The sequence below is a fragment of the Lycium barbarum genome, chromosome 6 (genome assembly GCF_019175385.1).
Source record: "Lycium barbarum isolate Lr01 chromosome 6, ASM1917538v2, whole genome shotgun sequence".
In the NCBI taxonomy this organism is placed as follows: domain Eukaryota; kingdom Viridiplantae; phylum Streptophyta; class Magnoliopsida; order Solanales; family Solanaceae; genus Lycium; species Lycium barbarum.
The window spans coordinates 22,767,159-22,839,247 of NC_083342.1; the positions used below are offsets into that span (position 1 = coordinate 22,767,159).

At 38.1% G+C, this 72,089-nt stretch overlaps 1 protein-coding gene across 1 annotated transcript; it reads left to right on the plus strand.

Annotated features, from left to right (window-relative positions):
* Nucleotides 1–37,348: 37,348 nt before the first annotated feature.
* Nucleotides 37,349–56,938, plus strand: LOC132643615 (uncharacterized). Its single transcript, XM_060360088.1, has 11 exons — nt 37,349–39,888; nt 40,137–40,376; nt 41,411–41,540; nt 42,282–42,434; nt 42,555–42,799; nt 42,882–42,951; nt 45,290–45,496; nt 52,514–52,740; nt 53,928–54,006; nt 54,081–54,218; nt 56,005–56,938. The coding sequence occupies exons 1-11, from the start codon at nt 37,664–37,666 to the stop codon at nt 56,164–56,166; spliced, it is 3,876 nt and encodes a 1,291-aa protein (XP_060216071.1). The 5' UTR covers nt 37,349–37,663; the 3' UTR covers nt 56,167–56,938.
* Nucleotides 56,939–72,089: the final 15,151 nt, after the last annotated feature.

Below are 72,089 nucleotides of genomic sequence, written 5' to 3' on the forward strand. Positions count from 1 at the left end.
ACTTCCCAGGATATGTGAGATTGTATGCACCTATGAGGTTACGAGGGTTTAAGTTCACATAATAAGCTACGGAAGGATTGGAGGGCAAGTGGATCAAAGAAATTAAGTTTGTTTGATTTTATGGGAAAAATATGAGGGGCAATTTTGGTCCAACTTTGAGAAAGAATATCTTAGTATATGAGGAGTTTTGAAGCAAAGCAAAAGCCTAAATTGAAGTTCATGAAGTCTAGTTTCCAACGCAACAAACTGCTCATCGATACGACATCAGAGTAGAGAATTATGGATGTTACAAGTTAGGCGGGCAGAGCAGGGCGCGCTGCTACAGTGCCAACCGACTCTAATCCACTATATAAGGGGCAAAGCCCCACTTTTTCTTCATAAAAATTTCCCAAATATTCCAGAAAATTCAGCAAGCATAAGAGGGCCTATATACACCATAAAAGTGAGGATTTTGAGTAATTTCGAGTGACAGAGTATTAATCGAGGTCCGAGTAATGTGTAGTCGCGATTATAGTTTTGTCTTGCATTGGAATTGGCTTGGATTCGAAGTAATATTGAAGATATTGTTGCTCTATCAAGAATAAGGTATGAATCTATCCTTATTAATATTAATTTCAGTTTAATAAAGTTATTAAATAGTCGTATAACAAGTTGGTTAGTTTAGAAACTTGGAAAACATCGTGTGGAATGTTTTATGGAGCATATTGGTGTTGATGATATTGTTGTGATGTTGGTATTGTTGTTGTTTTTATTGGTTATTGGATTGTGATTTCGGGCTAGGCATATAAACAGGGGAGATGCTGCCCGAATTTCGACAGATCCTAAATGAATTTAAATTGAAGGCTTAAGATAAGCATGTGACAATGAGCCTAACAATAGTATGAATGGTTTACATGTAGATTTACGAGCTTGGAAGGATAAACGTTGAGTAGTTAAGGAGACCAAAAGGTATGTTAAGGCTATTCCTCTTTCTTTTAAAGGCATGATTCTTTTCCTATGAACGCATACACGACTCCCATAATACCTTATTTCCAAAAATACTAGCAGTTCATGATTCTCAAAATCCTTATGATGCTTAAGACGAATGTTTTCTATAAGGACCACGATGAGGATTATGATGATCCCATTTCTGGAGATCCAAAGTTATGGTTTTAATGTCATTATGAGATTATTGAGCTGGTTTCAAGATTTTTTATTATATTTGTTGATGTTGATCTCATCTTATAATTTTGTTCAAAAGGCATGATTCCTATGTTATGATTCCATATATGTTTCCATAACCTTCTTACTCCCAAAAGTTAGTAGTTCATGATTCTTAAAAGCTTCTTATGATACTAAAGATGAGATGTTTTCTATGATGAACATGATGATGATGATCTTAATTCTAGAAATTCCAAAGCTTATGATTTTAATGCTATTATGAGATTATTGAGCTTATTTCATGATTTCCTTAATTTTATCCATTATCATTGATCTCACCTTATGATAATTGTTCCTTCAAGGTGAGATATAGCGATGATGATTGCTCCATAAATCGGAGGTTACCGACCTTACGTCACTCCGATAGAGTCGTAGCTTTTATTTGGCTCTCATGCATGCTTTATATTTATATATATATATATATATATATATATATATATATATATATATATATATATATATATATATATGTATGTATGTATTTTCTCACTCCGAGCCGCGCTATAGTCGGCCGGGTACGGTGATGTGCCGGGAAATTATGGCACAATTGATACTCTTTTACGAGAAGTTTTACTTGTTTTTAGGCAAGTATGTGTTGTTTTGATGTATTTTTGTCATGTTTCTGGTAAATCGGAAAGTCATACTGAAGATTGATTTTCATGGTCCGTATAATATTATACGGACCGTATCTGTGGTCATACAAAAGTAAGCAAAACAACAGAATGTCGCAGTAGAGAGATGCTGAAACACGAACACTTATACGGACCGTATAATATTATACGGGCCGTATAAGTGGATGTGATAAAGGTTGGAAGAAGTTTCACGGGCAAGTTGTACGAGCCGTATAAAGTTATACGAACCGTGTAATGCCAGTTCGTGTTTTTCTCTGCAGACACAAGGATGAGCCGTATAAGTGTTATACGGTCCGTGAAAAGTTATACGGACCGTATAAGTACCGCCTGGGACTTAAGTGCAAATTCTGTAATTTTACATTTTGAAACCTATAAATAGTTCATTGTAGGGTTTTAATTTGTTATCAGTTATTATATTTTTGTCTCTTGACTTAGAATATCAAATACTCTCTAGTTTTTGAAGATTCAAACATCAATTCAAGTATCATTAATTCTTCTTTTCTTCCAAAGTAAGCAATTATGAATTCTTCAATTTCTTATTTTCTTGTTCTTTGTCATGAGTAGCTAAATCTCCTTACTAGGGTTGTGAACCCAATGATGGGTGTTTTGTGATTGGGTTTGTGATTGATATACACATAATGGATTATTAGGGTTTATTTATTCTTCATTCTTCATTCATAATTAATGGTTGCAAACATTGATTAAAGCCATAAACCTTGATTTATTTGGGAAAATAATTAGGGTTGGTAAGAATAAATAACAAGGACTCAAAGCTTTAAAATTTATTTAATAAATTCACTTAGGAATAAGAAGAATTTACTTGGCATAATTAATCATTTATCATAGTTACTTTCTTATATTTTGAAAAATCATAGAAAGAGATAATCTTTATTTATTGGGAAATAGTAGAGATTCATATAGAGGTTAAGTGCATTCATATAATGATCCATTAGAAGTATATCAAGATCAATACCCATGATCATACACCTTATCTAACGGGGACACAACCTTGGTTTTTGTTACCATAAATTACAACCCAAAGCAATTAGTTAGCAATTAGTCATTAAAAAAAAACCAACTTTTACCAAAATCCTCAGATTAAGACATTAGACCTAAATTAAGCATCCTACGACTTTAGTAAACTTTTCACACTATATTCCCTGTGAGATTCGACCCCAACCTTGTTGGGTTACTATATTTGACAACGTCCGCGTTATACCATTAATAGGTGTAATTTGAGCGTATCATACGACACCTATTGTGCAACCACTGATCAGTTGGTATTACACACCGAGTCTCAAAAAGGCCGGGTATGCTACACACCGAGTCCCGAAAGGGCCGGGTACGGTACACACGGAGTCCCGAAAAGGTCGGGTACGTTACACACGGAGTCCCGAAAAGGCCGGGTACGTTACACACGGAGTCCCGAAAAGGCCGGGTACGTTACACACGGAGTCCCGAAAAGGCCGGGTACGTTATGATGATTATATTATATATATATATATATATATATATATGAAAAAGTTTTTTTTTTTAAAGGCTAAGCATGCATGACATCCGCCTTATAAGTCGCCTAGCGAATGATCTAAATGACCTCTGGAAGAAACAAAGGAAGAAGTTCATGATGAGGAAAATTCAAGACATAGAAAACATCAAAGGACATCTACTTCCTTTGGAATAACATTTTTGTTGGAAAATGAGGCTCGAACTTACAAAGAAGCAATGTCTTCATCAGAAGCTCAATTTTGGAAAGAAGCAACCCATAGTGAGATAAATTCATGTTGAACAACCATACTTGGGAATTAGTTGATCTTCCTCCAGGGAACAAACCTATAGGTTCCAAATGTACATTTTTCCAAAGAAAAATGAAAGCTGATTGTTGACACCTAATTTTGGCTCGACGTGCTTAAAATTAACGCTTTGGAGGGCCCTGATTCGTTAAAGAGCACGAAATACATTTTTTACGCATTTTTACATTTTTTCAACAATTTATTGATGATTATCCTTATTTTAGGAATTTTCTCAATTTATTGTCATTTTTCAAGAATCATTATTTTGCACATGTACAGCGTAATACTACAATTTTTTGTGCAATTAATAATTGTTTCTTAATTTTATAGCAATACATTTTCATATCATAGACATTAATGTTTATATTTTATACTTGCGTTATTATTTATACATGTATTAATTAACTATATTTTAGTACAGTCTGACAGTGCAGAGAAAATCGGAGTAATTAATTTTTAAACGCAGAGTAAAATCCGATCAAGTCAAGGTTTTTTTTTTTTTTTAAAAGGGATTAAAATAAGCATTGAGGGGACAAAGGGGTGCATTCTTTCATTTTTTGGACAAAAGAGGGTGTTCATTGATATTATAAGAAAGGGTGGGGTTAAATTTATTTTTTCATCCTTTGTCTTCATTCTATACACAAACACACACTTACACAGACAACACATCTCATTTTCCAGATTTTATTCCTTTCCCCTTTTCTCTGCAGGCCCCACATGTTTTCTACTTTTTGAATTTTCTTCCATTTCTTTCCCCCTAAAAACTCTCTCCCTTCACTTTTTCTATTCCCTTCCTCCCTCAAAAATACATTTTTTTCTCTCCCCTCACAACATCAGATTTTATCCAAGGAAAACCTAAACATTTTCCCTCCTCTCATTTTTTTCCCACAGCCGCCGGAGCTCCGAGCTCCGGCGACGCGCCAAACCACCCCTTCGCTCCCGCCTTCATCTTCCTCACCACCAAACGCCACGCCAACAACAACAAAAACAACCCTTTTTTTTTTTAGCTACTCAAAATGTTCTCCCAATTTCATGCTTCAGCGGAGAAATACGAGGATCTTTCATGGTAAGACCAGATGTCGATACATCGTAGAGTTAGTAACAACACAACAACATTGAACTATATTTACTGTGCAACAAAAAAAAAACAAAATTAAGAAAAATAGCAAATCCATGAGAGCAAAATCTAGCAAAAATGTTTTTTTTTAATAACAATGATTTATATAACATGCCTCAACTTCAATTGGTACGAACAATTAGTATTGTGCATAAGAATTCGCCATTATTTATCGTCCAACAAACCAAGATGGACTTATTGGTAATTTCTACAGCTTCAAGTGGTACCTCAGACATACCTAAGGATCGACAAGATTGGTTCATTTTGCTTCAAACAAGGATTATGAACTATACTTATCCTCATGTTTCAAGTGCCCTCACCAGAAAGAAAGTCACTTTTCACACATATTCAGTATTTTTGAACTTTGGGACATCTAGAGAAGTTCACTCAAACTCAGAAAGATGTTCAATGCTTGCAATTGTAATACCATAAGCTTGGCCGTCATGTAAGTATCCACTAATGAGAGAAACCTTAGCATAGGATCACGTAGGGCTTGTTATCGGGCAAGTTATGGAGTTGTAATGTAGGCTTGGGAAAAGGGTAGGTTATTATTTGGGCAAGGAGTGACTAATCCTTCCCTAAGCGTTGCACTATATCTGTGCTTAGTATTTGTGTGCTCTGACGCTGATCTACTTTGTTTTATTGTCCCTTTCTTTTTTACTTGTGCGGCCTCTTTTGCAAGTTAAAACTCTTTTTTTTTTTTTGAGTTTAGGGTTGCATGCCCGAGACTCTGTGGGGATTAAGAGAATTGACCTGGGTTGCATGCCCGAGGTCTTGATAGTAATTCCAGGTTGTATGCTTGAGTGTGAAAAATAAAAAGAAATAACGGGTTGTATGTCCGAGATCCCGAATGACTGAGTTTTTTATTTTATTTTATGGGCTCCTTCTTGCTTTGGAGGTCGTTCTTAGCCTTTGTTTTTCTGGGACGATCGAATCCTTTTTTTTTTTTTTTTTGAAGCTTCAGCTCAAATCTCTATCCGCGGTTGCACGTTTTAGTGCGCTCAGGGAGGTTGGGCCAAGAGAGAGATAGTGCATGTAAGCACTCAGAAATGGTATAGGCTTATGATGTGGTGGTAAAAGAAAAGGCTTTAGGCTCAAAGGGGAAATGCTAAGGATAATGTCATTTGGTAGGCTAGAAAGGCTCAAACGGGTCAAAGAAGGCCTACGATCCTTTTCTATGTTGAGTGTTACTCATAATTTCGCCTCAACAGACATTCAGGCCAAGTTCTAGATCACAATGCAATGCAATTGAACGCTATCTAAAGCTCACCACACAATGCACATGAAACAATGAGGTTGGTTTTGTTCTTGTCTTACAAGCATGCAAGAGAATTTTTCAAGTGTCACTTAAAGTGTGAATGAGAGGTACCATAAGAATCTATAGTATACCACGAAGTCAGTCTTCTCTATCATATTGATTGTTACTTGTTTCTTTCTTATGCACATTCAAACTGTGTTGGTACCAACCAAGTCAAAGATATGAAAAAAAATATTTTTGTATTTTTTGAATAGGGGTACCGAACCCAAAAAGGGTTGCCTACGTATCTCATCTTTGATGAGAATCAGGTGCGCGTAGTTCGTTCAGATAGGATAGAAAGAGAAAAAAAAATATTTTTTGTGATTTTTCAAAATAAAGAATTGTTTTTGCGATTTTTTGAATAATGAATAATGAATACCGAACCCAAAAGGGCTGCCTATGTATCTCATCAAAGAAGAGAATCATGTGTGCGTAGTTCTTGCAAATAGGGTATAAAATGCATGATTGAAGAAAAAACATTTTACAAAATGCAGGGTTCAACGCAAGTCAACTAAAAAATAGTTAGATAAAGTGCTAAGGTAGTGCAAAGCAAATAGCAACAATATTTATTTAAAAACAAAACATGTAACAAATAAAGAGTATGTGAAAAATGAAAAAAATGTTCGAAATAACAGATAAAATTCAACCTAGCTAAAAATAACTGCAAAATGGGATGTACAGTAACCTAGGAATTCTAAGAGTTGGTTTTCCTATGACACAAGGCTCCCGAGCGGACTACTCGAGTGAGAAGGCTACGCGGTCCCCGTTACTCGGGCACCCCGCGCATACGCCAACTCTCCTAAAATTTGGATTCTACGAAAAAAAATCGCGGGTGCGCAAAACACACCTCGCGTGTACGTGTGATAGTGTGAGTTTTCCAGAAGTGGAGGAAATATGAACGGCATGCCATTTTATATAAACCGATAACACATATGAATATTATTATAAAACTACCAAAAGATAGCAATCAAAGAGAAACAGTAAAAGCAAGATGCATAATTTACAATAAAGTAAAAAATGAGTATGATAAATAAAACTTGCTAGTAAAAAAGGCAATAATACAATGTATGAAATTAAAAGCAGATATGTACGTAAACAAATAAGGGAACAAGGGAAAGGATATACATGACGAATAAATACAGGCAAGTAAAATAAAGAAAAATTCAAATAAAGACAACATACCTCGAATAACAAATTGAGTCCATATGGTTAGAACCTAAGTGTCCCCAGCAGAGTCGCCATGTTGTTGCACCTCATTTTTACCAATGCTAAACAAAGCACAACTTATGGAACTCGAAAATAATTAATTATGTACAGAGTCGCCACCTAGCATTTAAGGTATACTAGGGTACCTATAAATTATTAATATATGCAGCTTAACATGGTCTACGAAAATAAGTGAGATTTTAGGTAAGAGTTCAAATTATTCCGAAGGGAAGGTGTTAGGCATCCTTCAGAATCCACAAATGTGGTTCTCGGCTGGACCAATTTAACTATACGAGGGATGTGTAAAAAGGCTTGATTATTATTTACAAAAATTAGTAGAATTTAGACTGAAGAATAACTAATATGACTATTCACATAAATAATCGTGCAATACGTATTTTATACATATGTGATATAATAATTATTTTTAAAAAAAAGTTATGTGCAACTTAGAAGCTTGGGTATGTGAAAAGGGTATAAGGAATGGACATGAAATTATTTTGCACTCAAGGTGAGTTAACTAATTTAACTAGCTAAGTATGTACGCCTAATCAATTAATTATGAGAGTACATTCTAAAGCCTAAATATTGAGGCAAATCACCCTATTTATTTACTTAAGTGTGCTAAGCTATTAAATTAAAACTCTAGCGAAATATGATAACTATAAGAATATTAGCTACGAAAATAATAATTGCCTAATATTGATTTATCTAAAACACATAAAATTTAAATGACCTAAGCAGATCATAAATAAATACCATCAACCTGCACCCTAAAAAAGTAAAGTTTCACTATATTTTATGCTTGTATAATTTAATAATGTAAAAAATATATATATATATAAACAGAGAATTTAAGAAGCTATTTGAACTTCTTTTGAGTGTCATCTTCAAAAGTAACTCCGAATACCTGCATGAGACTTAATAAAAATGTTAATAAGAAAATAAATAACTATCGGATGAATTAAAGAAATAATGAATAAACTTAAAATAAAAAACACCCGTCTTTGTACATGGAAGGCCTTAGAAATCGACGGAAATTTCTTCATCGGCCACATAAGATCCAATCAAATCATTGACATCCGGATTTTGAAGCACATTATGCTCCCTTAAGACACAAATTCTTCTGGAAGGCATTTTCCTTTTGCATTAGTTTTCACCATATCCATGTGAATGTGGAAATAAGCTAATACCTCTTCAGCTAAAATCTGCATTTTTCTATGAAAGCAACCTCAGCCAATAATACATCATATACTGGTTTAAGGTCTAAGAGTATGAACTTTCCACGAACAGAACCTATTATATGAAGGCCCCAACTATGCCTTAATATAAAATCACATCTTCATACATAAACCGCAAGTTTAAATCGTTGCAGCCTTTTTCCCTAAAACATTTCTCTGAAAGCAAAGCTAAAAAGACGAAATAATAACTGAACTACTAATATATATGCCTAAATAATATACCAAGAGAAAAAGTGTGAAAACCAACACATATTTGTCAAAGTCCATCACTAAGAAATGAATAAAACAAAGGCAGGAAAAGAAAAGAATAACTCAGCACAACTCATACGTATAATAGATGCCAAAAAAACAAAGAGCAAATGCAAAATCTACAAGTAACATAAAAGCTAATGGTCAAACTACGATTGGGTGATAAACTAAAGGCAAGTCTAGCAAAATGTAGAGGATTTGAGAGGTTGATGGATTGGGGTTTGAAGGTTTCGCGGTGGTGTTGGTTATTGGTTGGCTGCTCCGGTTCACCGGAGCATAAAGCTCCTCGCCGGAGCAATGGAGGAAAAAAAAAGGGTTGTTTTTGTTGTTGTTGGCGTGGCGTTTGGTGGTGAGGAAGATGAAGGCGGGAGCGAAGGGGTGGTTTGGTGCGTCGCCGGAGCTCGGAGCTCCGGCGGGAAGGCGGCGGCGGCTGTGGGAAAAAAATGAGAGGAGGGAAAATGTTTAGGTTTTCCTTGGATAAAATCTGATGTTGTGAGGGGAGAGAAAAAATATTTTTTTGAGGGAGGAAGGGAATAGAAAAAGTGAAGGGAGAGAGTTTTTAGGGGGAAAGAAATGGAAGAAAATTCAAAAAGTAGAAAACATGTGGGGCCTGCAGAGAAAAGGGGAAAGGAATAAAATCTGGAAAATGAGATGTGTTGTCTGTGTAAGTGTGTGTTTGTGTATAGAATGAAGACAAAGGATGAAAAAAATAAAATTTAGCCCCACCCTTTCTTATAATATCAATGAACACCCTCTTTTGTCCAAAAAATGAAAGAATGCACCCCTTTGTCCCCTCAATGCTTATTTTAATCCCTTTTAAAAAAAAAAAAAAAAAACCTTGACTTGATCGGATTTTACTCTGCGTTTAAAAATTAATTACTCCGATTTTCTCTGCACTGTCAGACTGTACTAAAATATAGTTAATTAATACATGTATAAATAATAACGCAAGTATAAAATATAAACATTAATGTCTATGATATGAAAATGTATTGCTATAAAATTAAGAAACAATTATTAATTGCACAAAAAATTGTAGTATTACGTTGTACATGTGCAAAATAAAAAAATAAAAAAAAATAAAAAAACCGCAAGTGCACATCGCATTTCGCGGGAAGTATGCGAATTTTTGTTTGTTTTCTAAACTGGGACAAAATTTTTGAGGGGGCCCTCAAAAATTCCACCAATGGCGCATTTCGAGAGAAAAGGCACGGGCTCGGCCAGCACCACAGTAGGACACTGCATTGGCTCGTCCAGCCCCACAATAGGACATCGAGGGCGTCATAGTCTAAAGGCATCATTCTTATCGCCTAAAGGCACTATTTCATGGCCCAAGGACCTTACCTTCTGCATTTCATTCGCGCCGAGGCAAAGGCGTTATCTTCCACACCTGCATTGCTTTATTTATTTTTCAAATGCCCCTGCGTATGCTCGCGGCCGCATTGCACTGCATCTGCATAAGGCTGCGCACCGCCTTTCATATGATGCATAGGCTGTGCACCGCCCTTTGCATCGCTTTCATATATTTCATGGGCTGCGCACCGCCCTTGGAAATCTCTGCATAAGGCTGCGCACTGCCTTTCATGTTGCATGGGCCATGCACCGCCCTTTTGAAAATTTCTGCATAAGGCTGCGCACCGCCCTTTGCATCGCTTTCATATATTTCATGGGCTGCGCACCGCCCTTGGAAATCTCTGCATTAGGCCACGCACCGCCTTTCATGTTGCATGGGCCATGCACCGCCCTTTTGAAAATTTCTCCATAAGGCTGCGCACCGCCTTTCGTATGATGCATGGGCTGCGCACCACCCTTTGCATCGCTTTCATATATTTCATGAGTTGCGCACCGCCCTTGGAAATCTCTGCATAAGGCCGCGCACCGCCTTTCATGTTGCATGGGCCATGCACCGCCCTTTTGAAAATTTTTGCATAAGGCTGCGCACCGCCTTTCATATGATGCATGGGCTGCGCACCGCCCTTTGCATCGCTTTCATATATTTCATGGGCTGCGCACCGCCCTTGGAAATCTCTGCATAAGGATGCGCACCGCCTTTCATATGTTGCATGGGCTATGCACTGTCCTTCAAAATTCTTGCATAAGGCTAAGCACCGCCTTTCATATGTTGTCTGGGCTGCGCACCGCCCTTTCAATTTTCTGCATAAGGCTGAGCACCGCCTTTCATATGTTGTCTGGGCTGCGCACCGCCCTTTCAATTTTCTGCATAAGGCTGAGCACCGCCTTTCATATGTTGCATGGGCTGTGCACCGCCCTTTTGTAATTTTTGCATGGGCTGCGCACCGCCCTTTTGTAATTTCTGCATAAGGCTGAGCACCGCCTTTCATATGTTACAGGGGTTGCGCACCACCCTTTGTAATTTTTGCATAAGGCTGAGCACCGCCTTTCACATGTTGCCTGGGCTGCGCACCGCCCTTTCAATTTTCTGCATAAGCTGCCACAACATCCATTAGTTATCACCTTTCGAACTACACTAACCTGATTCTCGTGATTGACGAGATATGTAGGAAGCTCTATGCAGAGTTCGGTCACATCGGGACGAGATCATTCTTTCCCCAACAAGTATACAATCCTTCCCTTTTTATCATTTTTCTTTTTATCGCAACCTTGCCGACGGACTGAGAGTATTGTCAAAGCTCTACCAACGTCTGGCCTCTTTCTCCGTACATATCCTTTTAGCAATTCTTTGTCGAGCCAAAATAGGCTAAATGTCAACGTCTTCATCCGAAAACTCTTTCATCGTCTCCGGTCGAAGACGGACAAGTTGTTGACACCTAATTTTGGCTCGACGTGCTTAAAATTAACGTTTTGGGGGGCCCTGATTCGTTAAAGAGCACGAAATACATTTTTTACACATTTTTACATTTTTTTAACAATTTATTGATGATTATCCTTATTTTAGGAATTTTCTCAATTTATTGTCATTTTTCAAGAATCATTATTTTGCACATGTACAGCGTAATACTACAATTGTTTGTGCAATTAATAATTGTTTCTTAATTTTATAGCAATACATTTTCATATCATAGACATTAATGTTTATATTTTATACTTGCGTTATTATTTATACATGTATTAATTAACTATATTTTAGTACAGTCTGACAGTGCAGAGAAAATCGGAGTAATTAATTTTTAAACGCAGAGTAAAATCCGATCAAGTCAAGGTTTTTTTTTTTTTTTAAAAGGGATTAAAATAAGCATTGAGGGGACAAAGGGGTGCATTCTTTCATTGTTTGGACAAAAGAGGGTGTTCATTGATATTATAAGAAAGGGTGGGGCTAAATTTTATTTTTTTCATCCTTTGTCTTCATTCTATACACAAACACACACTTACACAGACAACACATCTCATTTTCCAGATTTTATTCCTTTCCCCTTTTCTCTGCAGGCCCCACATGTTTTCTACTTTTTGAATTTTCTTCCATTTCTTTCCCCCTAAAAACTCTCTCCCTTCACTTTTTCTATTCCCTTCCTCCCTCAAAAAAACATTTTTTCTCTCCCCTCACAACATCAGATTTTATCCAAGGAAAACCTAAACATTTTCCCTCCTCTCATTTTTTTCCCACAGCCGCCGCCGCCTTCCCGCCGGAGCTCGGAGCTCCGGCGACGCGCCAAACCACCCCTTCGCTCCCGCCTTCATCTTCCTCACCACCAAACGCCACGCCAACAACAACAAAAACAGCCCTTTTTTTTTCCTCCATTGCTCCGGCGAGGAGCTTTATGCTCCGGTGAACCGGAGCAGCCAACCAATAACCAACACCACCGCGAAACCTTCAAACCCCAATCCATCAACCTCTCAAATCCTCTACATTTTGCTAGACTTGCCTTTAGTTTATCGCCCAATCGTAGTTTGACCATTAGCTTTTATGTTACTTGTAGATTTTGCATTTGCTCTTTGTTTTTTTGGCATCTATTATACGTATGAGTTGTGCTGAGTTATTCTTTTCTTTTCCTGCCTTTGTTTTATTCATTTCTTAGTGATGGACTTTGACAAATATGTGTTGGTTTTCACACTTTTTCTCTTGGTATATTATTTAGGCATAAATATTAGTAGTTCAGTTATTATTTCGTCTTTTTAGCTTTGCTTTCAGAGAAATGTTTTAGGGAAAAAGGCTGCAACGATTTAAACTTGCGGTTTATGTATGAAGATGTGATTTTATATTAAGGCATAGTTGGGGCCTTCATATAATAGGTTCTGTTCGTGGAAAGTTCATACTCTTAGACCTTAAACCAGTATATGATGTATTATTGGCTGAGGTTGCTTTCATAGAAAAATGCAGATTTTAGCTGAAGAGGTATTAGCTTATTTCCACATTCACATGGATATGGTGAAAACTAATGCAAAAGGAAAATGCCTTCCAGAAGAATTTGTGTCTTAAGGGAGCATAATGTGCTTCAAAATCCGGATGTCAATGATTTGATTGGATCTTATGTGGCCGATGAAGAAATTTCCGTCGATTTCTAAGGCCTTCCATGTACAAAGACGGGTGTTTTTTATTTTAAGTTTATTCATTATTTCTTTAATTCATCCGATAGTTATTTATTTTCTTATTAACATTTTTATTAAGTCTCATGCAGGTATTCGGAGTTACTTTTGAAGATGACACTCAAAAGAAGTTCAAATAGCTTCTTAAATTCTCTGTTTATATATATATATTTTTTACATTATTAAATTATACAAGCATAAAATATAGTGAAACTTTACTTTTTTAGGGTGCAGGTTGATGGTATTTATTTATGATCTGCTTAGGTCATTTAAATTTTATGTGTTTTAGATAAATCAATATTAGGCAATTATTATTTTCGTAGCTAATATTCTTATAGTTATCATATTTCGCTAGAGTTTTAATTTAATAGCTTAGCACACTTAAGTAAATAAATAGGGTGATTTGCCTCAATATTTAGGCTTTAGAATGTACTCTCATAATTAATTGATTAGGCGTACATACTTAGCTAGTTAAATTAGTTAACTCACCTTGAGTGCAAAATAATTTCATGTCCATTCCTTATACCCTTTTCACATACCCAAGCTTCTAAGTTGCACATAACTTTTTTTTAAAAAATAATTATTATATCACATATGTATAAAATACGTATTGCACGATTATTTATGTGAATAGTCATATTAGTTATTCTTCAGTCTAAATTCTACTAATTTTTGTAAATAATAATCAAGCCTTTTTACACATCCCTCGTATAGTTAAATTGGTCCAGCCGAGAACCACATTTGTGGATTCTGAAGGATGCCTAACACCTTCCCTTCGGAATAATTTGAACCCTTACCTAAAATCTCACTTATTTTCGTAGACCATGTTAAACTGCATATATTAATAATTTATAGGTACCCTAGTATACCTTAAATGCTAGGTGGCGACTCTGTACATAATTAATTATTTTCGAGTTCCATAAGTTGTGCTTTGTTTAGCCTTGTTAAAAATGAGGTGCAACACTGATGACATTATTGATAAACATAGGGCAAGACTTGTTCTCAATAATGCCACTAAAAGTATGTTAGCAAATAAATTTGTTATGATAGACTTAGGAGTTGCCGACTTAATCTTAGGAATAAAGATCCATAAGACTCCTCAAGGTCTAGCATTGTCTCGGTCTCATTATAATGAAAGATTACCTGAGAAGCTCAAGTATTTAGATTTCAAACTGTAAAAACTCCAATTGACGTAAACCTTGCTCTTGCAAAGAACAAAGGTGAAAGTGAGTGTCAATTGGACTATGCTAGGGTATTGGGAAGTTTAATGTACATCATAAACTGTACGCAACCAGATATAGCTTGTGCTATAAGTAAACTAAATCGGTACACGAGTAATCCCAATCAAATGCATTGGAGGGCAATGAAACAAGTTCATGGATATTTAGAACATACCCAAAACTTAGTATTGTATTACAATAAATATCTCGCAGTTAGTGAAGGATACAATGATGCAAATTGGATCACCGGATCAACAGAATCTAAATCCACAAATGGATATGTATTCACGATTGGTGGTGGAGTGGTGTCATGGAAGTCGTCCAAATAGGCATGTATTGCTCGCTCTACAATGGAGTCTGAGTTTATAGCTCTAGACAACGCCGGAGAAGAAGTTGAATGGCTCCGAAATTTCTTAGAAGATATTATTTTCTGGCCCAAACTTGTGGCACTTATATGCATACATTGTGATAGCCAAGCAGCAATAGGAAGGGTAGGGAGCGTTATGTATAACGGTAAATCTCGTCACATATCTAGTGGAGTTATCACAATTGACTATGTAAAGTCAAGAGATAACGTTTCGGATCCACTTAGAAAAGGCCTAACTAGAGAGGAGGTTGAAAAATCATCAAAAAGAATGGGTTTAAGTCCTAGGACAAGTCATCTTGGCGGTAACTCTACCTAGTAGACAGGATATCACAAGAACTAGGTTCAAAGAGATCAAACAAAGTTATGAATGACGGTTAAAAATTGTCAAATAACTCAACCTATTCTCATGATAAAGACAATGTTCAGAAACAAGGATAAAGCATTAAGGTTTTTTAACGAGTTTGTATATGGAAAAAACTGGGGTCTACGATCCCGACCCCATGACCGATGGCCCGAACTAAAAAATGAGGGGCAGCGGATAACTGAGCTTGTCTAATCGGATAGGAGCGTTTTAGACTCAAATACCCGGACCCAGCAATTCCCGAAGAGTATGTTTCTAGTTGATGATAGGACGAGAAATCCGGTCCGTTGCGAATTTCACTCCATACGGCGCGTCATGCAGCTGTCAAGCCCGAAATTTCGGGGATCACTATCGTGATTGATTCAGTTACCTTGTTGAACACAAATACTTGTACTATAAATAGGGGGAGTAAATCCTCATAGCAACTACTTTTTTTTTTACTATCTTCTACACGATTATACCAAAAGCTTGCTCTCAAAGTTCTGTAAAGCATCAAAGTGATAAAATTTCCACAGATTGGTTCGAGGAGTTCAGGCGTCAGTCCGGGCCACTTGTTGTAATCAACACTTAGGCTATTTCTTACTTTTCTATTCGCAATCTTTATTTCGCTATTGTTATTCTTTTGTTCTATAAACAAATCAAATCGCATATCCTTTAAGCCAGATACAAATTCAATTGTTACCTTTTTAATAGGTAAACAGTTTGGCGCCTACCGTGAGGCTAAGGATAATAGCGATGATTTGTTTGCAACTCGGCTTTCACTTGCTCTTTTGCCTTTTTTCTTGATTTCAAGTTAACTTCGACATGTCGAACGCAAACAATGCGAATAACAACAATCACGACGAGAACCCCAAAAATAGGGTACCATTGAACATCATGCCACTGGGTGATCCGGTTGACGACCCTCCCATTGATGCGAGTGTTGCCAACTCAAATGTAGTTGTTAACGACAGCTGAGATACACCCGCCGATAGGAGAACTGCTAGTAGGGCAAGCGGAGAGGCGGGAGAAAAGATTAACTTACGCGTGATTTATGATTTATTGCAGGAACAACAAGTAACCATAATGCAACACCAGGCGGCTATATCCCAACTCCAAAGGAATAACAACGAGGTCAAGATAGCCGAATCGAACCGAGTACCCATACCAGCCTGTAGAAATCGAGGTAAGTAGTGATCGAGAACGGTCGGTGCCCAATGAATCATCTGAGGTGATAAAGATGTTGTAGGCTCTGTCTAAACGGATCGATTCCAATGAAAACAAGGTGGAAGACTATAATTCCCGAGTGGATCATATTCCGGGGGCACAACCGATTCTGACTGGACCGTAAACTAAATATATAGTTCCAAGGCCTTTCCCACCGAGTGCGGCTCCGAAATTGATCCCCAAAAGGTTTAAGATGTCGGATATCCCGAAATATGATGGGACAACGGATCCGAAAGAACACATAACATCCTACACTTGTGCCATAACAGGCAATGATATGGAGGATGATGAAATTGAGTCGACAATGTTAAAAAAGCTCGGTGAGACATTGACTAAGGGAGCCATGCAATGGTATTGCACGCTGCCCCAACACTAAATTCAATCCTTCAAGCTGCTCGCAGATGCCTTCGTAAAGGCTTACGCCGGGGCCCGGAAGGTGCAAGCGAGAAAGGCAGACATATTCAAGATCTTCCAAAAGGATGACGAACGGCTCAGAGAGTTCGTGACAAGATTACAGAAATAAAGAATGTTGCTTCCCCCAGTTCCCAATGAGTGGGTGGCTTAGGCTTTCACGAAGGGACTTAACCCCCGAAGTTCCAACAGATATCCATAACAGGTATGAATCCAAGATACTGGTGGAGGACGATTAGCTCGGGCTCCCACCGGGTCCGATTAGTCGGATAAAACATTCGAACAGACCGAAGAGGGTAATAGAAGCAAAATTTCAACTGTCAAGGGATAGATATCATCCATACCCCCAATCCAAGAGGTCCACCTTCAGGTCGGATAAGGGAAAAAATTTCCCTAGCCCAGTACCATTGGGATGTCCGACACCGGCGAAAGCCCGAGGTTGTCCGAATACAACTTCAACATTGACTCGGGAGCTATTGTAGCGCCAATCGGTCACATAAAGGACTCAAGATGGCCAAGGCCGCTGCGGACCGACCCTTCGCAATGGGATCCAAATATGATATGCGAGTATCATGGCACTTATGGACATCGGACCAACGACTGTAAAGGGTTAAGGGACGAAGTTGCACGCCTGTTAAAGAACGGTCATCTCCGGGAGTTTCTGATTGAACGAGCAAAGAGTCACTTCAAGAATAGGGAAACGAGCAAAAAGACCGAACCAAAGGTATCTCAACATGTGATCAACATGATCATTGGTGGGGTCGAAATACCCCGAGGTCCGATGATGAAGAAGACAAAATTCTCAATCACTCGAGAAAAAAGGACCGGGGACTACGTACCGGATGGATTTATCTCATTCAGCTATGAAGACGCGGAGGACATCATTCAACCGCACAACGATGCTTTGGTAATTTCTGTCCTTATAAATAAAACTCATGTGAAATGTATTTTGATTGATCCAGGTAGCTCGGCTAACATTATCCGATGAAAAGTAGTGGAACAACTCAGACTGTTGGATCAGATTGTACCAGCAGCCCGAGTCCTAAACGGGTTTAACATGGCTTGTGAAACTACAAAGGGTGAGATCAAACTGTCAGTAAACGTGTTCAGGACACAAAGTTCTATGTCATTGATGGAGAGATGAGATACAACGCCTTGCTCGAAAGACCGTAGTTGCACATCATGAGGGTAGTACCTTTAACCTGGCACTAAATGTTGAAGTTCCCAACCTCAGAGGGAGTAAAAATCATTCATGGAGAGCAACCTATAGCAAAAGAAATGTTCGCAGTTGAAGAAGCTATTCAAACACCAAAGAAAGCCATGCACGAGGGTGTGGAGGACACGAATGAAGTAAAAGACACCAAATAGCAATCACAGGAAGCGGATCCAGCCAGATTTAAAGGAGAAGGGAAGGTAGACATGGAAGAGGATGACTTCGGTGTTCCCAGGTCGTTCGTACTACCCGATGACTCGGAAGCAACAAAATCAATGGTGAAAGAGCTTGAACAAGTCATTCTATTCGTCCATCTACCGGACAGAAAGGTATACCTGGGCACGGGGTTAACTTCGGAGCTCAGGAGTAAATTAATTAAATTTCCTCAAGCTAATGCCGATTGTTTTGCATGGGCCCACTTAGATATGATAGGTATTCCGCCCGAAGTCACCACTCATTGGCTGAGCCTTGATCGGAAGTTCACCCCGGTAAAGCAAAAGTAGAGACCAATGGTCTAGGTCAAACATAAATTCGTCAAGAAAGAGGTAACAAAGTTATTAAAAATAGGATCCATCCGGGAGGTTAAATACCCGGATTGGTTAGCTAATGTAGTAGTTGTACCCAAAAAAGGTAACAAATTTAGAATGTGTGTAGACTACAAAGACTTGAACAAAGCATGCCCGAAGGATTCCTTTCCTTTGCCTAACATCGATTGCATGATCTGTTGCATTTTATTTTTACCAAGGCTAAACAAAGCACAACTTATGGAGCTCTAAAATAATTAATTATTTACAGAGTCGCCACCTAGCATTTAAGGTATACTAGAGTACCTATAAATTATTAATATATGCAGCTTAACATGGTGTACGAAAAGAGTGAGATTCTAGGTAAGTGTTCAAATTATTCCGAAGGGAAGGTGTTAGGCATCCTTCAGAATCCACAAATGTGGTTCCTGGCTGGACCAATTTAACTATACGAGGGATGTGTAAAAGACTTGATTATTATTTACAAAAATATTAATAGAATTTAGACTAAAGAATAACTAATATGAATATTCATGTAGTGAAAGGTGTAAGTATTTACATATGTATAAAATACATATTACATGATTATTTACAAGTGAACAAGGTGAACAATTACAATGACTAACAATTTTAGCTTTACATGAATATATCATAAAGGTATTTACTTAACAATGAACGAATATGACCGGACATAATGATTTTCGTTTTCAGAAGCTATAACAAGTTTAAGGGATGTTCACGAATATTCAAGAAATTATTTCAAAAAGATGATTTAAGTTAACCAAAAAAATGTCGAGAATATTAACAGATATAGCACAACATTGTGAATGATGTGATATAAATAAAGAATAGAAGAAAAGTTTAGCTTTGAAATGAAATAATAACTGCCTAATATTAGTTTGTCTAAAACACATAAAAAATTAAATCACATAAGCAGATCATAAATAAATACTACCAACCTGCACCTTAAAAAAGTAAAGTTTCATTATATTTTATGCTTTGTATAATTTTAAGGATGTAAAAAAAAATATAAACAAAGAATTTGAGAAGCTATTTGAACTTCGTTTGAGTGTCATCTTCGAGAAATAACTCCGGATACCTGCATAAGACTTAGTAAAAATGTTAGTAAGAGAATAAATAACTATCGGATGAATTAAAGAAATAATGAATAAACTTAAAATGAAAACCCGTCTTTGTACATGGAAGGCCTTGGAAATCGATGAAAATTTCTTCATCGGCCATTTGGGTTTAGTATTCGTCCAAATGAATTTAACTGAATGCGATAAAAGGAATAACAATGTCAACGACATTCCCGGGCACCGAGCTCGTAGCTAGTTGGCCGAGAAAGATTAAACACAATACCAATGGCCGCCGGAGTAGTATTTTCCGGGCACAAAACCAACATGAGACTATCAAAATAATGTAAACAAAAATACCATCTAAAATCGTGAAGCGGAGGAGAAGCAGTGCAGTGAGAATGAAGCAAAAACAATGAACATCAAGAAGTTAGAAAGTAAAAAAAAAATTGCCCGAAAACAGAAAATAAACACAGCCAATCAACATATACAAACACTAATGTTACAATAACGATGATAAAACACATATAGAGGAATATTAGAGCAGCAACGACATTTCATTTGTCATCTTTTTCACACACACGTAAAAACAACCAACAAATGCAGACAGAGCTACATAACGTGTGACTTGAGTTAATAGTATTAATCTCACACACAAAATGTCCAAAGATGCCGCATGTAAAGTGCGCTATGTATAACAGCTGCCATACCATTACAAACAACACTACTACACTTTGTATTAACTAATAACACACAACACTACCTGCTATTAACCATATCTAAACACAACATATCTAAACATCAGCGCACACATATACATCGTTTGTGTAGTCATCACACCTACATAACCTTCATCCACATCTGTACTTAGTAGCAACCATCATATAACATACTAAGTGTTATAGTCTATATGTAAAGTGCAGACAAGCTAATTAATGCACACACATAACTACCACAAAAAAAAAAAGCTAAATGGTCGTTCGTCGGAAGTGGGCCAGCGAAGAAGAAGAAGAAGAAGAAGAAGAAGAAAAAAACATAGCGGCGTCGTTGGCGGCTGGTCACTGGCGTTGATTGCACGGCGTCACCATAACAATGCCACAAACACAAAATCTTGACCAGCTATAGAGAAAACAGAGAAAGAAAAAGAATGTGCCGGAGTTCAAACTCCTCCGGCCAGATCCGCAAGCTCTTGGAGCAACCAATGGTGTCGCCCGAGTTCCTGGAAACAACAGAAAAAAGTAAAAAGAAGAGAGGGGTAGAGGAGAAGGATGTCATAGTTGCTGGCTGCTCCGGTTCACCGGTGCTAGGAGCTCCTCGCCGGAGCAGCGAAGAAGACGAACGGGAAAAGGTTAAAAGGAAGCAGTAGGTTGTGTGGTTGTGGTTTGTTGTCTCCGTCCGTCCGGTGATCAAATCCGGCAGCGGCGAAATGGCGGAGAAGAGAGGGAGATGGGCGATGTAGGGATGTGGGCGGCTGTTTGAGAGAGAAGTGAGGAGAGGGAGTAGAGGGTTGTGGTGTCGTTGTGGTTGTGGTTTGGAGTTCACCGGAGCTCGGAGCTCCGGCGTGGAGGGACTAGCGGCGGCTGTGGGTTGCAGAGGAAGAGAGAGATGTGGGTTTTGTTTGAAGAACAGAGAGAGAGTGTCAAAAAAAAATCTGAAAAATTAAGTGTTGTCTGTGTATGTATGTAAATGAAGATGTGTAGTAGCGTGTGTGTTGTGTAGTAGCGTGTGCGTGTAAAATGATATTGTGTAGTAGCGTGTGTGTTGTGTAAATATGTCCTGGAATATGAATACCCCTTCTATTCCTTTATAAAACAAAGTGGCGTGATGTATTGTCCAAAAAATATAACGCCATACCCCTTGTCCCCAATCCATCACCTCAAATGTCAACTTTTTTTTAAAAAAAAAGTGACGAGACCTTGAATTGATCGAATTTTGCTTTGCGTTTAAAAATTAATTGCTCCGATTTTCTCTACACTATCAGACTGTACTAAAATATAGTTAATTAATACATGTATAAATAATAACGTAAGTATAAAATGTAATTATTAATGTATAGGATAAAAAAAATGTATTGCTATAAAATTAAGAATCAATTAATTGCACAAAAAAAGGTAATATTACGCTGTACATGTGCAAAAATAATGATTCTTGAAAAAATGACAATAAATTGATAAAATTCCTAAAATAAGGATAATCATCAATAAATTGTCAAAAAATGTAAAAATGTGTAAAAAAAAATATATATTTTGCGCTCTTTAACGAATCAGGGCCCCCCAAAACGTTAATTTTAAGTATGTCGAGCCAAAAGTAGGTGTCAATATGATCGATGCGACGGTTGGCCATGTGATATTAAGCTTTCTTGACGCATGTTCCAGATATAACCAACTCCAGATGAACCTGAAAGTTCAGGAAAAGACTTCTTTCATAACCAAGTACGGAACTTACTGCTATAACGTAATGTCGTTCGGATTAAAAAATGCCAGTGCTACCTATCAACGCCTATTTAACAAGATGTTTGAAAAACAAGTAGGTAAAATGATGGAAGTTTATATTGATGATATGCTAGTTAAGTCTATGGAAATAGAGGACCATTTGGAGCATTTGTAGGAAACCTTCAATGTATTACACAAATACAACATGAAGCCGAACCCGGAGAAGTGCGCCTTCAGAGTAGGTTCGAGTAAGGTCTTAGGTTTCATGGTGTCGAACCGAGGGATCGAAATTAACCCGGATAAGATCAAGGCCATTGATGGCATCCGGGTAGTCGAGAATGTGAAAGGCGTATAGAGATTGACAGGAAAGATTGCGACCTTGAGTAGATTCATCTCTCGGTCTCTGGATAAAAGCCACCGTTTTTTCTCATTTCTTAAAAATAAAAATGACTTCGTATGGACACCAGAGTGTCAACTAGCCCTAGAATAATTGAAAAGGTATTTATCGAGCCCGCCTCTGCTGCACACCCCGAAGGCAGACGAGTAGTTGTACTTGTATTTGGCAATGTCCAAAATCGTGATAAGCCGAGTGCTAGTCCGAGAGGAAGAAGGTACACAATTCCCAATTTATTATGTTAGTAGAACTTTGGGAGATGCAGAGAAACGTTATTCCCACTTAGAAAAATTGGCCCTAGCTTTATTGAGTGCATCTAGAAAGTTAAAGCATTATTTTCAATGTCACCCTATATGCGTAGTAACAACATATCCGTTAAAAAATCTTATGCACAAACCGGAGTTATCCGGTAGATTGGCAAAATGGACAGTCGAAATCAGCGGGTATGACATCGAATACTAACCCCGAACGGCTATAATGTCTCAGATTTTGGTAGACTTTGTAGCGAATTTTACCCCCGCAATGGTGCCTGAGGTAGAGAAAGAACTCCTTTTAACCTCGGGTAAAACCTAGAGGATCTGGATCCTTTACACGGACAGAGATTCCAACGTGAAAGGGACCGGGCTTGGGATTGTACTTAAAGCCCCTGCGGGGGATATCATCCGGCAGTCCATAAGAATTTTGAAATTGACTAACAATGAAGCCGAGTATAAGGCTATGATTGCAGGTTTGGAGCTGGCCAGGAGCTTGGGAGCAGAGATCATCGAAGAGAAATGTGACTCACTCTTGGTCGTGAATCAAGTAAATGGGGTTTTCGATGTAAAAGATGATAGGATGTAAAAATACTTGGAGAAGATACATGTGGTTTTAGACCGATTAAAAATATGGACTATGCAGCATGTGCCGAGGGAACAAAACACCGAGGCTGATGCATTGGCTAACTTGGGCTCCTCTATAGGAACGGAAGAATTCAACTCGGGTACGGTGGTCCAATCAATGAACTCTACCGTTGAAAGCAGCCACGCCGAAGTCAACATGGCAAGTTTAACTTGGGACTGGCAGAATAAATACATAGACTACCTAACGGAGGAAATATTACCAGCAGGACCAAGGCGGCACGATATAGCTTAATCGAAGGAAAATTATACTGATGTTCATTCTAAGGTCCTTTAGCCAGGTGTCTGGGACCCGGAGAGACGGACTATGCAATGCGTGAGGTCCATGAAGGACCAGTGGTAATCACTCCGGAGCTAAGTTATTAGTTCGGAAGATGATTAGAGCAGGATACTACTGGATCATATGGAAGAAGACACGAAGAATTTTGTTCGGAAATGTGACAGATGTCAAAGGCACACCCCAATGATCCATCAACTGGGGGAATTGCTTCATCTGGTATTGTCCCCATGGCCATTCATGAAATGAGGAATGGACATTGTTAGCCCTTTGCCTTGGGTATCAGGTAAGGCTCGTTTTATTTTGTTTATGACTGACTATTTTTCTAAATGGGTTGAAGCATAGGCTTTCGAAAAGATATGGGAAAGTGAGGTTATCAACTTCATATAAGATCACATCATATGCCAGTTCGACATCTCGACTGAGATCACATGTGACAATGGCCGACAATTCACATGGAACAAAGTCAGTAATTTCCTTGAAGGCCTGACGATTAAGAAATAATGTCCACTCCGTATCATCTGAGTGCGAACGGACAGGCAGAATCAACGAACAAGACTATTATGCAGAACTTAAGGAAATGGTTGGATGAATCCAAAGGCAGGTGGGAAGAAATCTTATCAGAAGTACTCTGGGCTTACAGGACGACCTCGAAGTCGAGCACCGGTGAGACACCATTTTCTTTGGTATATGGAGTGGAGGCGCTGATCCCAATTGAAGTCGTGGAGCTGAGCCCGAAGTTCCAATACGCCTCAGAGGAGTCAAATGACGAGGCTATGGCAGTAAAACTCGATTTAACGGAGGAACTAAATGAAACTACGCTAGTCTATCTGACATCACAAAAATAATGAATGGGCAGGTACTACAACCAAAGAACCAACCTTCGGCACTTCCAAGTTGGGGAATCGGTCCTTCGAAAAGTCACACTGTACACAAAGAACCCCAATGAGGGGAAGCTTGGACTGAACTGGGAAGGGTCATACAAAGTAATCGGTATAATCGGCAAAAGTTCGTACCAACTCGAGTCGGAGGATGGCCAATAGCTGCCAAGCAATTAGAATATAGCACACTTGAAGAGATACTATTGTTAAGGTATGACCCGTACCCTCTTCATGAATTTTTTAACTACCCTGTTTCGATCCCTACAGAAGCAAACCTGAATGAAGTTGAAGAAAATTAGAGTAGGCCTGAAAACACGTGTTGTACTCTTTTTCCCTTAGCTCGATTTTGCCCCAAAGTAGGTTTTCCGGCAAGGTTTTTAACGAGGCAACAACTTAAAGCATGTTACTTTAATGGAGAAGACTAGCCAAGTGCTAGGACCGGGGACTGCTCGGTATCAACGATAGTGTTTCTCTTCTCATACTTCAAACACAAACACTAGGGGACTATCATATAAGCCCAACGGGGCCAAATTGATTGTATCATGTAAGCCCAACGAGGCCAAATCAAGTGTTTACTATTTCTTCGACAATTCCTGCATTAGGATTTGTTGTAAGGGCCAAACAACGAAGTGAGTCGTGTCCGAGTAGTCTATTTTGTTATGACAAAAACGAATCGGATGCCCCTCGGCACTTGTACCATACAAGTTTGTGTAATGAGAAGAACACTTCGGTTCAAGCTTTGCATGTGTTACTATTTCACGAATATCCACTTTGCATTCGTAAGGCCATTTACTTATAAGTTCGTGAACAGTTCTGAAACAGGGATTATGAACTAGGGACTATCGTCAACAATCAACGGACAAAATAAGGTTTCGGCTCAAGCAAATTCTAAGCGAATTGAGCCTGACTCATTCACAAAGGCTCTGAAAGTCTCAAGTAGACTAAGCCTAAGGAAAGAGACTCAAAAAATACTTTGTCTAAAAGGTTGGAAATATCAACCCAAATTCCCAAAGTGATTTGGAGACGTTCGAATTCATAAGCATAAAATTTACAATCACCAACCCTCGGTGCAAAACTCGCTTGTTTTCAAAGGTGACTCATCTTAAACAACGAACTTGTGCAAAGATCACTTAAGGTCTAGCCTGAACTAGTATTTGGATTAAGTTATCAGTACGAATAATTTTTGTTCAAATAGACATTAAGTAGACAATGTTTAAAAGGTCGAAAAATGAGAAGACCAGCTTTTAAAGACATTGGTGAAACAAGCACTTCCAAAATATATTTACATAAGGCCAGATACTGACCTCAACAAATATTTACAAATACGATAAATATGCATTTTCCTAAGCCTAAGGGCCTATCTACTCCTCCTCGGAGGCCTATCTTCTCCTCCTCGGAGGTATCTAACTCCTCGGAAACGGCAGGCTCTTCTTCCGAACTATCACCCAGAAGGTCTGGGTCCCAGTCTGTGCCTCTTCGGCCTGAGCAATCTTTGCATCTATATCCTCAATGCCGCGCTTAACTTCTTGAAGGGTGAGCATGCGGGTTTTCCATTTTATATGTTCAGCTCGCAGAACGGTCATTAGCGGTTTTGAAGTCAACATCAGACTGGGTCCGGATTCGGTCCTGCTCCGACAAGGCTTGTTGAAACTAGACCATCAACCCGGCATTCTGCTTTGACAAGACGCTCAGATCTCGATTAGCCGCTTCGAGCTGTTCGTTAAGATCCTCAACAAACTTAACCTGGATATTGGCCTTCTCTTGTGCTACCCTCAAACGTTCCTTTTCAGAGTCACGCTCGATAATGAGGTGAGGTGGGAAATCTCAGCCTTGGTAGCATTAAGCTCTTTCCTTAGATTGGCATTAGCAGTCGCCTCCTCCTCAACTACGACTCCAGTTTCCCATTCAAGCCTCTGTTTGTCCACCATCAGATCAGTATATTTCTCAAGTAAATCTGCCACGTCGCTCTCAACATGGAGTTTTTCCTCTTTGGCAGCAGTAAGCTCAGCCCTGAGTACCGAGAAATCACCCACCGCTAACAGCTGATCTTCTTTTCACTGCAAAAGGAGCTTGAATTTCCCGATTTCCCGACCTTGAGCGTCCAGCTGGCCCCGAAGGTCTTCAATCTGATTGCGCAGCTCGGAATTTTCCTTTATACATCGAAGAAATCCCTCATGCTGCAAAGTAACAAACTGCAAAAAGAGGAAAGTCTCAAAATTAAACAAAAGCACAAGTCATAAGATATAATGAAATTGAGGATGTCAAAGCACACCTGATTGGTAGAATGCATGCTCTCATTGAAGAGACATTTACTTGAGACGCGGTTCATTTTTTCTTTATCCTCATCGGATACAAGAGGCCGAAGATAACTGGCCACACCAACTGGTTTAGACGATAAATGCGTATTCGTTGGCACGGTGACAACGATAGACCTCATCTCATTCGGGCTAGCGCTCAGAGTTGGGAAAATATCCACGAGGTTAGCTCGAGAACTCGATTCAGTGGATCTCAGAGGCCTTCGATGCCCTTGGGGGATAGGAAGATTATAACGAACCGTTTGGTCGTTATAGTCTTTTCAGCATTTTCGCCCCTTTTCCGAACTTGGTTAGCTCATTTTTGACCCGAGAGAACAGTTGACACGGTCCCGAGGTGTGTAATTTGATTCGGTCTACTCATTGTGAAATTTGGGCTTTAAGAGAAAAAAAGTTGACTCAAAGTTGACTTTTGGGTAAACGAACCTTTTTAAAAAATCCATCGATTTTGAGAGGTCCAGATGGTCGTTTAGGACTTGTGTGTATATTTGGTTCGATTCCCAATGCACTCGGATGCATTTTGGGACTTGGGTTGGAGAGTTGGTAATGAGGTATCGGGGCTGACTCGGTCAACAAGACCTTGTTAGAAATTCCGAGGCCACGAGTGCGTTCATAGCATATTTTTATGTGCGTCTGTGTATGTGGGTTATGAGCAGATGGCCTCGGGAGTGGTTCGGAATTTCGGTTGAGACTTAGAAAATTATTTGGGAATCTGGTGCCTGGTGTCCGCTAGTGCGGCACCAGTGCCGTCCCAGTTGCATCGCTGTTGCGATGGGATGGCCACTGGGGCGGCCAAGTGACTTTTGCCCAGACCATGGGGGTGGTCGGGGAAGGCGCTGGGGCGGTGATGCCGTGGCATCCCCGATGCCGCCGCGGCGGTATTGGACCTGTTATTTCATTAAGTGTGTCTTAAAAAGCCCTTAGTCTATCATTTATTCTCATTACGAAAATTGAGCTCTTGGGGATTGTTTTAGCAGAGTCTTGGAGAAAACTCTTGGTGGTAAGTCTTGCTAAGCTCTTTCCTAATTCCTTGTTCCTAAACATCATAGATTCATATTTTCTTATTAGTTCTTTAGTAATGAAAGATAAAAGTGGATTTGATGAATATTTTACTTAGGCTTTTAAATGATGAAATTGATTGGGTTTATGCTTGATTATGATGTACCTAGGGTTATTAATCATATATCCTCCATTATTAGTGTTGAATCATTGAATCAAAGAGTTAGGGTTTATACCTAAAATTGGGGGTTTTGCTTGAAATTAGAAATTAGGTAAATCCTTGAGTTAATTTAGCAATTAGTTGTTGGGTTTTGATCATCTAGTGTTTAATTTGATAATTTATCCCGAGTTTCCAGTTTTTCCCTTGTCGGGCCCGTTTCCTCAAATTCTAGGGTTGGTTTTGACCTAAATTGAATGATAGCAATATTAGTATCGTTCTTCATGATTTCTAATCTAGATTTTGAATATGCCTAGACTTCTTTAATCTTGAGGCTCAGTGGAAAGAGAAAGTGAAGGAGTGATTGTTAGTGTTTGTTGTTCGGCCATCCAGGTAGGTTATGGCTTACCCTTGGTGAGACTTCGTATATCAAAGCATATATTTAGATTATATTGTCGGAGGAAGCATGTAAACCTTTGGGTTTGAAGTTGGGTTGGATACTGCCTTAGGTTGGGCCCTGTTTTGTGATTAGGGCTAGCCACCCCGTTGTGTTGTGACTTGATTGTTTTATTGTGTTGGTCGATGCCACGTGTTGTTAGTAGATATTAGGAATTGTTGTTCCATCTTGATTGTGATATTGTAGTATTTTACGGGTGGATGTCGATATGGGGATAGAGTTCTATATGACTTGTGTAGTCTCTCATGATATTGTTGGCGTACCCATGTTGGTACTTGTGACACAGATATATTGTTGGCGTACCATATTAGTACTTGTGATATTGATATGTTATTGGCGTACCCATATTGGTACTTGTGATATTGACCTGGTTCTTGATGTTGGCACATGCATTGCACATATTCTCATGATATATTGTTGATACATTATTGGTACTTGATGAAACACTGTGATGAGCTGGGCTCGGTTTTTAAATGAAACTGATGTGAGATTCCGATATCCGATGTTAGTCCCGGAATCGTGGATTGAGTGAGTGCATGAAGTCTGCGGGTCCTCCAGGGTGGTGCCGGTGAGAACCCCCCGTGGCAAATATTCGGGATCTCGTCTGTCTGTTGGGCAAAGATCTGGGACGAGTGGCACTTAGACTTCGCGAGTCACCTTAGGTTTTGCTACCAAGACGTGGAGGTATTCCGTCTGGAGTGCATGTGTACACAGCATTGCATGGCATTGTATTTGCATTCATACATTATTGCATTGCATTGCATCATGGCTTATATTGACATGGTTTGGTGTATTACTTGTGATGTTGGCTTCGGTTTGGATATATTAAGACTTGGCACATTTGGGTTTAGATGCTCTGCTTAGGTGATGACATGTACTTGGTTCCGATTATATTTGACTTATACTTGTTGATTTATTTACCTATCTTGCTTTATTGTCTGAATTATGTTAGCTATGATTAGTCGGCCCATAATACCTACCAGTACTGTGGTTTTGTACTGATCTGCGCTTGCTGCATTCTTTTATGAAAGCAGAGTACCAGGTTGGGTCTTCCTCCGTCTCCCGTGGCTGATAGTCGCCATCAGCTTAGCATCGTGTTTCCAGGGTGAGCACGAGTCGTTCACCGCCTTGAAGACTCCTCTTATTATTATGTCTTACTTTTCTACTCTGAGACATAGACAGATTGATGTATTATTATATTCCAGACTTGTATAATTTCATTTAGATGCTCTTGTATGACTTAGACCAGACCCTGGAGGTATTTTCCTTATTTTCGCACTATTTCTATTATATATTATTGTGAGACTTACGTAATTATTCTTTTCCGGTTGATTGATTTATTTATTTATATTTTTACTTATCATTGGATTAAGAGTTCGCTTACCGAGGTGGGAAAGGTAAGTGCCTGCACGACTTAGTCGAAATGGGTCGTGACAAAGATTGAACCTCATAAGGTCTGCCATGGCAGAAGAGGTGGGGGTAGCAGTCTCGAATATAAATAGTGCGAGGTTTGGCAAATCAAAGGGCTGCATATCATTGCCTTCGGCTGTCAGATCGGCCATCTCGATCATATTTCCCTCCGTCGTATAGACTGGAGTGTCACTTGTTCTAGCACCGATGGCTGCGGCCGTATCGGTACCGACAAATCTCATGAGAATATCATCCTCGGGAACGTCTCTCAACATCCGAGTCGGAATAGTTCTCTTCCTTTTCTGACCCGTTGAGGACGAGGGCTTGGAGGGTCTACTCCTTTTCTTGCTCCTTGAAGCCTCGGCAACGACTTGATCCACATTTGCCGGATCAAACATTTCTTCTGTCGCCGAGGGAGCATCCGAAGGCGCAGGTCTCAAATTAGCCTTGCCCCTCTTCAGACCTGCATGGCACGTCATTAATCAGCAGTGAAGACTACAAAGTAGTACAAAAAATGCAAAAAACAAATAAATAGGGGATTACCATGGTTTGCTACCCACTTGCCTGCAGAAAGGTCTTTCCAAGTACGGAGTTCATGTGGGTGTTGTGCCATTATGTCAACCACCCACTTCTCAAATCCGGATATGGTATCCAGTAACCACTCTTTGGCTGGAGCAAGAAAAGGGTCAAAAGAGAAAAAGTTAGACGAATAAAAAGTTTACAAGAAACGGAGGAAGTAAGAAACACCGAGAACACTTATGGGCTTTATTGCACTGCGCAGGGAAGGGGAGATAGTTTCGAGGAATGATCTCCTCGGTCCTAACTCAAACAAGGTGTTGGAGCCAACCTCGATCTTTGTTTTCATCCACGCTGGAAAGGATCGGGTACTTCCCACGCTTTGGAAGCTTCACGATCCCACCACGAAATATCTAGGGAGAGTACATACGGATCAGGTGGTGCAGAGTAAATGGGGCCCTAACGTTGTTTGCCAAAAAACTGATGAATGTGACAATTTGCCAAACGTTTGGCCCAATTTGTGCAAGGCACAGTTTATATGTCTTGCATATATCCAGAATCACCTCATCAATCGGAGGATTTAAGTTGAAGGTAAAAGGGTAGGATAAACGGAAGAGTACCCTTCCATATAGTTAGTAATGTCATCGTTAGGAAGGGCGGTCCCTCCAACAGCAATCCGAACGAACCTTGGGGATAAGAGTCGCATCAATCGCAGAGGGGTAACGCCTGACGTTATAACCACGGTCAGCTTTGTTACCCCTCAGGGGCTTTTCAACTGCAACTTCAGAGTCAAAGTGGTATATCGAGGGGATGACGTCTTTACGCCGGGGTTCGTATGGGGCTTTAACTTCGATCTCGGTGGATCGGGGAAATCCCACCGGTGTAGTCTCACGAGAAGAAGACCTTGGGCTCAGAACCATTTTAGATAAAGCTTTGGTGAAGGAAGAAAAAATGAAAGAGTTTTATAGAGATTTGAAGACCTAGGGAAATCTAAAGAACAGGATGAAGATTCCGACGGGTAGGATGAAGATTCCGACAAGTAGTTTGAAGATTCCGACAAGAAATTTGAAGATTCCGACGAAGGATTGGTTTCTTAGATGAAGGAAGCAAGAGTTGAAGATTGAGGAGTAGTTTCTTGAAGTATGTAAAATAGTAAGAATGAGAAGGGATGAACTACTTATAGGCGAAGGGTAATTATGACTGAAACGCATTGATCAGGTAACCGAAGGGATAGCTGATAGGAAAGACACACGTGTCCGAAGTCAGACGGACGTGACGGTTGACAAGAAGTTTGGGGTTACCGCCAGTTTTCAAAAACTTATAGGAGAAGCTATTGCCAAGCCCGGCATAATGATGATTCGAGAAAAAAGAGAAAACCAGGTCGGTTCAGGGAAATTAAAAACGAATGGCAACATTCACGATCAAAGAGAGTTTGATTTAATTCAAGCAAGTTCCTACTACATTCTGTGATGGATACCCGACTAATCTCGGTTACAATAACCACATAAATAAAAATGGCCTAACATACGGTCCTAAACTAGAGACGGAAAACAGCCAGTCCGGTATAGTGACCCGAAGGTTGAGAACTTCAATTCTTGTCCTCAGATGCTTTGGTGTACTCATGCATCAGCTAAGAGGCTTCTGAGCCGTCTTCTGGCATAGCCTAACCATCACCAGGGGGTGTTTTGATCCAACGGATCATCTTCTTCTAGAATGATTACCGGGGTTGTTCCACCACGGGAGACCTCTCCCTGAGTCCGCAGGATACGGCGTGATCTGACCCAAGAACTGATCCCTGAAAGAGTGGCCGAAGTGTTCACAGGGACTCTCCGCCTTGTTTTCTTCGCCGAAGTAGCTGCTACATCCTCTTTTTCAATAATATATCCACTATCTTCCTTCCTAATGTTTTTTCCCTTCAAAGAGGGTCTCTTCGTAGGGAGCCCTGAAAAATAAAGGTTCGGGTTTAGGTTATGAAAACGAACAAGAAATTTCATAAGCAGGTTGAAACTCACCATGGTTTTTGCCTCTCCATCCTTCGGGCACCATGTTCCTCCAAGAGCTGCCCACGTCATGAAAGGCGCCTAATAGTGCAACTATCCACTTAAAGATAGTGATTACGAGTTCGAGTTCAGTTGGATCCGAGGTAGGATTCCACACTTCGGGGAAACCTACGGACAGAGAACGATAGAGTTGGTTCGTGTGAATCATAACGAACCGGTGCAAACATTCCCTATCAAAATCATCCTCAAGGTCTATAAGGCCTCGAGCCCACGAGGGTACAAATGAATTATGCCACCTCGGATCACTCGGGGAACGTAAATATGGATTAGATGGTCAAGGGTAAAAGAAACCCCAGCTATGTTGGCCCAAATTTCGAGGCAGTACACGAGCCTCCAAATCTGGGATCAATTTGGCCGATACAGACGTGGTATCAGCGGCAAAAGTCCTCTATCACTTGGGGGATGGGAAGAGAAACCCAATAGCAAAAGGGTAAGTATAAGCAAACGAATAACCAGTAATATGGTGGTTGATTCTTACCCCTCGTTCAACAGGGCGGATGTCGACATCCGCACCCAAGTTACAATCATTCTGAACTGTGGGAATAATGGCGGCACTAATATAGGATTCGAATTTTTCCACAGACTCAAGGTGGGAAGAAACTTTGCAGTTGTTCGCATATTTGAAGCCAGCAGGGAGGATGTCAGCAGCGAGGAACTCTAGTTCCTCCTCAGGGCTGGTTGCTCCCATCGCTGACAACGGCGGAGGACGTGGCGGTGATGAAGGGTGATCCGCACTTTGTGTTAGCAACGATATGGAAGTCATTGTTAAAAATAAGGTTTAGAATCAAGCAGTTGCAAATAAGGGTTTTTGAAAGGGTTTGAAACCTAGGTTTTGTGCCAAGTGCATGGCAAAGATATGTAGCATGGGCTTTATATAGTAAAAAGTGAGAAGTTGAAGGGTTTAAAAGTTTTGACAAGGGGTAGATTCTCGAGATTGATTAGGCGGCGGTAATAATGAAGAATCAGGAATCGGGCAGAGTGCAGAAGTGATGGAATGTCTTTTCAAAGGCGGCTTGGTACGGACTGCTCAGCTTTATTCAGATCCATTTCCCGGAGTTAATACTTTCCTCCGGAAAATGGAAGGACTATCTATATACGGTAAAAACCGGGGTCTATGATCCCGACCCCATGACCAATGGCCTGAACTAAAAAACGAGGGGCAGTGGATAACTGAGCTCGTCTAATCGGATAGGAGCATTTCAGACTCAGATACTCGGACCCAGTAATTCCCGAAGAGTACGTTTCTAGTTGATGATAGGGCGAGAAGTCCGGTCCGTTATGAATTTCACCCCACACAACGCGTCATGCAACTGTCAAGCCCGAAATTTCGGGGATCACTATCGTGATTGATTTAGTTACCTTGTTGAACACAGATACTTGTACTATAAATAGGGGGGAGTAAATCCTCATAGCAACTACTTTTTTTTTTACTGTCTTCTACACGATTATACCAAAAGCTTGCTCTCAAAGTTCTATAAAGCATCAAAGTGATAAAATTTCCATAGATTGGTATCGAGGAGTTCAGGCCTCAGTCGGGGCCACTCGTTGCAATCAACACTTAGGCTATTTCTTACTTTTCTATTAGCAATCTTTATTTCGCTATTTATTTTGTTCTATAAACAAATCAAATCGCATATCCTTTAAACCACATACAAATTCAATTGTTACCTTTTAAGGGGTAAACATAGTTAATAAAGCTTAAGTTTTTTAATGGTTTCTAAGTTTGGCAGGTATGACCAGATAGTGTATCTATGGGATGACACGTTTAGGAATCACCTAAGTGCAAAGTGTAAGCCGCTTCGAGGAGCATGTTAGGTAAAGGCCCATGCTCTATGCACTCATGAAACCAGACAATGTTCATGGCTGAAACGAACACAACAGTGAGAACCAAAGACGGTTAAAGGGTTAGTTGTGTAACATGTGGTTGTCTAGGTATACACCAAAACTCGACGGTTCAAAGATATTTGACCGAGTATATTCAACATATGTTCACTACGGAAAGTTCAAAGGAAAACCTACTTATCCAGATGCAATTAATCCTTGCTTACGAATCACACAATTTTTTATGCATGTTTTAATCATAGAGTCCCCATTCATGTGGGGAATTGTTGGGATTTTAGAATGTGAATGGGAAATGAGAAAGGTACCTTTTGGAGTGTACCCAAAAGACACCTTTTGGATTGCAACTCTCTATCTCACCCTTTCATTGTCTATAAATTCAAAGGCTTTGCCTCAGATTTGATACACCAAAAATCTGAATTTTTTCTCCCCTTTAAATTGTTCTCTGCATTTGTTTTCAAAATAAAATAATAGTAGAGTCATGTGATTTGTTGCCGCATTTGCAAGGACACACAGTGAATTCTGTGGACTCGGATAGTGTTTTTGTCATTTTGTTTTTTCGGTTTTATTAAAATATTATTTCATTGTTTGAACATTATTTTACTAACGACGTTTATTGTTTTGAGCACAGTTTTGGACAACAGAGAATTCATAATAAAGTTGATTGTATTCGGAAAAAAATGATGCAAAAACAACAACAATAATATACTCAGTATACTTTTACAAGTGGAGTTTGGAGAGGGTGATGTGTATGCAACATTACTCTTACCTTATGAAGGTAGAGAGGTTGTTTCCGATACACCTTCAGCTCAAGTAAAGCATATCAAAATCAATAGGAAAGGAGATACAGTAAATATAGTAGGAACATCAAATAGTACGATAACTGAAGTAAAGAAAACAACAGATAATAATAAAATCAAAGCATAAGATAGTAGAGAAATGATACTACTCATAGGAAACTAGACCACGCTAGACTAGCTACTAGCCTTTTACCGTAATACTTGACCTCCATATCCTCCTATCTAGGGTCAGCTCCTTGGTAAGCTGCAAGTGTACCATGTCATGTCTAATTATCTCTCCCAAGTACTTCATCGGCCGACCTCTACCTCTCCTAAGGCCCACCATAGCCAACCTCTCATACCTCTTCATTGGGCATCTATGTATCTCCTCTTCATATGCCCGAACTATCTCAGCCTCACCTTCCTCATCTTATCCATCACGGAGGTCACTCCCATCTTGTCCTGAATATCATCGTTCCTAATCCTAAGTGTCCTAGTATGCTCACATATCTATCTCAACAATCTCATTTCCACTACTTTAATCTTTTGAACGTGTGAGTTCTCAACCGGCTAACACTCCATCCCCTGCGACACAGCTAACTAACAACCGTTAGTTATAAAACTTACCTTTAAGTCTTGGTGTTACATTCTTATCATGCGAGACACCGGATGCGAGCATCCATTTCATCCGCCCCACTCCAATACGATGTGTAGCTTCCTCGTCAATCTTCCTATTTCCTTGTATATCGACCCAGGATACTTGAAACTTCCTTTTTTGGAGATGACTTGTGTATCAATCCTCATTTCCGCATCTCCCTCATGGCTTAGTCACTGAACTTACACTTGAAGTACTAAGTGTCAGTCTTGCTCAACCTGAATCCTTTAAACTCCAGGGCCTATCTCCAAACCTCCAGCTTATATCATTAACTCTGTTGCATGTCTCTCAATCAAAACTATGTCATCTGCAAATAGCATATAGCATGACACCTCCTAATGCCGCGTCAAATCATTCATTACCGAGGCAAATAAAAATGGATTAAGTGTTGATCCTTGGTACAACCACATCACGACAGGAAATCCTCGGATTCTCCTCTCACTGTCCTCAACCGGATCTTGGCCCGATCTCCTTAATATCAAGTATCAACCAATTAACAAAGTTACTATCGCAACATTATCATTCGTTGATATAAACATAGCTCTTGTTCCATTTGATAGTGCATCATTTTATTGCAATACAAATGGTAAAATTTTATAATCAAGTCAATCTCTAAGAAAACTCGAATAATAAGATTATTTTATTTCCAGCTTGCATAAATTGGTATATTCTTTATACTAAATTATCTGCAAGGATTAGTATATTTACTTAAATGCTCAAATCATATTAAAATAATACTAATTCAAATATTTACAAACACACATCACAATCATGTTAAAATAATGGTTCAAACTAAACGATGAAAAAAGAAAAAGAAAAAAAAACTGAGAACAGTATTATAAAACTCCCAAATTTATTTGGAAGTTTCACCAAAAAACTTGAACTAATTTCGCAATGACACGTGACACTAATTAATTATTATATGGCCCTGAAAATTGTGAAAGGTCAATTTCAAAGACATTTTGAAAAATAAACATTACAAAAATGAAAGAAAGAAAATTAACAAAAAAAGAGGGTCATGTTCAAAACCCAAAGTCCCTTATGATCAAGAAAGAAAAGAAACCAAAGAGCCCGAAAAAAAAAAAAATTTTATATTAAAGATGTAGTGTAGCGAATGGGCTGCTCTTTCTGTCTTGAGTTTGAATTTGGATATGAAAAATCATTATAGAGAGCCCTTTCTCCCGGGGCCCTACACATAATGAATCCGAAATAGGAGCGCTCCGATGCATGTATTGGGAGGTGGTGCACTGATGAGACACTCCTTTGCTTCTCGGGTTCGAGCCCCGCTGTGGAAAAATTGAATATACACAACAACAACAACAACAACCCAGTGAAATCCCACAACGTGGGGTCTGGGGAGGGTAGAGTGTACGCAGACCTTACTCCTACCAAGGTAGGATGGCTGTTTCCGAGAGACCCTCGACTCAATAAAAACATAAAAAGAGGTCAGATACGGCTAAGAGATTCAAAGCGATATGGAAATGAAGTAACGCAAGCGACACAGATAACATAGAATAATCAAAGCACAGGAAATAACAGATAATAGCATAATAGCATAAATTAGAGCACAAGAAATTATACTACGATAATGCGACTATTAATAAGGCAGGGTAATGAGACTATCTACTAGCCTTCTACCCTAATATGGGTCCTCCAAACCCTCCTATCTAAGGTCAAAAAAATTGTGACCCAACAACAATAATTATGAAAAAATAAACCAAAAGAAATAAATTAAAATAGGAAGGAAAGAGACGAGACCCTCCTACAAAAGCTTCTTTTGATATTTCCCACAAACTGCAGGATTCTTGAAATTGATCAAGAATATATCCAAGTAAACGCTGACCGTCCGATTAGATGACATATGTCGCCGGCGTTGACCGATACCGGCGATTCACATCATAAAGGTCGGATTTTTAACTCTCAATCTTCATCTAATAATAGTAGTAATAGTTTTTGAGAGCAGAAAGCATTTTGTGGGGGGTTTCAATGGATCACAATCTTGGGTTTACTTCACCGGGTCAGGTTCAAGATCCGAACCCGTATCCATTCGGGTCTTCTGGTCCCTCAAGGCTGCAAAAACCAAGATTGTATAAGAAGAAATACACGGGTGTTAATAGACAGGAACAATCTTTCAACAACCCTTTTAAGGGTGTTGGTGAAATTCAAAAAATGAATATGGGTCGGGTCGGGTCGGGTCACGGGGAATTTGGACATGCGGGTTTTGCTTCTGGGGTTGATAGGAGTGCTAATGTAGATATTGGTAATAGGAAGAACCAAATTCAAGAAATGGATATGGGTCGGGTGGGGTCGGGTTATGGGGAATTTGGGAATGTGGGTTTTGCTAGTGGGGTTGATAGTAACAAAGGATTTGTTTTTGGAGCTAGTAAAAGTAGTGGTAGTTATGATAATAGTGGTTTGGTTGGTACAATTCCTGTTATTGATGAAATGAAGAAACTGAAAATTGAAAGTGAGAAGAGAATGAATGATAAGGGAGGGTCTTTTGTGTTTACGGGTTGCGATGCGGAACTTGATGAAATGGTAAGCAAAGAAGTGGAGAACAAGTTGAATATCAAAAGTGAGAAGAAAATGAATGATAAGGGAGGGTCTTTTGTGTTTACGGGTGGCGATGCGAAACTTGATGAAATGGTAAGCAAAGAGGTGGAGAAGAAGTTGAATATCAAAAGTGAGGGAAATGTTGACTCAGCGCGTAATATGGACAGTGTAAAATCCAAGTTTAACATGTTTGGCAATGTTGATAATAAATTTGGTGGGGGTGTAGGAGTTGAACTCATGAATGATATGAACAAGTTGAATATCAAAGAAAGAACTGAAAATGACATGAAGGACAATGCGTATAAGGACAGTGGCTCTCGAGGTGGAAGCTCGGAGAACTTGCTCTACGATAAGATGAAAAACATGCATATAAATGAGCCTATGGGTTCTTTTGTTGCTAATGAGAAGGTAAAAGTCGATCCTAGTGGAAGCCTTGCTGGTCAAACACAGACCAATATGCCTGCTTCTGCAATAAATGTGGATAAAGGGAAGACTGAGTTTTCAGGCAATAAGAATGCCGCTGGAATTTCAGATTCGATTCCATCAGGGTTCTCATTTCAGGCAAGGACGCAGAATAATCACTTTACTAATCAGGTCCATCTAGGCCCTCATACTGGTGAATCTGTGATGAGTAACTTTGAAGCACCATCAACTGATAGAACTGGAAAGAAGGTTGAATTTAGTTTCACTACCAAGTCTGATGGTACGGTAATGCAAAATTTTACACCAACTATTAAAGGAAGCTTAAGTAAGAAAATAGAAAGTAGAAGGGAAGCAACTAAAGATCCCAGGTACAAGAAAAAGAAAGGGAAACCTAAGCAAACACTCTCAACGCCGATGAACTTTGCTCAAGACTTTGCCTTCAGAGGAAGTTCAGAAGAGAATGCTGAACCTTCCGAACCATATTCACCAATGGATATTTCTCCATATCGCGAAACGTCAGCAGATAATACACTTTCAAGAGAAACTTCTGTAGCTTCTGATGAGTCGTTCATTATGAATGAGAATTATGGATCTAGTGATTCACGTCCAGCAGTTTCAAATGATGTAGCAGATGAAGATCTGGTAGATGCAACAGTACGCATGAATATCAATGAAAATGATGTGACATACAATGAAACACAAGAAGCAGAATCTAGACACTCTAGTCATCATGGTGTAGATACGGAGACTGAGACTGAATGCTTCAAATCTGCTACAGAGCATTTAGATTATAGTACTGCTGATTCTTTCATAACTGCAGCAGATACTGAAGTGACTTCCAGTTCAACAATTGAGAGACAAGATAGTGATGGGGGAAGTCAGTTTAATGTTGCTTCAAATTTAGAAGAGGCTTGCCAGGGTAGCTTTATATTTGCTGCATCCTCTGTTGCTCAAAATCAGATAGCAGCAGCAGCACGCCAACAGAAGAAGAAAAATCGAACGAAGCTCATTAATGATTCGTGTAGTTCAACTACAAAATTGTCCTACTCCTCACCCGTGCAATTTTTTGGATCATCTTCTCTTTCATCTCCCACTCAGAGTAAGAAAGGAGATATACCTACTATGATAAGCCATAGCCAGGGCAATAATGAACCAGCTAGGGTCAAGGAGGTCAACCATGAAACAGTTGCTGCAAGCATGGCTGCTCAGGAAGCATGTGAAAAATGGCGATTGAGGTACACGTTATTGTTTTTTTAATCATGGAGGGATTTACCTTGATTAAAGTTGGGATGAGATTTTGGGCCTATGCTGTTGCTGGATTAACTCTGTGTTAGTATGTGTTTTACTTCCTGTCATACATGCCAATTTCTTCTTCCTCTGTTCAATATAGGGTTATGATCTATTTGTGATTGTTCAGTCATTTATTCCCTTTTTTGTGGTTTTTTTATCCGAACTTCATACTTGTGATATAAATTTATATCAGGGGGAATCAAGCCTATGCAAATGGAAACTTATCTAAAGCAGAGGAATGCTACACACAAGGACTGAACTGTGTGTCTGAAAGTGACACATCTAAGAGCTGTCTTCGGGCTTTAATGTTATGCTATAGCAACCGTGCAGCAACACGTATGGCTCTCGGAAGAATGAGAGAAGCACTAGAGGATTGTATGAAGGCTGTTGCATTAGATCCGAACTTTTTCAGGGTCCAAGTTCGAGCTGCAAAGTAAGCTCCATGTGTTATTAATTTTACCTTTTCTTTGTCATAAGTTCCTTTTGTCTCTATATGGTATAGGTCTAACTTCCTCTTACCTTTTTGAAGATTTGGTTTGCTGACAGAAGTTTGATCACTGTCCTTTAGTATGCATAAACATGTCGGTTTTAAACAATCACAGTGCATGAAGCCCGTAAAATATTGTCTTGAAGAGTAGCTTATCATTCTGTCATTATTGAGATCCTTTTTTGATTTTAACAAAACCTATCTTTAATGTGATAACTTAGTTATTTTTCTGATAACCGAGAAATCACAAGGGCCAATGGCTCACGGTTCGGAACTTGGTGGATACTGTCTGCTCCTCTACCCTTCTCCATAATTACCAGTCTTTTGTCTGTAGCAGAGTTCGAACCCGTGACATGCGCCTAACCCACACGTCACGTGCTTCGCTCATACCACTGGATCAAAGCTCGGGGCTAATGTGATAGCTAGTTGATGGTTTTTTTTCATTGAAGTGTCAGCATTTCTTGTATAACTTCGCCGAAAAGACTTATTTGAGAAAATGAACGTCGGTATTACGCCTTTAGGTTTATCTTTTTAATATCTTTGGATATGTAAGTAGAAAAGGAGAAAAAGTTGATGTATCCCAGTTACTATGGTCTCTGTCTTTGGAAATGTGTGCATTAATTCGAATCAGGTACAGCTTTTACTCTAGTCCGTTTCTGTCTGCTGGATTCAAGGCTTATATACCAAATTTCTCAGTGAGCTAAATGTATAATTTGAAGCTTCTTTTTAGCTACTCTGAAGAAATTTATTCGATTCTATTTAGAGCTTCAAGTCACAAGTTTTCTTTAGTGGTCTTTAATAGTGCCATTTGAATATTGTCGACAATTACATTCTAGCATCCAGTATAAATATGCCGAAGTATATAGTAGTGTTAATACATCTCATCTAAAAAAGAAATAGCAGTGTTAATATAATTTATGGAAAGAAGGAAAAGTAGACACATTGTTTTTGTAACTATGTTCTGTTTTGCATTTTCTTAGCTGTTACCTTGCCCTCGGGGAAGTCGAAAATGCATCAAAGTTTTTCATGAAGTGCTTGCAACATGGGCCAGAGGCATGTGCGGATAGAAAGATATTGGTGGAAGCCTCAGAAGGCTTGGAAAAGGCACAGGTACAATGATTAACTTCAGTTGTTCGTTTACATTCTTCTTATCAGGACTTATCTTTTGCAGATTCTTTCCCTAGACAGCTACCGCCTTTACTGCCCCTTCATTTGAGTTGTCTTGCTGTGTTCTCCATGCAATTGTTACCTCACCAATAACACACTTAAATGTAATTTATGCCACAGCTTGTTATTAGTCCACCAGTTGTTTGGTGAAAGAAAAAGAGAAGAAAAACTTGCAACAAGATTTATGGATTTCATCAGGTTTTGAATGATATTATCTGGAAACTTTAGCTGTAGAAATTGTAAGCTTGTCTGTGTAGCACATCTCAAGCATGCTACATGAACAACTTGCTTATGTTATCTCCTATGAAATGCAAGGTCATTTGGAGGCCCAAAAATTGAGAAAAAGAAGAGAAAATAGGCAAGATGAACCCAAGTAGAGAGGGTGCACTTAAGTATCTGTTGCTAGATTAACCTCTTATATGACACTCCTGTTCGTGTAGCACAGCTATTATTTTGCTAAGAAAAGAAAAATAGACATATGCGGTCAGAATAGGTAATTTTACTCATAGATTCTGGTCTTGACATTCTAGTTGAAGCTTTGATTTGGATTTTCTTTGTCCAGCTTCTTCCTGAATAATAATGCATAAGAAACTTCTCAATGCTCAGCAAACAAAATGAACTTAGTTGCACTTCTTGATGAAATGAAAAGCTGAAAGCTAATTGGTCTTTTTCAATGTCCCTTAGAGGGTATTAGAATGCATGAAGCAGTGTGTGGAACTATTGCAAAGACGAAGGCCAAGTGATGCAGAGTTGGCCTTGGGCGTGGTCTCTGAGGCTTTGACAATAAGCACCTATTCAGAGAAACTACTCGAATTGAAAGCAGATGCTCTTCTTATGGTTTGTGTCATTGAACCATGTTGATTTTTGACTGCTTAAAATTTGTAATATTGCACCATGTGTTCCAGAAATCTTTTGAATTTCTTGAAATAAATTAATTTTGTTGAGTTCAATGAACAGCTGCGGAAGTACGAAGAGGTGATCCAGTTATGTGAGAAGACACTTGAATTTGCTAAGTCAAATACTCTGCCATATAATTCCAGTTACCAGTCATCAGAGTTAGATAGTGCGATCACAGGGAGAAGTGCTTCCTCCGGGCTCCGGTGCTTTTCTAAAATAGTGAAGTCATACTTTTATCTCGGGAAGCTTGAAGAGGCTGATAGTTTTCTGAAGAACCAAGAGAAATCGTTGTGTCTAATGGAAAGGTGGCTTCTATATTGTGGAACATATATTTATCCTCTTGTACATGTAGGTGTTAGCTTACAGTCATTTAATTTGACTTTGCAGTAGTGGACTCAAGAATTTAGAAGCTGTTGTTCCTCTTGCTGTAACAATACGTGAGCTATTGTGCTTTAAGGTGAGTGCGCTTTCTTCTTTATGATCTTCCCTTTTTAAGCAAGCACCTATCACTTGTTATAATCAGTTTATTCCTAGGTTATACATGTATTATAAATACCATTATAAAAAATGGTATACATGTATTTTCTATTAACTAAATGTAGCACCTATCATTTGAACTATAGGCCATTATCTTTTTATGAAACTTGTAAAATGATATACCTATTGATATTTTTGAAAATCTTCTGGGATGAAATCTGAAAGGAAAATGAAATAGCAATAACTGAAGAAGAAAAAATAATTATGGTCTCTGACTGCATTAGCTAGTTAGTAGCCGTGGCCCGTGATAAATGAGAAAGATGGCAGGTATCACGCAAGGCGAGAACTTTTATTTTAGGTTGTACCTTTGAGTCTGTAGGACCTTAAGTTTGCTAGGACTGTTATGTCAATACTAAGTTGCACCATTTAAGGAGAGCCCGAGTTATGGTATGTGAAGTAACAACACACACGGCTCACTGCTTTAGCTAGCCATTTTACAGGGCCAATTGGATCAAGCTTGGGTCTCCACTCAAATCTTGGGTTGTTGAGTTGGGATTCAGTGGCTCAACTGACTCATTCAGGCTCAATGTAGAGACACACACACACACACAAAAAAATAAATATCTAAACCCAACTTTAACTTCTAAATAGCCTTTGACTTAACTTCCAATACTAGTTTTTTGAAATATTAACCGATTCACGTCCAAAGTCCTACTAGATATTGTTCTTGTTATCATTTGTCTTTTTGAAGCTGCTTGAAGTGTTTTGGTTGGTCATTCTTTGGTCAATCCTGAATTTCCTAGCAAAGTTCTTGTGTTTGTTGTTATTTTTATTTTTCATTTTGGAGAAAGGTGTTACTAGTTATTCTTGTGCAATATGAGATTTAAGCACGCATGTTTTTTTTTTGGAGGGCTAGTCCTTTGCCTGACCCTTGGGAAGTAAATTTATTTAGTAGGCGTTTGGCCATGAAAACCAAATATTTTTCACTTTATTTGGAATTTGGAAGTTGGAGTTGTGTTTGGTTATAGTTTTTGCAGAGAATATTTGGTTGTTTGAATGTATTGAAAGTGAAAACAAGTTTCTAGGTGTTTTCCAAATTCCAAGTACAACTTCAAGTTGTATTTGGAATTTTTATGGCCAAATGCTGATTTCCAAATAAAGTGAAAAAAATTCCGGGAAAAAGTGAAAAATTCTCATGGCCAAACAGGCTTTAGGCATTTGGCCATGAAAACCAAATATTTTTCACTTTATTTGGAATTTGGAGTTGAGTTCAAGATGGAGTTGTGTTTGGTTATAGTTTTTGCAAAAAATATTTGGTTGTTTGAATGTATGAAAGTGGAAAAAAGTGAAAGCAAGGTTTTAGTTGTTTTACAAATTCCAAATACAACTTCAAGTTGTATTTGGAGTTTTCATGGCCAAACACTGATTTCCTAATAAAGTGAAATAATTTTCCGGAAAAAAGTGAAAAATTCTCATGGCCAAACGGGCCCTAATGTCTTAACCTTTTTTGGTAAGCTCCTAGTATGAGAAAGTTACTGCAGTTTTAGTAACCATTGTACCCTTCTGAAAAAGAAGATAAAAGATATGCAACAAAACTGTATACTGCGGAAGCGTATAATATTATCCCCGTTCTTGTGACTTTATGAGGTACAATTATCTGCATCTTTTGTTTGTGTTTGTAGTGAAAATTTTATCGTTTTTGGGAGTCCAATAATCTACTTTGAATACGAATTCCTTAAGGTCTGAGTCCATCAGCCAAAAAGGAATTGTAAGGTTGCTCCATTATGATTGTAATGGTTTCATTTTGGGTTCTGCAAGCAGTGATATCCTCTAGATTCAAATAAGGTGCTAGGTCTAGTTTTCTCTAGGTTCTACACTAAGGGAACACAATCAGCTGAGTTTCTTCGGTCCAGTGTGATCTTGTACTGTAGCATTCAGAACTAGTCTATGGCTGCAATATGTGCTATTACCTATCCTGGAAGTATTGTGAGGCCTCATCTTAGCATCTTACTAATTTTGTTGATTAAAGATGTACGAACTGAGCTGACTATGTTCTTGTTTCTAGTTGCTTCAGACTCTTGTTTGCTACTGTATAGCCTCAGACTTGTTTCTTCAGCCATTAAGCTTAAATGTTTTCCTACCCCATCTCCACCTCCCTTGTTTGACTAGTCATCTTCATTGGATTTTTCTGATTCCGGGCATATCTCAGAGCAAGTAATGCAAAATCTTATGCTGCCACCCCGAGAAAAAAGTAATGATAAAAAATGAAAAAGAACATTTTGCTTTCCATATCAAGATATTCACCCTTTACTATGCAGGCAGCTGGAAATGCAGCATTTCAATCAGGAAAGCATGCAGAAGCTGTTGAGCATTATACTGCTGCAGTATCATGTAATTTTGAGTCACGGCCTTTCACAGCAATCTGTTTCTGCAATCGTGCTGCTGCGTACCGAGCTATGGGGCAAATTTCAGATGCCATTGCAGATTGCAGCCTCGCGATTGCCCTTGATGGGAATTATGCGAAGGTATGGTTTCAAAACGGTCTTTTTAGTGCAGCTATGAATACAATTTCTCTCTTGGGCCTACTGCCTTTTCTGGTAGTCTTACCTTGAAGGGAAAACCTTTCAACTACCCTTCTTTTGTCTTCCAATATAAACTCTCTCAAATGCTCGTAAGGAAAAGAGAAAATGGTTTCCTCTGGTAGTTCATTACTGCATAGGAGTTGAAAACATGTACTGTTCGAATCCTTGATATGCTTTCTGCCTTTTTTTTTTTTGATGACGTAAGTTATTCCATTAAGATGTATTAAGAAGATGCTGAAATTACATATGGGAACACAAAAATAAAGTTAGAGAGCTAACAAGGTCCAAGAGCTGGACAGAACTATCTAAATAATAAGAATAATAAGATTGGTCTTGGTCTTGGTCACTACCCAGTGTAATCCCACAATAGTGGGGTCTGGGGAGGGTAAGATGTACGCAGCCTTACCCCTACCAAATAAGAATAATAAGATTGTTCCACCAAAATAAATTGAGAAGACACTGCCGTTAGGGAATGTGTCTGAGTTGAAATTCCATGTAAACATCTGCGGTTCCTTTCAGCCCAAACACACCAAAAAATACTTGCAGGGATCTTGATGGTCCTATCAACTCTCCATGAGCACCAACTTTTATAGGCATCTTTGACTCTAAACTGCATGACCCAATTGAGTCCAAAAGAGAGTAAAACATATTCCATTAGTCATTAGCAACTGAACAGTGGAGGAAGAGGTGACTGATACTTTTTGAATTGCTCGAGCACCTGTAGCACCTGTTCAGAAGCTGAATACTTTTTCTGCTAAGGTTGTCTTGAGTTAAACATGCCTGATTCAGAACTGTCCAGGCAATCCAAATGATCCTTGATGGAAGGCTTCCAGATAAGTTCCAGGGCCAAAATTCAATGATCTGATTCTGCACACAAAGTTGGCTGTAACCTGTTTTTACAGTATACGAACCCTCTTTTGAATCACCCCAAAGTAGTCTGCCAACAGTTCTTCAGGGATGAAATTACCAAGCCTGTTCAGTAGATCTAGGAGATCCTGTAATTCCCAATCCTGAACATTCCTTCTCAAGTTGTCCAGGTGCTGCCAGTCTATTTTAAGCGATGGTGGAGTCTTGATTTGAAGCAATCTGGAACAGGTTAGGATAGTCCTCCTTTAGTGTAGAATTGTCCAACCAATGGTCTTTCCGGAACTTGATGTGAGCACCATCACCAACTTTGAAGCTGATTCTTTGAGAGAACTCATCCCAATGTTTGCTAATTTGCTTCCAGGGTCCCACCCCATCTGAAGAGCTAGGAGTTTTAGTGCACCAGTGGTTTTCAGCACCATACTTAGCCTTGATCACCTCCTTCCAGAAAGCAGGTTCTCCTGAGCTATACCTCCAGAGCTATTTAATCAACATACTCCTGTTATGTTTTGCAAGATCCGTAATCCCCAGACCACCTGTATGCTTAGTTTTGAGTGACTTTGACTCACTTGACTAAGTGGAATTTATGATTCTGACAGCTACCCTCCATAGAATGGATCTTTTGATTTTATCAAGCTGGCTGAGCACCTGCCCGGGCATTGGAAATAGAGACTTGATGTAGGTTGTAATGTTGTCTAACACACTGTTAATCAATGTCAACTTGCCCCCATTGAAAGATGCTGCAATTGCCAAGACGGCAGCCTCCTTTCATCTTCTCACTGCGGTCCCATTCCATACATCTGCTGACCTGAATTTAGTCCCTAGCGGGAGACCCAAATATGCAGTAGGGAATGTACCAATATTACAACCCATGGTACCTGCCAGTTCCTCAATTTTAGGTACAGTATTCACAGGGTAAATGACACTTGTTAGCATATCAATATGCAACCTTGAGATATAATAATTGTGAGCTATCTGCTTCACAAAAAATCAACGTATCATCTGCATATAGCAAATGAGACACTGAGATACAGCCCCCTAATGATGTGCCCATCTTAAAACCTTGTATCCACTGCAGCTGCCTAGCTTTGTTAAGCATTTTGGTGAGACCTTCTATTGCTAAAATGAAGAGAAGGAGATAAGCCCTGCCTAATACCGTTTTCTAGAGAGAAGAAACCAACTGGACTACTGTTTACTAAGATCTAACTCCTTCAAGGACCTGTAGGGCCTTGCTCTATGAGTTGGCTCCTGCATGAAGTTATGCTTGTATGATGGTTTGAAATGTCCTCAATTAGTTATTGGGTATCCTTGGTTGAAAAAAAAAGTTATTGTGTATCCTTTTATCTTAAGATTCATCAATAAGCGAGTCATTTCAAGGAGTTTGGTCTGAACTTGAGATAGTATATTCAAACTGTCACTAGGCTAGTAAACTTGTGTTTCTGGTGCCTGGACTGTGACATCTTTTGAGAAGATTTGTGCATTTCCTTTTGGCAAAACAACTGACTTCTGTACTTTTAGGCACATTGTGCTCTCTTTTGCTGCCAAAAGTCATGCGACACATTTAACTACCTCAAAGAATTTCTTTTGAGCCGAGGGTCTATCCGGAACTGCCTCGGGGTAAGGTCTGCGTACATCCTACCCTCCCCAGACCCCACTTGTGGTATTACACTGGGTATGTTGTTGTTGTTGTTGTTGCTGTACTACTGAACTTTATCCACCTTATCCATCTATTCCCAAAACCCATTTTCCTCAGCACAGAAGTAAGATAAGAACAGTTGACTTGATCAAAAGCTTTCTCCACATCTAGCTTGAACAAGATACCAAGAATACCACTTTTCAGTCTCCAATCCAATGCTTCATTTGTAATTGAGGCTGCATCCCTGATTTGTCTATTTTTGATGAATGCATTCTGTTGTCCAGAGACTAACTTGCCAATAACTTTCTTGAGCCTTTTTGCCAGTATATTTGCTAAAATTTTGTATACACTGCTGGTGAGACTTATAGGCCTGTAATCTCTCAATTCCACCACTCCTTTTTTCTTTGGAATAAGAGCAATAAAGGTAGCATTGCAAGATATCACCATGTGAATTTTGGTGAAAGTGATTAAGAGCTCCCGTCACCTCTTTGATTAATAAAACTCCAACGACTTTTGAAGAAAAGCCATGGTGAGCCATGTGGTCCAGGGCTTTTATCTGGTGCACATTCTTTTTCCAAACTTTTTCCTCCCCTGGAATACAACCAAGGTCATCAAAGTTAGCTTCAGGCCTCCATACTTCACCTCCAGAGTAGAGTTTTTTGTAGTAGCCATGTATCTCCTCCTTAATTTGCTCCATCTTCAATTATTTCATCTCCCACCTTGAGTTTGTCAACAGAATTTCCCAACTTGACAAGGTTAATGCATCCTCCTCAGTTACCTCGAAAGTCCCAGTTGTTTCCAGTGGCTGATGTATTACATGCAGGGAGTCAGATTCCTGCGATGTATTGAGGTTTAATAATTCAAAGAAGGTGTCAATCTTTAATTCTACCTTGGGCTCTGATAGAGTGCTTTTAATTAATACTTCTTTTCTCTCCCCTGTGACACACATTTTTTTCCTGCCAACCTGCAAGTCTTTTCTCTGCCCTTTCTACAACCGGATGACTTGCTGATGTGTCTCTTTTTGATGAGCCCACCGACAAACCGATATAAATTTTAAGTGGTTGGCGAGCTTCAATCCTGCAATCTCAAGGCTTTCTTCGGCATCAACTAAATATTAGAGTTTCATCTGTGAATAAGAAGTGTATAACTCTTACAATGTCTTGACGCCCAAAAGCTGCAGAGGAACTCCTCAGGTATTCATTAGTCACAACTCTATCCGCCGTTCTATTCTCGTTTCCCTAACCAGTAAAGACAACATGGAAGTAATGGATCCCAGACCTCTCGAGCTACCAAAATATTTTTGTGGCCCAAAATATGGCATAACTCCAAGATTAGAGTAGGAAATGGAGGGAAAACACATTTCTGGCACGATGTTTGGGTTGGTCAATACTCTTTGAAGCATCCTTAGATTTATAATTTGAACCAACAGAAGATGGCAACTATTTTGGAAGTTAGGGATAATTTTGGTTGGAATCTCAGTTGTAGGAGATTGCTCAATGACTGGGACTGGGAGGTGGAAAGGTTGACAGAATTTTACCACACTATTGAGCAGTTCAAAGATTTTTCCACTAATGTGGACAGTCTAGTTTGGTTGAAGGAAAAGACGGGGATATTCTTTGTCAAATCAGCCTACAAATGCATTCATAACAGAAATACTCAAATGGGATTCTGGCCTTGGAAGTTGATTTGGAAAGTTAAGATTCCTTTCAAGGTGGCATGTTTCACTTGGTTAGTGGCTAGACAGGCTGTTTTTTTTTTTTTTTGGATGAAGTAAGTGGTATTAATCAAAGGCATCAAGAAGATGCAATAATTACAAGATATAGCATTTGAGCTTACAAAAAGAAGACTGGCTGGCTGTACAACAAATATGTAAGCCAGAACTAATGAGCTAGTAAAATCCAAAAGTTGATCTGCAGGGACCAATTTGGTCCAACTAAACAAATTGGCAATACACCTTGCTTTCAAAAGACCTAAAGGTGTTGACACCCCCTGAAAACATCTCCTATTCCTTTCTAACCAGATACACCAAAATATACAAGCTGGTACCATGTTCCAGATTTTCTTGATGGCTTTGTCAACTTTCCATAGATTCCAGCTCTCATAAGCTTCCTTTATTGAGAGAGGAATGGTCCAATTAAGACCAAAGAGGCAAAAAAACAGATTCCAGATTTCTGAGGCCACTTCACAGTGGAGGAAAAGATGCCTGGTAGTTTCAACCTCCTTTCTGCACATATGGCATCTGCTTGGAAGCTGCGTGTTCCTTTTCATCAGGTTGTCTTGAGTAAGACAAGCCTCATATAGAGCTGTCCAAGCGAAACATATGACTTTAAGAGGTACTTTTGTTCTCCAAATGAGTTTCCAGGGCCAATTGTCTATGAATGGATTTCTAGAGCACATTTGATGGTATCCTTCCTTGACTGTGTAGATTCCCCCACTCTGTTGTCCCCATTTGAGTTTGTCAGCTGCCTGGGGATTGATGAAACATTGTTGAAGTCTCGAAAAAAGATCTAGCAACTCATTCACTTCCCAATCATACATGTTTCTTCTGAAAGACAGGTCCCAAATGTTCCCTTCTCTGTTAGCAGCAATTACAGAGTTGGGATCTTGAGCTATTCTGAACAAATTTTGAAAGTCATCCTGAAGGATGGTAACCCATTTGTCCTTCCAGAATCTTAAGAGTGAGCCATTGCCCACTTCAAAATGAGTCTGTTGAACAAAGGTGTCCCACAATCTTCTAATACCCTTCCAGAGACCCACTCCATAAGGAAGAGTAGACAGGCTAGACAGGCTGTTTTAACTCAAAAATGTGATGAAGAGGGGTCGTCAACTATGTTCCAGATGTTTTTTTTTTTTTTGTAAAACTGAAGCAGAGACGATTAATCATCTTTTCTTACACTGTTAAGTGGCAGAACAACTTTGGCAGATTTTTTGAAGGGTGTAAAATGGACAATGCCAAGGAGTACAGTTGAAGTTCTAGCTTGGTGGAACAGAGATGGGAATCTGTCAGGACACAGGGAGAGATGGAAGATTGTCCCAGCCTGCATCTGGTGGACAATATGGAAGGAGAGGAATCAGAGATATTTTGAAAATAAAACGGTCACTTTCCAGAAGTTAAAAATGAACTGTCTAGTGTTTTGCTATTTTTGGAATATTCATGAACTCCCTCAAGAGGCAGAGGTGAGAGGACATAACTAAGATTTTAGATAGCTGATGAAGGAATAGGTGGTAGGTTTTGCTTTTGTGACTACTGCATGTAATTACTACTGAAGTACACTATTGGTGTATTTCTCTGTTCATAATGGAAAAATAGAAATGTTAATTGTTCAAAAAAAAAAAAAAAAAAAAATCACATGGGCTGCCGTTATCTAGGATCGAGTGTCTGACGGTAGCTATGCAGAATCTAATCCACTTTCTTCTCGGTTCCTCGAATTCCATTCTTAACATAATGAAATCCAGAAAATCCCAATTGACATGATTGTGCGCTTTCTCGAGCTCTAGCTTGCACTATATACCAGTGTTATCAAAGGCGCGCTTTAAGCGCGCTTAAGCCCTGAAGCGAGGCTCAAAACATGTTGAGCGCTTCGCCTCGCTTTATGTGCGCTTCAGTGTCGTCATCAAGGCTCTAAGACATACTTTTCCTTGCCAATGAGCCTCTCTTGAGGAGGTGACACTAGATGATTGATATTTCACTTTATCTTAATATTTTTACAATTTCTTTGTCCATATATTTGTTATTCATGCTTGTTATTATTAATCTTGGGCTAAACATATATATATATATATTTGTATTTTTGCACCATTGCGTTTTTTTTCATTAAAGCCCACGCTTTATATGCGCTTCGCACTTAAAGCCCCAGCTGACCTTAGAGCTTTTTTCGCGCTTTTCGCTTTTGATAACACTGCTATATACCAGGTTCTCCTAGTTTACTTAGATGATACTGGTTGAGATGTTAAACAGTAAAGAACAACAAATAAAGACAGTTATTTGTGTAAAATGAAGAGTTAGTTTTTTTCATATGGAGGCTTTTGTCTATAGTATAAAATTGTGTAGTTTGTACATCTCTAGGACTTGTTTCGGATGATCTCTTTTCTCTCTCTTTTTCCGCTTTGCACATTACTATGAAGAATATAGCCATAAGCCGACCTTAAATACGATTTTTTTTTCTCATTTGCTTCATGAAGTTCTTTGCTGAGTGAGCAACTGCGTCAAGGATGGTAGTTTTATTGTTTCTCTCATATGCACTGGCTGGTTAATCACAATAGTTCTTCATACAGTTTTAAATGTTGCCCAAGAACTTTGTTTGACTACACTAATTTTTTTTCTGTGACCTAGTACATTGAATTTTTCAGTTTGGCAGCGTTTTTCTAGTTAATAAGTGCCCATAGCAATTTTGTAGAGTTAGTTACCTTATTTAGGGTACAGTATATCTTCAGTTAAATGTCAACACCATCTAATGCAGGCACTCTCAAGACGAGCTTCTCTTTTCGAGATGATCAGAGATTATGGACGAGCAGCTTCAGATCTTCAGCGACTTGTATCCCTTCTGACAAGGCATATGGAAAATAAAGTCGGTGGATCTGGATCCAAAATGAGTTTCGTAAATGAGATTCGGCAAACACAACAAAAGCTTTTGACCATGGAGGAAGAAGCCAGAAAGGAAATCCCCTTGAATTTTTACCTCATATTGTGAGTTTCTTAATTCAGTCAAGTTATTGATTTCCAGAAATACTCCCTCCATCCCAATTTATGTGGCAGTGTTTGGGGCACGAAGTTTAAGAAAACAGGACTTTTGAAACTTGTGGTCTAAAACAAGCCATAGACATTTGTGTGGCGATAAATCATCTCGTTAAGGGTAAAATGAGAAGTTCAAAGTTAAATTGTTTCTAAATAAGGAAGTACAATTTTTTCTCTGGGATGGACTAAAGGGAAAGTATGACACATAAATTGGGACAGAGGGAGTATTATTTTCGAGTTGTCATTCTTTTGAAACATATGGACTGCTTGAGAAAACATAATTTAGTATCAGCGTTAAGTTTACGGTTTCTATTTTTTTCCTGGGGCGCCTTGTGCTAATTGTGTTGCATATCTGTAGTTGTCTGTTGTCCGTCATATCTTTCTACTTTTCTGCAAATTTATTGTAGTTGACTGTTCATATGTTCTTTGGAAGTGACAATAAATTAGAATTTAATCCTTTTGACTTTTGATTGTCTAGACATGGTTGAAGCTCCTGTATATGAATTGTTTACTTTTATGGGAAACTATTTTTCTTAATTTCTGATAAGTATTTCTGTGGGGAACTGTTTGAAAGCTTCAGGTAGTTGTCCAGATAGGGTAATATATACTTTGAGCAATCATCAGCATGTTAGTTGTCAATCCTGTATGATTTGTGACATAATTGATAAGTTGTCTGTTTTGGTCCTTTAGTAATAAAGTATTACAGGTATTTACTCCATTCCATTTTATATGAAACTCTTCCTTTTTGGTCCGTTCCATAAGATTAACGCCTTTCTATATTTGGGAACTCTTTAATTCTAACATTCCCATTTTATCTTTAATGATAAGCTATAGAAATAGAAATGACATTTTAAAAATTACAAGATATTAAAGGTACTTTTGGCATGTTATACAATTTTTTGAACAAGGTAAATACTTTTATTAATATTGAAAAGCTCCCGTATACAAGAGGTATACCAAAAGGTAGAGAATCTACATCGCTTTTGGTATGTCATTATTTAGCTTTTATGTCAGAAGTCTTTCTTTCTTTCTTAAATTGTGTGTATGAGAGTATTTCTTTGTGAACTAAGAATAGACATACGGGTGTATGATTTTGTACTATGCAATGGCTTTTCTAACAATTGATGCTACAATGGCAGGGGAGTTGATCCATCTGTTGGTGCATCAGAAATTAGGAAAGCCTATAGAAAAGCTGCGCTCAAGCATCACCCTGATAAGGTTCTTTGAAGACATTTGCTACTTTATAACATCACTTATGGTGACTTTAGCTAAACGTTGTTTTGTTGATCTAGGCTGGGCAATCACTGGCTAGAAATGACAATGCGGATGATGGACTATGGAAAGAAATAGCAGAAGAAGTCCACAAAGATGCTGACAAGCTCTTTAAAATGATAGGAGAGGCCTATGCAGTGCTTTCGGACTCTGCAAAGGTATGTTTTGATTCATGGTTGTTTGCCTGGGAGTAATTTATGACCAGATCAAAGAATGTGTGGTGGTAAAATCACCAATTTGTTGCTGGCCTTTCTCCTGGTCTTGCGTACTCGTGGATCTTCCCCTAGGATGTAGATTGGCATGGAATTAGGGGCGTACTAAGTTCATGTAAGAAACGTGCTTGGTAGTGGATGTTAATTTCAGAGTATAAAATATAATCGAAGATAGATATCTTTTTGGGCTTTTATCAATATTTGGCCCATTGGCTGAAATTAATTACGAGCGCTAGTCAAAATATACAAAATCTATACACTGATTATGCATATTTATATATATTATATGTATATTATGTCTATTATATGTATAGTTTGTGTATGCAATATGTATATTATATGTGTATTTATACTTTAATATACAAAACCTATACATTTTACTGGCTATTTTGTAAATCAGATCACCGAAAGGCATTGGACTGTAATTATCTCTATCGTATGCCTTGTCTTCAGCCTTATCCATGTATATGGTTCCTAGTTTCCGGGAGATTGTCACTGTGGAGCCTATGAAAGTTAGATGCCCTTTTGCCCTTGAATTGAATTTTCTTTATTGTTGGAGTCTTCCATCTTATCTGACTGTTGTTTCAAGGAGCTCTTCAGGAAAAGCATTGTGCTGTTGTGGAACAGCGTATACCAAAAAAATAAAAAAAAATTAAACCTGCGTTACATTTATTGTTAAGACACTAGGAGCCAAATCCCCTTGTATCCTGTTGGTAAAATTCAGGCTATGCGTTAGTCTTTCGTTTGTTGCTTCTCTAAGGGCTCTAACCCAGTGCCTTATAATCGTTGTGCTACACTTGAACCGAATTATTGAACTCAATATTTCTCACACCCGAGTAAGAATCCAAATAGACTTAGAATTAAACATCAAATTAGAAGCAAAGAAATGAGAGGAAAACACAGATCAGGAGACTTCAAATGGGTGGCGCTGGGAAAAAAATTTCTCTGAAAATTGCAGAACTTGTTTGTTTGGCAAAGAAAATAAAATTCCTTTTAGAAATAAAATCAAAACATCTCTAGAAGAGAGAACAGCCTGAGAGATTTCCCTTTTTTTGAAATGACCAGTATGTCTTCTATAAAATAACTATTCGAACTCAAGTAGTTTTCTCAGAACATGTTAAGAAAGAACTTTTCCCATTCATATTACAGTTCTTTTTCTTCTCCCCCCATCCCAAGCCACCCTGAGTAGAGCAACCCTTACTTCTCGGTTGCACATCAGACTTGGGTGTGCTTGGTATGAAGGAAAATGTTTTCCTGGATTTTCTGGGAAAACAAGTGGGTTTCTTACTTATTTTCTAGTGTTTGGTAAGTGAAAAAAATATTATCCCTAGAGCACATTTATGTGTAATCAAGCAAAACACTATAGGGGAGGGATGGGGTGGGGAGTGGGGGTTCAGGGGTGGTGGGTGGTGGGGGTTGGGGGCGTTGGATGGGTGGGGGAGACAATGAACTTGGAATGTCACTTATGGAACTTGTTTTCCCCATTTTCCTCATTTTTAAGAAACTTATTTTTCTAGAGAAAATGTTTTCCTCCATACCAAACATTCCCTTGATCGTGTTTAATCGTGGCACTAAATTTATTTGGTACCTGGATGTGCTAATCTGCTTAGTATTTTTTGCTCCTCTTCTTTGCTTAGGTGGCCGTGATTGGTTAACATTTTCTTCTATAAATTGTACATCTCTTGTTTGCTGAAATTTGAATCTTTACTGAGTTACTGCTTCTTTCTTGAAGCGTTCACGTTATGACCTTGAAGAAGAGATGAGAAATAATCAAAGCAGAGGCACTGAGAGCAGCACATTTAGAGCACACACGGATTTTAATACTTCTCACTTTGAAAGAAGTGGAAGTAGAGGCCACTGGGAAGATGTTTGGAGAGCATATAAGAGTACCTAGTCCAGAGAATCAGATAGAAATAGAGCGAACTGGTAGTTGTGATGAACTTGCGGTACTTTAAGCTTCATACAATTCGATGCACCTCATGTTCAGCATTCTGCTTGCGTGTGTAGTCATCTCATGGGAGAAATGACTTGCAGAACTTAAAATAACAGGCGTGAAATTTGTGGATGAAGTATTCAACATACTGACACTCGGCCTTCCATAATTGGCACTTCCTGACTAGGCATTCGAGCAGGAGCACAAAGAAAAATTGTTGCATAAACCTTGTTTGAGGATTCTCAACAATGGGTTTTTGTAGCTTGGAGAAGCATTAGCATCAAGCCAAACTCATGCTTACAGATATGTTTAGGCAACAAACAAGGAAGGCCTGCACATGGTTGTATAGTTATCGAACATTGTGAATTAGTACAGAAGCTGTTCATGGCCCTGGAAACCCTGCTAGTTTTGGTGCTAGCAGAGACCAACTCAACAGTTTGAGAAGGATGCTGTGAATGACTAGTTTTGCTGAGTCAAATATCTATCATTTGCTATTCTAGTGTAGTTCTGCATTTAAGTTTTAAGCTATACTTGTAATTTCGTTTGTGTACAGTAAGTGTTGCTTGTATTTGAAACGTCCTAAGAAATAGAGTGAGGTTATTTTCTTCTTTTATTTTTTTCTTTTTCATTTTCCTGATTGTGGGTGGGGTTTTGTGTTATTGTAATACATCAAAGTCAATTATCTTTTGACGATCAATTTGATAATTATTTGATTTGTTTTTGGCCAATGAAATATCTTTTCCTGCAAATTTTATTTGACAAAACTTGATGTTGATTTACTGGAGATTTTGTTTTTCCTTGTGTCTGCCTCTACTTAAATTTGAGTCACATGGTATTACTTGAAGAAAACACTATACCCCGTAACAAAAATAGTACAACAAAAATAATCAACATGGGTATTGATTTAAATTTCAGTATAAGACTACAAATTAAATTTTACATTGTTGATAACGCTAAACTTTATTTTATTCATAATTGTTTCTCATATTTCATAATTTATTATTTTAAGTATTATTATATCAAACAGATGCAATAAAAATTATTACTAGAATAAATTAAGATATTAAGATAATTAATTTTCCTTATTGTTAACCGCGCATCGCGCGGGTTCTATTACTAGTATCCATAACACTTTAGATTTTTGAAATCATTTGTCTTTTAATCAAAACTTGTATCGCAAAAGATCATTTTGTTCTCGAGTTTTCAAAGCTGTCACGTTTATTCTGGGGTTTTGAAAATCGTTTGGGGACTTAAAGTCTATTAAACGGCATAAGCACCGTTGTCCTAAGACGACTAGTTCTAATCATAATAAATTCCAATATTAATGTGAATTTTACAAATACACAAATACAACACAACATTCTCGAAAACCTTTTTTTTTTTGCGCGGAGTGCCCTTCTTTTGGGCTGGTCTTTATATTTTGCCCTCATTTATGCCTTCTTTAATTTTTTCCCCTGCCTCCTGTTTAATGAAAGTTTTTTGACGAAATTACCCTTACCCCATTAAAACCCTTTCTATTTCGTCATTTGCCCTTTTCTTTTCTTTTTTTGCTTCTTCGTTCCTCCTCTGTTTTGTGTCTGTCTTATCTGTTCTAAAATTTAGGTACGAATTTGGATCTTTTGCTCGTTTCAATATTTGTTTTTATGTTAAATTGTTGTTTGTTGAATTGATATCTTTGTCTTCGTCGTTTTTTATATTTAATTGATTCTTTTTTATTTAAAATTATAGTGTTTTGTTAAAGTGTCTGTATGATTTTTTGAACTTTAGTTTCGTTCCCCATGTATATATTTTGGTTTTTTGAATGTCGTATTATGAATGTCGTAATATGTTTTATTTGATTTTGATATGCGTTTTGGTTTTCTCTTTGTTGAATCTTTGAAGTTTTGCCTGTGAACAACTGTTTTATGTTGTTGCTGTTGTTTTTGTTTAATAATCTGGTTTTTGTGAAAAATGTGTTTGTGGGAGGCGGCATATACCTGTTCTGGCAGAATTTTTGTTTTTTGAAACTGAATTTATGCCTATTCCGCCATAATTTCGTGATTTAAGTTAGTTTGTATGTGTTTTGATTTTTTGGTGTTTTTTTGTTTGTTAATAATGTTGATTTTTATGAAAGTTTATATGTTTTCCTGATTATAAACTTTAGTTTAAGATTTTTGGTGTTTTTTTGTTTAGTAACCTGTGTTTTCATGAAGATTGTGTTTGTCTGAGGCAACATATGCCGGGTCCGGCAGAGTTCTTGATTTTTGAGAAGTTATGCCGGTTCCGGCATAAAGTTATGCTTGTTCCGGCATAACTTCATGAATTAAGTTAATTTATGTGTGTCTTGATTTTTTGGTGTTGTCTTGTTAATAATTTTGATTTTTATGCAATCTTATGTGTTTTTGGTGTTGTTTTGTTAATAATGTTGGCTTTTTATGCAATCTTATGTGTTTTGGTTCTTTCTTCTATTATGCAGGTATTTGTGTACCAGTCTAGGGGCTGATTTTTTATTATGGTATATGTTAATTATTTTCATTCTCATTTTTGGTTTATTCTTATGTAAATTCTTGGTTTCTGTTGACATTAATTTTTCTTTTATAGGAGGAACATCCCTTGGTTAAGTTTGAACACTGGGTTGAAGGAGGTGGTATGTGGAGTGGTGATTTTCATTTTCGGAGTTTGATTTTGTCCTTTTTGAGTGTCTCTCAATTGGACTTGTTGAAAAAGGGTGTGTTTGGACAGTTTATGGATTTGGTTGATGTCCACCTGAGTGATAGTATTTTCCATTGCTTGATCTTATCGCAACTTTCATCTAGTAATGATAGTGCGTTAAAGTTTAAGATATTTGATCGCGTGTGTGTATTTGATTCCGAGTCTTTCCGTCTTATTACTGGTTTGGATTCTTGTGTTGGCGATTTTAGTGTTGTGTCTAGCAGACCAAATAGATTGTTGAGACTTTATTTTTCAAATCAGGATAGAATAAGGTTGTGTGATCTCAAGAGTTTCTTACAGATCAAGTCAAATAATCGTACTGGTGGTTTTTGGGAAAGATCTAGTGATCCTGTTAGACTTGCTGAGGTCTATATAATGGAGAGGGTTTTGTTGGGTCGTAACGAGAAATGTGTTGTTAAAGGTCATCTAATGAAGATAATTGATGATGACAGTCTTCGAGTGTCTTATCCTTGGGGTTCTCTTAGTTTTAATTGGGTGGTACGGTCGATTCGTGGTTGTGTGAAGACTTTCAAGAGCATGCTATCTACACGTTATATGATTAGTGGTTTCCCTTACGCTTTAAATGTGTGGTTGTTGGAGGTTTTCCCTATCATTCGAGGGTTTTCAAGTTTTCATGGTCTGAAGTCTTCTCGTATGTTGTCTTGGGGTCCGTCAAAGCAAGTTGATTATAAAGTTATTACTGATAATTTCTTCCATGCTGAAAAAGTATGTGTTTCCTTTTTGTTGATGCTTCTTTTTCTTGGTTCTTTTTCCCTCTTGTTATTTTTTGTGTTTTTGTCTAATTGATGTGTTTATATTGTGTTATAGAGATTCAAGAAATTTATTGTCCATGCTATTATTGTTGGTACGGAACAAGAGATGTTGGATTATCGAGTTGCAATTAAATTTCCTGATGATTCAGGCTCTTGTTCTTCCAGTGCGGTTTTTCCATCTCAACTTACTTCTCAGATAGTTGATGTAAGTTGTAGTTTGCCTTTTGTGTTTTTGGTTGTTTAACTGAATTCTGAGTTAGAGGCCTTCTGGTAGAGTATTTTAGTAGGAGACATTTTTGTAGTCTTCTCTGTTTTGGTTATGGAAATGAAAGTTTATGCCCCTTGAGGCATACTTTTTGGTTTTGCAAACTTAGAATCTGCCCCTTCCGGCATCCATTTCTCCTTTCATATTTCAGTTCTGCCCCTACCGGCATACTGTTCTCATTTTGAGACTTATTTTAGTAGGTAACACATTTTTCAGTCTTCTCTGTTTTGGTTATGGAAATGAAAGTTTATGCCCCTTGAGGCATACTTTTTGGTTTTGCAAACTTAAAATCTGCCCCTTCCGGCATACATTTCTCCTTTCATATTTCAGTTCTGCCCCTATCGGCATACTGTTGTCATTTTGAGACTAATTTTAGTAGGTAACACATTTTGCAGTCTTCTCTGTTTTGATTTTGGAAATGAAAGTTTATGCCCCTTGAGGCATACCTTTTGGTTTTGCAAACTTAAAATCTGCCCCTTCCAGCATACATTTCTCCTTTCATATTTGAATTCTGCCCCTACCGGCAAACTTTTTTCATTTTTAGACTTCACTTCTATCGGGTCCGGCATAGTTGTTCAACATTAATTTAATGACATCAAAAGTAATGTGTTATTTTATTGATCTGTTATACAAGGTGTTTTGTCTAGTGTGAAGAAGCAACTTGATGATGAACGATCTACAATTGTCAATCAAGTAAAGGTATGGCTTTTTATTTTTTTATTTTTGAGTATGTTAATATGATATGTATACTTTGCATGCTGCATTCGTTATTTTTGTTTATTCTCATTTTCTTTTCTTCTTTGTTTAAATTTTTTTTCGTTGTTTTTAGTCTTTGGATAGCCGTTTCGAAGAATTGGATAAAAATTTTATTGGTGCGATTAATGTTGTGGATAGCTTAGTTCGTGTACATGATGAAATAAAGTCATGTGTAGCAGCTTCTGAAAGTGCTAAAAGAACTTGTTTAGAAAGGAGGCTTGACAGTTTGGAAAGTAAATTTAATTATGTGATGCATTGTGTTGAAAGTTTAGTTCGACTGCATAGCGAAAACAAATCTTGTAAAGCTTGTGCATCTGGTAAAAGACAACCTGATTTGGGTTATTCAGTGAATGTTGAGGTGAAGTTAGATGCACATCTTGGAAAAGATTTGCAGGAATGTATGGAGAATATGCTTTGTAAAGCAAGGTCTACAAAAAATGAGACATCTCCCATGCTCAATATGCTCTGTGATGTTACTGTTTCTTCATCAAGTCAACCGTCTGATAAAACTCAAACTCTTTCTCAGTTTGAAAAGGAATTTGTGAAAGAAAATGAAGACCACACAAAAAAAAAAAGAAGCACTTAAAGAAATTGCTGCAATTAATAATGCTTTTCAATGCGGAGATTATGTGTTTTCTTCTAATGAAGCATCACAAAATGTAAATGAAGTAGCAGCTGCTGTTGAAGATAGTAGAAAACGTCCGAGATGCGAAGATGGAAACAAAGAAGATGATGGTTATCCTAATTGGTATTTGCTTACACCAAGCAGTACTCCAGTTGAGAAACGGTTGAGTTCTACTGTTGAAGATATATACTGTACCGCAGAAGAGTTAGGAAAGTGAATTGATTTTTTTTGTTGTTATTTACGGCAAGTGTTATGTTATTGTGTTTCCCATTTTTTCGAATGATGTATATGTAAATTGGTCTTTCATTTCTGTACATATAATGAAGTTTCACTTTTTCAAACTGTGCTCTATTGTAGTCTGCCTTAACCGGCATACTTTTGCCATTTTTGTGAACAGATGTTCTGCCCCTTCCGACATACTTCTAAGATGGAAGTAACTGTTTTTCCTAAAAATAAAAAAGATAATTAAAAAGCGACTCTTGTTCCAAAACATCTCGAATAAGTGCTACAGTTACTTCCAATTAATGTATTAATTGTTTTGTTTTTAAAAAAAAATAAAAATCGAAAGAAAAACTGAAAAAATCTTTGTATTTTTGTCAATAGTTGCAACAGTTACTCCAATTTAAATTTCAATAACTGTTTTTGGTTAAAAAAAAAAAACTGCAAAACTTGCTGTATCCTCATCCAATTGAAATTCAAAGAGCTTAATATGCAAAAGTCAAGCCAAATAACCTTGCCGCCTCCGGCATAAGTTTGCCCGTTGGGAACAGAAGTTCTGCCCCTTCTGGCATACTTCTAAATTCGTAGTAACAGTTTTTTTTTTTCGCTAGAAATAAAAAAGATAATGAAAAAGTGACTCTTATTCCCAATATCTCTAATATGTATTGCTACATTTACTTCCAATTGAGAATGTATTAATTCTTTAAAATAAAAAATAAAAAAGAAAAAACTGAAAAACTCTTTGTATTTTTGTCAATAATTGCAACAGTTACTTCAATTCAAATTTCACTAACTGTTTTGGTTTTTTTTTTTTTTAGAAAAAACTGCAAAACTCTCTGTATCCTCATTCAATTGAAATCCAATCGTTTCAACAGTTATGCCAATTTAAAATCGACTAATTTGAACTTCTATATAAAGCCACACAGTTATGCCCACAACGGAAAACTTTTATTCTTAGCACACTTACATTATGCCTTGTTCGGCATAAGCTTTGTCACGTGGTTAGCACGTGTGCAGTTTAAATTTTTTTTTTTGTTCAATATATATTTGTCCGCTCTTCCTGTAATTTACTTTTTATTTTCATTTGTTCATTTTAAAGCTAAAGAAGACAGTTGCTTTGTCACGTTTCCTATATCATTTTTATCAGTTTTTTTGATTGATTTCTCTTAGTGGGGTTTCAATTTCATCTGTAAGTTATTAGTTACTATTTTATTACTTGTTGATAAGTTATTTCCTTCAACTGTTTGTGTCTGTATTTTATTTGAATAGGGTTTTCTGTTTTTTTTTTTCCTTTTACGTTTTTCATAATGCATTGTGGTAATGTATTTTTGTTGGTAATGTTTATAATGTGTTTTTTTTCCTGATTGAATTTTATATTTTGCTCATGTCAGTGTGCTAAATCATGAGACGTCAATTTGGACAAGTTGCTGACTATTATATTCCTCTGGAAGAGTGGACAGACACACGCATCAGTGCTGTATGGCGAGGGGATGAAAAGTTTGTTAAGTTTGTTGAGAAATTTCTTACAAAAGAACAATTGGTAATTTTGAAGAATCGTCCTTTTGGGAAATTTATGGAATTACATAATATAAAAATGTCGGGTATCTTGGTGAATTTTATGTTGTTGTCAGAAGTTCAGTGTTCTGAAACAAATGAAATGCATTTTAATATACAAGATAAACTTGTGACATATATAGACCAATCATTTAAGAGAGTCACTGGGTTATCAATTACTGAACCTCCTAGATCTTTCTATGCTAAATATAACAAAACCAATGGCAGTCGTCTTTGGAGAAGATATTTTGGTGTTGAAGATGGTAAAAGGAATTTGGAAATGAGGGATTTGAAGAATGTGATGAGTGCTGAAAATGTAGATTTTGAAGATGACCTTGATGCGGTGATGCTAGCAGAGGTATACATTCTTGGTCGTGTTTTATTGGGTGGTAGAATTGATAAGAAGTATTGTGGCAGCATATTGTATACATAGAGGACAATGAATTGTTTGAGCAGTTTAATTGGGGGTCTTTGTGTTTTGCTGAACTCCTGAGGTGTTTCAAATCAATATATAAGCAAGGGATAAACAGACATACCATTAATTATGGTGTTGTTGGTTTTGTTTATGACTTTAGCGTTTGGGTTTGGTCTAGGTTCAATGACTATCGCAGACAATATGTTGAAATTATTGGTGATTGTCGTGAACCTCTGATGTTGTCGTATGTCAGTAATAAATCTCCACATTTCAATGATGTCAAGAAATTGCTTGTATCCGAAGAGTACACAAGAGGAAAGGTAATGGTGTTTATTGTCCTTTACTTTTCGTGTCAGCTTTTAATGTGGTTTTCTTTTTCTGTTTTGATGTAATTATTATTTATTGTTGTATGGATTTATTCAATAGCGAGGTAAATGGGTGGTTGATGAATCTCTGGACAATTCAAGTGGTGATGGAAGTGAATCTGAAGATGCCAATATTGTTGGCAAATCCACTGAAAGCTCTTCTCTAGAGCGTCGCATTGAGGTATTTCTCATCGTTCCTGTCTGTTTTTCCTCTAAAAGTTTTGTTCTTTTTTTTTTCTCTTGAGTTTTTGCTGTATTTGTATATTTTCACAGTTCCTGGAAAATGTTTGTGATGTTAAATTGGATAGGATTTTGAATAATCAACAGTAGGAGAAGGTCCGGATGGATCAGCTGATTTCTGCTCTGCAAAAAGCAGGATTAAATTTTGAATCCCAAACTGCTCCTGATGCTGAAAATGTTCGTCGACATGTTGATTCTCCTTGTCATGTTGAAAAGGGTAGACGCAAGAGTACGAGATCTGTTCGTAAAAGTGCTGCTGCTAAAAGGAAAACTAAACAAGCCAGGTCTCGTAAAAATGTTGAGCAATCTTCCATTGGCCAACGAAGAAGATCGGTGCAGTCTCATGTTGGTGAAGATATTGCTGATATTGAACAGGCATTTTGGGATGCTGAAACTCCCATCGGAGACGAGGGGGGTAACTCGTTTGGTGTTGATTTGTCTAATGTTGAGGCTGAAAGTAATCAAGAAATTCAGATGGAAGATGTGCAAGCCGTTTCTAGTGAAAGAACCTTTGATGAGACAAAGTTGGGAGGTAAAATCCGGTTTTACGAGAGAAGAAAATTATACAAGACAGTACAAGATATAGATGCTTCTCCTAATCCATGGCTTCCAGATGGTCCTCAATCTACAAATGTGGCAGCTGATAGGGACAATGCATTTAAACATGTTTTTGAAGAAGGCCAAGCAAATGTGACATGTCCTATGGAGACACATGTTGAACAAGTTCAATCTCTAAATGCAACTGAAAACGTTGAGGCTGAATTGCCTTATGTAATTTTACATTTATACTTTGTTGTTTTCTAAACCTAAGTTGCCTGGCACACTTTTCTGGCAGTTAACACTTTGTGTGCTCTTTTTTTGTTTTGCTTATGCAAATGATAGTTTTGCCCCTCCTGGCATAATCCCCCCTTTTATTTCAAACTCATGTTCTGCCTACTCCAGCATACTACTTTTTTTGCAAAGTTACATTTCTGCCTACACGGGCATAATTTTATTTTTTGAAACTTAGCTCTTGCCCCTTCCGGCATACTTTCACATTTTATTTTGCAAACTCATGTTATGCCTCCTCCGGCATACTCATCTCTTTTAGAAAGTTATTTTCTGCCCACTTCGGCATAACTTTACTTTTTGAAACTTAAATTTTGCCCCTTCCGGCATACTTTTCCCTTTTTCAAGCATAAATTTGCCCCTTCCGGCATATTTTTCAAAACTTGTTGATAAATTTTCATTTTTGTGAACCTACTTCTGCCTGTTTTGACATAATTTTCAATCTTTTACCACTTGCAGAATTTGTTAATTTTTTATTTTAATATTTTTGCTTCGATGATGGATGTTGTGTTTCTTAATTTGTTACTTTATGTAGGTTGTTGTGGAGGAACAATTGGGTGGTGAACAGCTTCGTGACGCCAATCATGAAGAATCCAACGTATCTCCACCAAAAGGAGATATGCCTCAAAATCTTGAGCAAACAACAGTTGAAAATATTGAGCCTATAAGATGTGAAACACCTGAAGCTCAAGTTTCTAAAGAGGGTGATGAACGCGCTGTTGTTCCTCATGTTGGTGTTATGCCCGAGCCTATTAAAATGGTTGAGCCATTGAGGACCGAACCTGCCAATGCAGACGCGGTTCAAGTCACCACTCCAAGGGAGTCTGCTGTTGTTGATGGAAAGGGTGATGACTCTCAAGGAATGGAGGACAATTTTCGATATGTGTCCTTTGAAGATATTGCAAATGTCACTTCTTCTGCTGTCAAAGAGAGTACTGTTATTCAAATCCATCCTCTTGCTGAAGAAGAACCTATTGTTGAAGTGGCGGAAGTGCTATCTTCCTTGAAGACAAGGCGCCAGAGGAAAAGGAAAGCAGTGGGTGATACCCCGGCGCCCGGATGGATGCTATATTCTGCACGTAGTGATCTTCCTTTTGGGTCACGGAATGACGAACGTGACTGGAATGAAGAGTACAGAAGGATGTGCCCATTCCATTACATCAAAAGAAAAGTTGCTGTGAACTTTTGGAATTTTTTTATCAATCCTCGAAATCTTCCACCAAGTAACTTTCAACCTACTGGGTAAGTTGTTAGTTATGTGTGTGCTTTCTTGCATTTTTCTTCCTTATTTTGGGTTTATTTTTTTTTCTTTTTCAGTCTTTTAAGTACAATCTCTGTATTTTTGCCCATTCCGGCATACTTTTTCCTTTTTCAAGCATAAGGTTTGCCCCTTCCGGCATATTGTTCAAAACTTGTTCATAAATTTCCCTTTCTGTGAACCAAACTTCTGCCTGTATTTTTATAATTTTTGTTCCCTTTTCTTTAATCAGGGCTGAAGACGAGGTAATGTATCCTGCAAAGTTGAACCAACTCAGTGAAGTTTATCAGTTGGGTGATTTTAAGCCGAAATATAGGATGTTTTTTTTGGAGCTGTACCATGATGTCTATGCGCTTAATGATGAAGTTCGTGATTGTCTTTTACTTTTTCTTTTCTTATTTTTCTATTAGTTATTGCTTCTTTCTTCCTTTTTTTTTTGTTTATCGCTGAATCGCTATATTTTTTCCTTAACACAGCATATTGATGTGATGCTATATTATTTGAGGAAGAAAATGATGTATCATCCTCCAGCTGCCAATGCTGTTAAGTACACAACTGTAGATATGATGTTTGATCAGCTTGTGCAATTTGACATCAATAGATACTACGAAGACCCGGTTAATTACCACTGGTTTGCTGGCGGCAGTGATGATACATTTTTGCTGAGTAATATTGTGTATGGGCGAAGAGGAAAATGTGGTATATCATGGGAGAATGTCGACATGTATTAATTCCTATTCGCCCAGGATATGATGATCCTAAAGCAATTTCTCACTATGTACTTGCTGTTTTCATGATTGATGAGCGTAAATTGGTAGTTTATAACTCACTCAATTATAATGATGATCATTTGGTTCGCATTGTCGAGGCCTACTGTGGTATGATCCCTAAGTTGTTGATGGTCAATGATTTTCAATTATTCAGGCCATCATACAATAACTTCAGTAATCTGACATATACCTGGGCTGCCTGTCCAAAGCAAGGATCGTACGTTTCATTCTTATATTCTTTAGCTTTTTCCATTGTTTTTTGTTGATTTTTTTTTTATTGTTTTTGCTTTTCTGTTGTTCTAAAACATCTCTCTTTTATGACTTTCAGAGATTATAATTGTGGTCGTTTTTTGATCAAATTTGCTGATATGCTGATTAGCAGTCAAAATCCTGCTGATTGGGATGGTTCTAGTTTGATGGACTATATGAAAGAGTGGTTAATCAATTTGGTTTATCATGGGAAAGATAAGCTGAAAAAGGGTTATAACACGCCACCAGATACAGCTGGAAGTGATTATCATGAGCATAACGATATGGAGTGTGAGTATGACATGAAAAGAGAGCAAGATCTGTGAAGAAAGCAAAAAAATATTTTGTTTTAGTTGAGCAAGATCTGTGAAGAAAGGAAAAAAAATAGTTTGTCTTAGTTATTTTGGCACTATGCAATTTTTTTTTTCCGTGCGCCTTTGTGTTTTTTGTAAATGTTATAAGATTGTACAGTTTGTTTGTGTTATAATTTCAACTTTAAGCCTCTTTTTAATTTGATGGTGTTCATTTTTAATCTCAACTTCTCTGTTCATAAAAGCTGTTATTTTGTTGAAAATCCAAGTTATACCCTTTCCATCACAACTTCATGGTTGTAATGTAATAGAAGTTTGTCGGGGTCGGCATAGTTTCTCATTATGTAAGTAGAAGTTCTGCCCATTCCGACAGAATTTAAGTTCAGAAAACTTGCCATAACCAGCAACAAAGACAATCCCTTTGAAGTTATTGACCAGCCAAAATGCATTTATTGAGGATTATTTGTGACGGAAAGCTGTTATTTTGTTGAAAACCAAATTTATGGTGGTTATTTAATAGGAGTTTGTCGGGGTCGGCATAGTTTCTCATTTTATGAACAGAAGTTCCACCCTTTCCGGTAAAAATTAAGTTCAGAGAACTTGCTACAACCAGCAACAAAGACAAAACCTTTTAACTTTTTTGAACAGTCAGAACGCATTTTATTGGGATTAGTTGAGACGCCATAATTTTTTTTTTAGTATGAATGAATTTTTATTTTTAGTCTATGTTGTTTTTGTTTTTTTTTTTGTTTTTTTTTTCCTCTCCAATATTTGTACGAATGAAATTTTGCTATGAATGAATGAAATATTTTACTTAGTGTTAATTGTATTGTGCTGAATGTTTTATCCAATTTTCTAGCATTTTCAAATATTTTATAAACAACAAAGCACATAAGTATGCCCCTAACGGCATACTTATTTATTTTGTAAGCGGAAGACCTGCCAGTTCCGGCATAAATGTAAAACATGAAAACAACAGAGAGAAACAATATTGTTATGTCCCAAGGCATACATCTATTAAACTTACCAGGATGTAGTCTTTGAGATACCAATTTTATTTTCCCGGCAAAAACTGTTATACCTGCCACAGGAGGCATAAATTATAAAACTGGATAATTAAAGTTGATGATTTTTTTCTTTTTCCTCAAATTTTTATGGTAGAGAATAGTAGATTTCATGTAGGGACATTTATCTCTTGCTATTATATAGTTTTTTATTATCAGCAACAAGAAGATAACAACTTAGTAAAAGAAAATAATAAAAGAAAGAATGGACAGAAGAATAAATGTGTGATAAGATGCTTGAAGTCTCAGTCTTAGTAATACCGAAGTTTTGCCATTTCTTTCAGGCAGAGTGTGCATTATGTGTCAAGAATCATAAGATAAATTCATATAAACCATGTATAAGAGTGTGATGTTAGGATGACAATTTTCTCTTCCTGTATCTTCTTGAATATGGATTGAGAGCTGGACTGTGGTTACAGGTTGCCCTAGTGTGTCCAAAGAACTTGCATCTATCATATCTGTATGTGTACTTTGTCGATTTTATTCTTGGGCGATATCTTTTTGTTTATTTTCTTCCAGGTCTTATTTTAACATCAGGCGGCGTTATTTTAATATCCATAATGTTTTGTGGAATAATCCATGAGTCTTGATTTCCAACTGATAGTATTTCACTTTTGTATGTCTCTTGGCAGGCTTGTTTCTTGAACCAGTCCACACAGTATGTAGATTTTGGCAAACTTTGTTTTGTCTATAACTGACATGGCATGTGTGCACGGTAACTCGTCAGTTTGGAACTCCAAGCACTCACAAGTCATATTCTTCAGGTCTACATTGTATTGATATCCTTCATCTCTCACAACAAATTTGACGGGAGTTATGTTTTCTACCTGTGGAAATTGACAATATAAATGAGTTATATTTTTTGTGACAATTTTCAGATTATGTGAGAGTTATGCCCTTTCCGGCATACTTCCTGTACAGTGAAAATAAGAGTCTGCCCCTTCCGGCAGAACTAAGTATAAAATAGGGTCATAGTTGTTCCTTTGTCCAGCATAACTTTTGTGTTTGGTTAATTTTAAACTATACATTGATCATAAAATTAAGATTGAAGTGTGTGTTGGTAAAATCTACTTACTTTCATTGTGAGCATAAAAACAGTGTCATAGTTATGCCCTTACCGACATAATTCCATGCTAGTTAAAATAAGAGTCTGCCCCTTCCGGCAAAACGAAGTATAAAAATAGGGTCATAGTTCTTCCTTTATCCAGCATAACTTTTGTGTTTGGTTAAAATTAAACTATGCATTGCTCACCAAACTAATATTGAAGTGTGTGCTGGTAAAATGTACTTACTTTCATTGTGAAGCCTCTACTTATCTTTTCAAGCAGAATCTTTTCAGCCCAACATGTCAGGTCATGGGACGGTCCTGTTGCATCCAATTTTCTCTGGTAAAACCAATTTTCAGCTTGTTCTGGATGTAATCAATACATGCCAGATTGGAAACTCCCTTGCTTTCCTCAATACAGAATTCATTGTCTCGACATTGTTTGTTGTGAGCATGTTGTAACGCCTGTTGGTGTGGAATGAACGTGCCCATCTTTCCGGTGGTTCTTCTTCTATGTATTCTGCAGCTTTTGGGTCGATTGTTGTATCTGTGACATATAGGTACGAAACTCTGCCTGTTTGTAGGTAGTTGCTGCATTGTAGAACAGTGATAGGATCGCTTCGGATGGGAAATATTTCTGCAAGTTCTTCTCTATGTGGTAGACGCATATTCCATGATGGGTATCTGGATACAGTTCTTTGATTGCAGTTGCAATTGATGCGTGGCGATCGGAAAGAATTGATAGGTCTTTGCGCGTGCCGAACACCTTTTTCACGTGTCTGAAGAACCACTTGTAGGATTCATTATTTTCAGAGTCTGCAATACCAAATGCGAGAGGAAATATGCTGTTGTTTCCATCTTTTGCTACTGCTATCATGAGCACACCGCGGTATTTTGATTTGAAGAAGGTTGCATCCACCATCAGTACTGGTCTGCAGTGTTTCCAACCCTCAATTGATGCTCCATAAGCGAAAAAAGCATACTTAAACTTATTTTCAGCGGTCCATTTGATGTTAGCAACTGTTCCAGGATTTCTTAATTTCATCATGTGAAGATATTGCGGTAGAAGTGTATAGTTATTTTCTGGGCTTCCTCTTATGACATTATAAGCGTGTTGGAGGGAACGCCATGCTTTGTGGTAACCAATGTGCAAGCCATATCTGCTTCTCATGTCTTCAATGACAAATTTGGGTGTTATCTCTTGTAGTGTATGGCGTATTAGGTCTGTAATGTATTCCGCTATGACTTTTGAAGTTGCATTCGTCATGTCAGAGGTGATGAAATTTATTGAACAACTATGTCTCTTTTCAAAGTTAACTACTTTGAAAAGTTCTGATCCTCTGAACCTTGAACTGTGGAAATGCCAAATGCAGGTTGGGTCAACACATCTGACGTAATACCGTTGCGTGCATGACTTTTCTACCTTGTACTGTTGATGACGAGTAATTGCAATGCTATTCATGCACTTTTTCACGGTATCTTTGTCTTTGAATAAAATGCCAACTTCTATTTGATCAATCGATGCGGTAGGTGTCAAAATTTGTGTATCATTTTGTATCCTCTTCTTCTTTAGTGTCTTTCTTTTGTTGCATGGTTGTGTTTGTGTCTCTTCAATTGTCATGCTCGGAGTAAGTGATACAACATTCATTGAAGTTGGATGCTGAGAAAGGTCATTGTTTACAACTTGCTCAATGTTTGGCGGTTGCCATTGTAGCTGCTGAGGTGTCTGGTTAAGAGTTACTATCTCGCTCTGCTCATGTGGAATCCCAAGGTTATGTCCAATAGGGTTGTGTTGTTCGTCATCCAATCCAACTTCAGACATGTCTTCTTCATAAGTAATGCAGAGTTGTCTGTCAATTTCCTCTATGGTTTGTCCTTCTGTCATTAGGATAGAGTCATTATGATGTTCTTGTAATGGGTTGTTCTCCACATCAGCTGGATTGAACTCTAATATGAAACGGGAATTTCTGAAGTTGTCATTGTTGTTGAGCAGGTACAAGCAACTGTGAAGATCAATGTCGTTTGTTACATGCATCCCTTTGGATGTTTTCTCACTGGTGTCAAACCATATGTTGGCCTCTTTTTGTTGAGTATCTTGTGTATGCCCCGCAAATATCTGTTGAGTGAATTGTTGAAAATTTACACCATCATTGACAAGTATTAGCTTGGTTTCATGATTAACATAATTGTAGGCGACGTCCCATTTGCCGTTGAAGGCTATGTAGATGCATCTTGGTGTCATTTTTTTTGTTAAACTTCCTGCATAAAGAGAGATTCACTTGAGAAAAAACCAAAATGAAATGTATTTAAGTTGTTAGTTTTGAAAATTTAAGTTCTTCCCTTCCCAGCAGACTTTGTATGTAAAGTCATGAAGTATGCCTGAAACGGCATACTCTACCATTTTGTAAACAGACGTTCTGCCACCACCAGCATTCTTCAAAAACGGAGCAACTGCT

Excerpts from the sequence above, each read along its gene's own strand:
- LOC132643615 (XM_060360088.1), top strand. The coding sequence starts at position 37,664 with ATGGATCACAATCTTGGGTTTACTTCACCGGGTCAGGTTCAAGATCCG. Across the intron at positions 54,007-54,080 it reads TCAAGCATCACCCTGATAAG|GCTGGGCAATCACTGGCTAG; the intron begins GTTCTTTGAAGA and ends TTGTTGATCTAG. Across the intron at positions 54,219-56,004 it reads TGCTTTCGGACTCTGCAAAG|CGTTCACGTTATGACCTTGA; the intron begins GTATGTTTTGAT and ends TCTTTCTTGAAG.